Genomic DNA, 70650 nt, shown 5'->3' with positions numbered 1-70650 from the left:
TCTTAACTAACTTGCCCAGTTAAAGGTTCATTTTTTTTTTAAATCCAGGGTTTTGAATTAACACATGGAAAGACTAAACCAAATTAGTGTTGAATTTGTTTAATTACATTTCAGATTTTTCAAAGTGGCCACCCTTTGCCTTGACAGCTTTTCACGCTCTTGGCATTCTTAACCAGCTTCATGCCTTTTTAAGTTGTGGAATTTCTTTCCATGCATTTGAGCCAATCAGTTGTGTTGACAAGGTAGGGATGGTATACAGAAGAGAGCCCACTTGGGGGAAAGCAGGAAGCGCTCAAACCGCACCAGTTCATTCTCTGAAAATTTCAAGAACTTTGAAAGTTAAGTGCAGTTGCAAAAACTGTTCAGATGAGCCTGCGTGAATCAGGCCTTCATGGTCAAATTGCTGCAAAGAAACCACTAAAGGACACCAAGAAACTTGCTTGGGCCAAGAAACGCGATCAATGGACATGAGACTGGTGGAAATCTGTTCTTTGGTCTGAGTCCAAATTTTAGATTTTTTTTGGTTCCAACTGCCATGTCTTTGTGAGATGCAGAGTAGGTGAATGGATGATCACATGTGCTGTGCTAGTGAACTTGTCGGTGATTTATTTATATTTTGTCATTTCATGGTTTTGATTTCACTATTCTACAATGTAGAAATAGTAAAATAAAGACTCTTGAGTAGGTGTCCAAACTTGACTGATTATGTATATATATATATAGTTTACACACACTTTAAAATGCAATCATATCAAGATTAGGGTAGAAGTTATTAAGTTAGTGATGAAAGTGTTATAACGAGTCAATATTAACTCCGCCACTATACTGAACTTAATGTGTCCATGGCTATGGGGGACAGACAGATTTGAGAATGAACTGTTCTGGTGTCCACACTATGTAACCAGATAATAGTAATGATAATCCCCAAAACTCCATTGTCAGTTTTGTTCATGAGTATAGTGTCTGTTTTATAACATGCTACCAGCCACTGTTAATGCAATTAAGCTGATTAGGCTGCAATATGATTAGCAACAGCTAATTGGTAAAGACGATGGCTTACGCTTATATAATACAGTACACCTGTTCTGAAATATAGGTCAACCTCCCGTGGAACGTTCTGTGTTGCTGCAGAGTCATTCACATTGTTTTTCACAGTCTCTTAGGGCATAAAAGGGAATGTACACTGTGTAATTATACAGACTTTCTATGATCTCAACACATTGGTGGAGTCAGCACCTGAAAATATCAACAAGGACACAAAATACACTTTCAGGATTGTTAATTATAGCATGGAACAAATGTGAATACTTCACTAGTTTTACACTGACTGAAGTTGCCCACAAGGTTTACTCCAGTTACTGTAGCTAAGCATTTGATTGAACCTTTGTTTATATATTATTGTCATTGAGATTAAATGTCTTTCACAAAAGAGACCTGTAGACACAAGCCTCATTTATACCTGGTTCTAACATGAATCCTTTGTCCTGATCTTTTCCACATTCTGATTGTGCCCACATTTTCAGACAGGTGTAGATTATTAAAAGACGCATTGTGATCTGCTTGTGATCATATCTTCCTGTCGTCCTCAGGACCCATTGGCGGTGTTTTCACAGGCAGCCCAATTCTGATATATATTTTTTCCAACTAATTGGTCTTTTGACCAATCACGTCAGATCTTTTCCATCAGACCAATTAGTGAAAAAAAAGATCAGAATTGGGATGCCTGTGTAAATGCAGCCATTGTGTCTGGATATCTTACAAGTGTAAACGGATCAGGATAGTGAAACCATTTAAAATCATAATTGGATCATTATCCCGCCTTTTAAAAATCAATGACAGGTGGAACCATTGACTTATGGCATCAATATGTGTCTTAAAATAAATAAATAAGAGGGATGAGGAAATCTGGTCACGATGCTGACACAGAGGACAGAAATGAGACACATTTTAACACCATGTGTAGACACATTGCTGAGAATATGGGCACAATCAGAATGTGGACAAGATCAAGACAAAATACCTATGTTAGTCAGCCTCCTGAGTGGCGCAGTGGTCTAAGGCACTGCATTGTCTTGCTACCTGTGCCACTAGAGATTCTGGGTTCGAGTCCAGGCTCTGTCGCAGTGTTGTCTTGGTTAGGGAAGGGTTTGGCCGGCAGGGATATCCTTGTCCCATTGCTCACTAGCGACTCCAGTGCCTGTCTGGGTTAGGGGAAGGTTTGGCCTTGTCCCGTCGTGCACTAGTGACTTCTGTGGTGGGCTGGGTGCAGTGCATGCTGACACGATCGCCAGGTGTACTGAGTTTCCTCTGACACACTGGTGCGGTTGGGTTGTGTTTCAGAGAACTCACTGCTCTCAACCTTTGCCTCTCCTGAGTCATACGGTAGTTGCAGCGACAAGACTGTAACTAACCAATTGGATACCACGAAATTGGGGAACTAAAAATGTTCCACTCTCTACAGACATGAGGATCTCTCATCCAGCTCTCAAATGGTTGGATGAACATGAAGTTGAGGGTTAGGGTTGAACTGGGATGTGGACATAAAGCTAGGGTTAGATTTAGGGTTGAGGCTAAAGACAAGGTCAGGATATCCCCCCCCTTTAATAATGTATAAGTATTAAGAGTGGGGAGGAACACAGTGTTTGTGGCCAGAGACACCAGGTTCAGTAGGCCAGGGTTAACGTGTTAGTCTATTTCTGATCAGTAGCATGCAGGGAGAACGTGTACACACTGGGATCATGTTTGCAGACTGTGCACTGTTCCAATAGTTCCAATAGCACATGTTCCAATAGGAACTTCCATGTTAACACAGTGTTCCCTGAAGTGTTCAGTAATGCTCAGTACTGTTATGTGTCAACAACAACAACAGTCTCCTGGCAGTAAAGTATCGCTCAGGTGACCGCCACACGTTTCTGGTCAACACTGAAGCAGAAAGATCAAAGGCACAAACTCTGGAGAATAAGATAGTATTATAATACAAATAATACATTGAAATAATACGTTAGTTACTGTTATAGTACAGTTATAATGCAACCCCACTGAGCTTTAGAGGTGTGATAAATTGCCGCATGTGAAGCATGAGAGAGGGAAACCCAGCTTGTGCTCCTGGCACGGTACTCTCTTGGCATGTCAAGGTAGGACATAGCTCTCCCTCCAACTGGATGCTTATACATTTCCATAAATGTGCCCAGATTGTGAAATAGCTTTTGCCTTTTGTTCCCAGACAGAAGCATGTAAACCTGCAACCAATCCTTCTTTAATGAAGCCATTGCTAAGGCCTGCATTCAAACCAAAGAGGCCACAAGGGAGATTGTCAGATTGAAATGGACTGCAATTGAAGGACAATTGCATTGGTATTATTTCTTCACATGATGCAGAACACTCTCTGTTCTTTGGAATGAGTGCACTATAATAACTTTACACTCACACACTCACTTAGTCACAGATATTGTCCAATATCTTCCATGTTAGGACTGAGGTCATTCTCTCAAACACACATGCTATTAGCAGCTAAGTATGGGCATAAACAACACCTTTAACATACATTAAGCCCATAGAAAATCCCACAGTTTTGCAGTCAGCTCTGTTACTGTCAGCTAGCCGTGGTCCTATGCTGCTCCCCTGTGAATGTTATTGGTTGATTGCTGAAGTTTAACTGGCCGGCTGCTTGCAATCTCCATGCTGCTGCTTTCTGGCTCGTTGCTGATCTCTTGTGGACTTAGGCTGTCACTGTAGTCTTTTACATAGCGGTACACTGTCCAAAGACCCCCTAAGAAAACAGATATTTACTCTGTTCCCTTGTTCTCAAGTGTTGTTCGATGGGCTTGCATCTTATGACATCATCATTCTACTAGCTGCTTGAGCCTGATAAACTGAAAATGCATTCTTCTCTCTGTGTCATCAGCGTGACAGGGAGAGTACTGCACACTCTAGACATATTCGAGGACTTGGGAGGAGTCTTTGTACAGCGTACACTAGCTCATTTAAAAAAAAGAAGTGATTGGCAAGGCAAAGGTAAAAATGTGACAGAGTATGGACATATCTTTATAACTGTGTTGGACACTGTGGATATAGACACATTTAAGAGGTGCAGCAGCTCAGATAGTGACATTGAACATGATTATGTACTACTGCATCCGTATCCTGGTCATTCTGTGAATATATATTGGCACAAAGAGACTGAAGAGGCACCATGGCAACAGAGAAGAGCTTGTGGAGCACGTCTATCCACAAGGCTACTCCATCTCTCCCATACATTCTCTGCTCTCCACCCCCAATCAAAGAAAGCAATTCAAGTAGCCAAGTTTCGGGTTTGATAGCGCATCACACTGTTTTATTCAGTTACTGACATCTCAGAAGAGAGCCTTGCAATGCTGCTGTTGGTAACCAACATTTTTTACCGTAGCGTTGACGTTACACTGAGAAAAAAGCGCTATTTCAAAACAAACACAAGTCCCTCATCAATAGTGATATGTCAGAGGCAGAGAATATCCTGTCTGGGCGGCTTTGCATGAAACAAACGACAATTTTTCTGCCTTTTCTTTTGTCTTTTTAGTCGCTTCACATATATCAATAAATATTTATACCTATAAACACTTTTCAAAAAAATCTAAATATTCAGTCACAGGTACTGGAAAAAGCTCCACTTTTAGATCACAATGATTAATGTACAAAACAATGATACACGTTTCATATAAATGTCATGGTAATAGGTAGAGAGTCTCTGCTGTCATCAGCAAAGATCATAATGGATAAAAAATAAACTCAGAGATTCAGCGTTTCCTGAGGTTCCTGTGTTCCCCCTTGAGGACCAGGAGAGGGGGAATGGCTTTTACATCACATCACCGAGGAGCTGTTACGAAAGGGCAAAGTGTTCCTTATAACAACCAGGGAATGTGATCACAATAGAATCATTGTAAAATGATTGCCTGCCACTATGTTCCAACTACTGCACACATGTTCTATTATTCAATGTTTTGTGTTTCTCAGTAATTGAGTTAAATGCTAATGAATCAATTGCGCACCAGGTGCTATGAGCTGCTATCAGCATGTTAAAGAGGGCTATTCAGCAGGGGGAAAACTGGTAGGTTATCTGAAATCCTTCAGTGGGGGATCCGTGTATCATTATGCTACTGATAAATCTCAGACAGAGGTAGGCTATTCATGGTGCACTTTGAACTGGCGTGACACTCCCTCTCACTCCAGAATCCCTATAGGGCTATCAGCCATCATCAGATATCAACCCCATCCTGGTTGTCTTAGTCTATCCTCACTTTGGCCATGTGAATGTCATCTGATCTGACCACCATTCAAAGCAGTCACACCTGTCTGCATTTGATGCAATGCACTAAAGACATGTCTGAGTAAATATAAACGGGCGGGGTAGGGTGAGAAAGTAACATGGACGAAAAGTAAAAGTCTTTTGAAAAATCTGTACATGTAAACATCACACTTTCACTGAGTCCAAAAAACAAGAAGGAAAAAATACAAAGCGTCACATTGGTATACAGGAAATTACAACCCCGCACAGAACTGCAGTCTCTGGCCAATGCAGGAGAAGTAACAAAGAAAGTAATATCAAGAACAATATACGTTTTTACAAAGCACCACCAACTGATAAGTTAAAACAGGCAAGGGTTGAAACGGAGTAGATTTTTCTGGAACAGTGCTGTACCCCACAGAAAAACGATTTAGATTTCAAATGTTTCTTTTACAGCCCTTTGAACAGTTATACAAACATCTGACCACATCAGCAATGCACAAGCTACTAGGGCTTTTACGCTCAGTTTTTTTTTTTTTAAATCAAACATCTATACATTACATTGTCCTGCCTATGCAAAGAGAAATCCCACTGGCCACTAAAATGTGTCTACAAATGGTTGTGTTTTCATTGGTCACAGTAGCTGCAGCACACATCAAATGTAGCTCGTAGTCTTAAGACAAATTATGAAGAGAAAGTTATCTTTTCCTTTTTTTGAACACAAAAAGCAAAGTGATGCATTAGTTAAACGTGGATATGAATAGAATTAAGATCAACCTGGTATCAGTAAAATAATGAAGTGTAGATAGTAGTTTCCTGATGGCTGTTGGAAATGATGGCTGGCCAAAAGTAGACAAGGGGCAAATGGAGGTGGAGGAGACACGGAAGACATTTAAGAGTATTGGGACAGAGCCCCAGGTAGCGATCAAGTTGATTGATAAAGTCTATCCAAAGGAGTCTATCCAAATTAACTGAGTTCAAATGTGTGGACGCCTGAGCCTTCCTTGATTTTTCAAAATAACAGTTTGTAAAGCCTGAATAGTGTAGCTAAAATACAATTTCGGAAGTCTGATATGTGCAAAATATAATGAGCTTTTTAAAGCAGTACTTTACTTGTGTTGCTAGTAAAAATTCAGATTGAAGTAATTTAGTTTTTAAAACAATGAGATTGGATGAGTCTGGCTTGAGCCTTGCCATAAACTTTATAACCCAGTATTGTGCATTTTAAGAGTGCTTATGTGTTCCACATCAAATTATCCATACGATCAGGGGCGCAACTTTGGTTTTAGAAGTGGGTGGACATATGTTTTTTTTTTCAAATCCAGTTGGATAAACACTCCAAACAGTCTACCCGAACACTCAGAGGCATCCTCATGGTCCTAAAGCATACCGTTGCCTCATTTTGTGTCACATTCCAATGATAAAACTGTGAGGGGGGCAAAAATGCAATTTCAGAATGTGTCCCCATCCCCAGTGAAAGTTGCACCCCTGCATACAATTATCAGTTGAGTGGACAAAAATATCTACATTTAAAACGATACAGACAACCAAAATGAAAAGCAAAACACACACTCATATCAGCTCTCATCATGTACCACCATCACCATCCCATTGTCAAGCACGTTTCGCTTAAATGTGTCAGTTGAATTTATGAATCAAGTATGATGTTCTGTAACAACGTCTGGTTACAAATATGTACCATGTTATTTCATCCTGAGCTGTAAAGTGCTTCCAAACTTGCAATAGATTATACATTTGAAATAGAATAAAGCAGACCAATTATGTCATGGATGGTGACCATGAATAAATTACAGATTATTCTGTGCATGTCATTTTAAACATAGACTGACCGGTTCTTGGATTGATCATCCCAGCAGTTTAGTTGATATATGTGCTGCTGACTTCAATCGTTTATGATAAATGACACTGAAATATATTCCTCTCTGGTATGAATTATCTGACAAATCCATAAGGTGCTGACCAGGTTGATTGCGTGAAATAATTGTTTTCTTTGTTTTCGAATGTTACGTTTACAGAGCAAACTGGTTTACAATGTCTTGTACAAAAGAGCGTTGAAACGGGCCACTCCACATCACTTCACACAACAAACAGAAATCAAAAAAACAACACACGGTAATGCTAACGTTCAACAACAATAACAAAAGTAGATAAATAGAATTCTTACAACACATTTCTTAGTGCTGAGTGCTCCACTGACTGGCCTGTCTGTGTATCTGTTTAGAGAAAGGATGTGCTCTGCTTATGGCTGCGGTACTCTGCGCTGCCCCCCACGTACATCGCACACACCATAGCAAGAGATTGTGAGGGTAAACTGTGACGCGATCACACATTTTCAAGATTGTCTTTTGCTACTTTTTTTTTAAAAACAGTGTTGTGTTTGAAAGCGCAACGTCTGTTGATGAGAAATGCAAAGACGGGTAGGAAAGAGGAGTTGAGGCAGAGAGGATATGGTGGGATTTGGAGGGAAATCTTTTTCTATAGCAGGCCAACAGCTGTTACAAGGAGCGCAATGCATTCCTCATACAATTCCATGTCACGACCACGTGACGTTCACGAGACAAAGTTCGTACGCAACCACGTGCTGTTCATATCTCACTGACCTTAAAACAACACAAACTCTTACAAAACTCTTACAATTGGACTAGGAAATATTCTCATGTTTCAGATCATTCCGTGTCCTATTCACATTTGTCTGATTGGTGCCATTCAATGAAAGGCTTCAGTTATATTAGAGACAAAGAAGAGCAACGTTCAAAACAAAGAACAATGAAGCTACAGTGCTGCCATGGGATATTATTTCTTTCATTCCCCCTTCCATTTACACAGCATTCCTGATTGACAACTAACGTTTCTGCTCCCAGTGGAGCCTCACAAAGTATGGGATGTTTGTTTTTCAGTTTAGCTCATCACACTGAGACTGAAAGTATGGGGAGGAGGTAGAGGTACCACGAGAAGACCTCCTTTTGCACAAAGTCTCACAAAAAGCCATCATGACTATGTGGATATTGGCTTGACTTGCCAAAATGGTATATCCACGCATGCACATTTACTGATTATCTTCCATATTGCACCTTGTTCCACACTTTTCCCAGAAGCAGTAACCTTTCGCCTACGAGCCAAAGCCTATAGGCTTGGAAACATTACAGTGCTTTACCCTACAGATTTAGCATCCCTGTTTGCATACCTACATCTTCAAACTTTAAAAACTACTGCTGAGATGAACAGATCAGTTACAGAAGGTCAAATCTGAAGCAGCAAAACATGTTTGACAATTACCTCAGAGCTTAGAAAAGAGCATCCCACTGAAGGAGGTGACTTCGGGGTGTTTCTGGGGAATGGATGAAGTGGGTAGGGTGTAGGTTTGTTATGGGAATGGCAGAAGTTTACTGGGCACTAAGATCAGTGTGAAATTATGGATTGTATTCTTCTTTTAATTGTTTCTGCTCCTGTGATATATAAACTGTGAACGTGTACCATATATCTACCATCTGCTGTATATGGCCCAATTGTGCAATGCAGTTTTACTCTTATTCTTTACTTTGACTCTTTATTCAGTTGAGTGTATAGATGTCTGACTGTGTGTGACTGAGGGTGATAGTGCAGACGGAGAGTCTGGTGGAGACGGCCCGGTTCGGCCCGGTCGGGCCTGGTTCTGTTTCAGTTATGCTGCAGGATTAGGTTTTCCAGCTCATCTGCGGAGCGGAGCAGGAAGGCGGCAGACTCTCGATACCCGGCGATGAGCTGCCGCACCGCTGTGACCTCAGGGGGGCTGAGCTGAGCCGAGGCTCCTCCCCCGCCTCCACCCTGACCACCGTGACTGTTAGAACTGGAGGAAGAGGAGGAGGTGGGAGCCACAGACTTCATACTGAGATCAGTGGGACCTGGAGAGAGAAATGATGGTTTACTGTAAATGTGATTACCCCATACAGTAAAGAAAGCACAAGATTATTGATATACACAGGGTCTATAGAAAATGTAACATTATTGATATACATTATAGGCAATAATTAATCACACTAATATAGATACAGGCACATACAAACACACATGGACAAACACATTCCCATTGACTCTAGGTCTAGGAATATAGGAATTGGGTTAAAGCTAATTACCATTGGTCTGTGTGGTGGCACCGGTGGTCGGCAGGTTGTTGCCGATTGCCCCGTAACTGTGGAAGCTGTAGTTGAGGCCTCCGTTGGTACCGTTGGTGTAGACTGGGTCTTGGTTTTGGGACTGGGAGTAGGCTGAGGCAGCCAGGGAGAAGCCTGAGGGGGCCCCTGAGGCTGGGTCCCTGGAGCCGTTCTTATCAACAGTAGCAAGTTCCTCCTAGGGGAGTAGTTACAATAGTTATTACACTGTACTTACAGGAAGAAGAACATAGAAATTTGAACATGTAAAGTATTAGCAAGATACACAGTAAATGAATATACTGTAGCTACTTACAGATGTACTATCTTAATTTGTTCACTCTGTTGTCGCAGAGAATGTGCAAATTGTAGTGTACTCGTGGTTTAAAAAGGCTTCTAAAGTTTCTAATGTCTACTTTAAAATGTCTGACTTTATGTATTCTAACAACAAAAAATGATCAAACCCTACAAAAATGTCCATTAAATTATAATCCAAATAATAATTCACATTTCCTGTTGCAGCAGGATTATATTCCTGCTGTGAGAAACTGGTCAAGTTAAGATAGAACATCTGTACTGCACATACTGCTAGTGATGTTACCAACTTTTCTGTAAATTGTAATTATTTGGCCCCTATGGCCTATTTATTGCCTTACCTCCCTAATCTTACTACATTTCCGCACACTGTATATAGATTTTTCGATTGTGTTTTTGACTGTACGTTTGTTTATCCCATGTGTAACTCTGTGTTGTTTGTGTCACACTGCTTTGCTTTATCTTGGCCAGGTCGCAGTAGTGAGATCTTGTTCTCAACTGGCCTACCTGCTTAAATAAATGTAAAATCTTTTTTTTTTTTTATTAAAATAAAAACTTTTCTGTAAATATTCCATAATAACACACTCTTTTTCTACTGTCGTGGATAAACAAACACACAAATGAATACACTCGAAAATCACATTAATGAACGAATACACACTTGCTGCGAACACACACTCACAGGGCCTTGATAGACATCTAGTCGCATCCTCTTGGCAGCATTGCGTGTCTCACTTTCACAAGCGGCAGCAAGAATGTTCTCTGCCATGGCAGAGGTGAGGTGGGGAGGTGTGGGCCGTGTCTGACAGCACAGACAAAACAGAGACAGTGTTAAGGGTGTGCATTAGAACATTACAGTGCGAGTGAATTTAGTGAACATTTATGCATGTTCATGAAACGTGTACATTGTGGCAGATTTAAAAAAAGCATAGCTTTCTACAAATCCTGGCCGTCCAAGTCTCGAAAAACAATCAGAATGTGGAGGGGAACAGTGCCTACCTCAAAACCAACCTTCTTCAAACGGCGGCAGGACTTGAGGTAGGTGCGGATGCGCTTGCGGGAGCGCTCCTGGAACTCAGGGAACTGTCGGCTGCATGACTCGATGATGGCCTGGATCTTCTCCTTGGGCTGTTTGGAGATGGGCACCATGCGGTCCAGGTTCTCATCCACAAACAGACGAACAAACATCTGAGAAGGCAGAGATGGAGGGGGAAGGGAGGAGAGAGGGGGGTTGGGGTGTAGAGGGGAGGAGACGGGGAAGAGAGAGTTTATAAGGGAGACAAGAGAGGATGGGGGTGTAGAGGGGAGGAGAGGGAGAAGAGGGAGTTGATAAGGGAGATGGGAGGATGGGGGTGTAGAGGGGAGGAGAGGGAGAAGAGGGAGTTTATAAGGGAGACAAGAGAGGATGGGGGTGTAGAGGGGAGGAGAGGGAGAAGAGGGAGTTTATACGGGAGATGGGAGGATGGGGGTGTAAAGGGTAGAGAGAGGATGGGGGTGTAGAGTAGGGGGAAGCAGGAGAGGGAGGTGTAAACGGGGAAAAAGAGCCAAAGCAGAAAGGGGGAGCAGCCAGGGCGGTGGAGCATGAAATAGGGTGGAAAGAAAAAGAGAAGGGATAAAGAGGGGGGAGAGAAGAGAGAAGATATACTGAATACCAAAGATTTGAAGCATGTCATTTCACATTTTAACTCTGACATTCATATTCTTTAGAAAAAGAGCAAACATGACTTCTTTGTTGATATTTGGGTTGCATAAAGACCAATTGCATTGCATAAAGGCCAATTGCTAAGTAATACAACCATTGAAGTCTATATTTACAAGTGACAGTTGTGATGGGACTCTTACATTGAAGGCTTTCAGCCTCTCTGGGTCCATTCCCTCTGCATCAGTGATCTTGTCACTGTCGTCATGGTCGTCGTGATCGTCATCATCATCATCAATGATCTGAGCACGCCCAGAGGTCAAGTCCTCAGCGCTCATGCTCAGTTCAGTCTTCACTGAGTCATAGCTTCCGGAGCTGTACTGAGGAGACTAAACACAAACACACACAAAGACAAACACACATACACATACACACATAGACACACACACACATCACTATTGAAGAAACAGTTGAGGACACAAAGCAATGTTCAAGTTCCCTATCAAAAGACAATATTCAAAAACCTTCGCTATCCTTACCTTGTTGCCGTAGTCTGGATTCCCGGGGCACTTCCTGGTGGAGTCAGTTGGGTAGGGCGTCCCAACTGGGCTCCCCAAAGGCAGCAATCTGTCGGTCAGATTGACTGGTTGCTGGTCCTCTGAGGAGGAAGAGGAGGAGGTGGTGGTGCTGAAGTCCAGGGGAGCACTGACCCCATTCTCAGTCACCTCTCTGTACGGTGCCAATCCATCTGGAGGGACAGCGCCCACAACCATCGCCTCTGGAGGGGTCAGGGCTGGCAGACCGTGGCCGCTGCCACTCTCAGAGGAGTCATCATCTGTCAGAGAGAGCAGGAGAGAGAGAAACGGTAAAGAGATGGAAACACTGATGGAAACACCACGGATGGAAACACCACTGATGTAAAATCCACTGATGGACACAAGACTGATGGAAACACCACGGATGGAAACACCACTGATGTAAAATCCACTGATGGAAACACCACTGATGGAAACACCACTGATGGAAACACAACTGATGTAAAATCCACTGATGGAAACACCACTGATGGAAAATCCACTGATGGAAACACCACTGATGGAAAATCCACTGATGGAAACACCACTGATGGAAAATCCACTGATGGAAACACCACTGATGGAAACACCACTGATGGAAAATCCACTAGATGGACACAAGACTGATGGAAACACCACTGATGTAAAATCCACTGATGGAAACACCACTGATGGAAACACCACTGATGGAAACACCACTGATGGAATAACCACTGATGGAAACACCACTGATGTAAAATCCACTGATGGAACACCACTGATGGAAACACCACTGCACCTATTCCCAGCAACGCAAGGTAGTATAATGATTTACAGATTTATGTTTAACTCAATTGAGTCTCAACAAATCCAGAGATTACCATTCATTTAAAAAAATCTCACCATTACACCATTTTGAATGAAAATGCAAACAGACAAATCCTGCCAATAGAGTTTTTACTAATGGTCCAAGCTAGGTTGGTGTGTTGAGAGGATGCGCTGTGTGGCTGTTGTTTTTGATGGAGTAAATGTGTACATGTTTTTGTTTGGGTCAGCTGTCAGAGTGTTTGTATAAGAAGAGGGGGGTATTGGGGTCAGCTGTCAAACTAATAGGGGGTGCTTTTGCAGTGCACGCTTGAGTTATGATGGAGGTTTCAAACGGGGGAAGGATGGAGATGGGGAGGGAGGGAGGAAGGGAGGAGGGGGAGAACATGATGGGATTGTGGGGGAGGACGTGATGGGGAAGAGTTGAAGGGGCGGAAACAGACCCTCACAAGGCTGGCATGTGAAGTATGAGGGAACTGTATTGATGTGTGACAATAACACTGTTGGGGGTATGCTGTTAAACCACAAAGACAGCTGATTTCTACCACTCTAACCCTCGCCTTTTCCCTAAGGCAGGGGGGACCATCAAAGTCTCCCTTTCCTCCACTCAAATCTAAAAGGCCCCACTCACAGGGATTTCCATTGTTGTGCTGAGTCTGTGAGGCCTCGTATGTCTTTTTTCCATTGTGTTGACTACTAAGAATCCAGCCAGTGCAAAATCTGTGACTTTTTCTTGGAATACACTATTCAGTACAAACTGATAACCGGTTATCTATAGTGGATGTCCACTTTCCCTTCATGAGGTAGTCATGGATGGAGGTGGGGGTGGGGGGGCCCTTAGGCATTAGGGATTAAGGTTGGGTTGGGGTACTGAAACACTCTACATGAAGGGGGAGTTGGTTTGATTAGTACATTAATAACAACACATGTTGCTGCCTATACTGTGAGTATCTGCCCCCCCCCCCAGCAGTTTACCGTCCTCCTCTTTGAGTGTGGTCTGTGGGCTTTGTACATTCTCTCCATTGGGGGGACTGAGCTCAGGGACAGGGGGGCGCTCAGCAGAGACCCACGTGGGCTCAGTCATATCCATGTCCTCACTGCTCACCGAACTGTCATCCTGAGGAGAGCGAGAGACAGAGAAATAGGAAGATTGAGACACTTATCAAGCTACGATTTCGTCCCTGATGAGAAGTCTAGGAAAACTGAATAGGCTGCTGAAGAGAGCAGTAGACTGCACGAGGTAAATCACTCTCACTCAGGAAGACGAAGGCTAGACCAAAAAGCTTCCCCTTTGCCACGTTTCATTTGAGCTAGCAGTCAGGACATGTGTTAAACACGCATAATAAGAGTATGGAAAGCACAGTCCACATTCAGTCCAAGTTTAGGCAATGCCATTTTCTCCTGAGGAAATCTCCTTATTAAATAATGTGTCTTGAAGCTCTGTTATTTATAACTGTGGAAAGTAGAAACCGCAAACTTGTTCAATCTAATGGAACACAGCCAGGAGTGTTCAGGAGTAGCCTAGCAGTTAATTAAGAGGTTTGGGCCAATAACCGAAAGTTTGCTGGTTTGATTCTCCTAGCAGGCAAGGTGGAAAATTCTGCTGTTCTGCCCTGACTTTGGTAAATAATCTACTTACAAAGGAGGCCTGGTTTATGTGCACTGTAAACCCCAAGGCATTTTTTAACTCAATACTTCTAGTAAGTTGTACTCAAAGTTAATGAAAAGTTATTATAACTTAAAATGTTTATGTGGTACTGACTCAAAACTAAATGACAAGTCACACCAACTAAATTGTTTTAAGATATGATAACAAATTAACTTTTTTTTCCCAGCATGCTCTACTGCAGGTAGATTTTTTTTGAATTATTTTTAATAGCTGTGTTTTTGCATGTACATTGGGTGATTGTTTGATTAAATGTTAGGCTACACAAGATACATGTTTTTTTTAATAATCTAATCCAATCATTGAATTTTTGCACCCGCTACTGAAATGGTTGTTCCAGTTTAAATGGCTTAGGTATTTTTCTCCCACTGTTCTTAACCCTGGCAGTCATTATGAATGCAGGTTGTGGGTGAATACCAATTTCAAGTGTTTGATAGCCTAAAACTGGCTAGATTCCAATAGGAATTACAAATCACTTCGCAAGCCAGCATAATTTGATTTACAGTTAGGGTTGTAAAAGTCTGGTAAATTTCCAATGTTTTCCATAAATCCTAGATGGAAGATTACTGGAATTTTGAGGGGGAATGTTATAGTATTTTGCAACCCTACTTGCAGGCCTGATGTGAGTTTCAGGCCACTGTATAAGGCCTTATTATGTATGTAATGGTGCAATTATAATGATAATATTTGCCTAGGAACTCACCTCGTGAAGGCCACAGGACTGAACATGAAAGAATTCAACAACCATGTCCCTGTCACTAACAAATAGTCATGGGTGGTAACTCTACAATTCAATTGAAAATGCAATGGGAAATTATTAGAGACATGGCTTTACTGGGGGCCTTAAATGTAAGTATACCTTACTCAAGAAATCTGCATTTGTATGCATTTGAAGGTAGTACTGCTGACTTGCTCTATTTAAGTTTATTTTCTTACATTTTTTTAGGTAATCGGTTTTCTCAAAATGTTTGAGTAGCCAGAACTTATCCGGTTTTACAGTGTGCATGACAAAATAGCATCTACTGCTCTTGCCAGACCAGGGGTGTTGCAGATGGGGTTAGCTTATTATGAATACACTGGCTAATACCTTGCATCTATCATGAACGTATGAGAACACAGTTGGCCCCACATACAGAACAGAACAGTACAGTATAGTACAGTACAGTAAGAGCCAAGAACTGATACCCTCCGGAGGAAACACGACACACTCCTCTGAGGGTTCTGTAGAGGGCTGAGGCACTTACTGAAGGCTCTATTAGGTACCAAGTGATGCATGGTGTAATAAAGAGAGAGAGGGGAGGAGAGAGAGGGGAGGAAAGAGAGAGAGAGAGAGAGAGAGAGAGAGGGGAGGAGAGATAGAGAAGGGAGGAGAGATAGAGAGGGGAGGAAAAATAGAGAGGGGAGAGAGATAGAGAGGGGAGGAGAGATAGAGAGGGGAGGAAAGATAGAGAGGGTAGAGAGATAGAGAGATAGAGGGTGAGAAAGGGGGAGAGAGAAGAGGAGAGAGGCAGAGACAGCTAGAAAGGGGTGAGTTGGAGAGTGATAAAGGATGAGGGAGACCTGAAGCGGCAGGCAGAAACATGGGATGTAAATAAATAGAATACCCTATTCTGTTCTATGTTAACCACCCTCCCAAACTTCCAATAGTGTTTGGAACACAATGACCAGCACATTAGAAGGGCCCTCTGCAAGAACTCTCCACCACTCTTTCTGTTGCTGTTTTTTATTCTCTCGCTCTCTCTCTCTTACACACGCACATGCATGTCTAATTAATTTAGGCATTTATGCATGAATAAACAACGTGCACAATCTCCGACTTGAAAGCTGTGAAAAGTGACATCATTGATGACATAGGCTACCATGTCCTGCAGCCACAATGTCAACTGGGCAAGCAAAGGTGAGATTCATTCCAAACGGAACTGACTGAGCTGTATCATGGCAATATCTTCAAAATACACTATATATACAAAGGTATGTGAACACCCTTTCAAATTAGTGGATTTGGCTATTTCAGCTGCAACCGTTGCTGACAGGTGTGTAAAATCAAGCGCACCACCATGCAATCGCCATAGACAAACATTGTCAGTAGAATGGCTTTAATGAAGAGCTCAGTGACTTACAACGTGGCACTGTCATTGGATGCCACCTTTCGAACAACTCAGTTCGTCAAATTTCTACCCTGCTGGAGCTGCCCCAGTCAACTGTATGTGCTGTTATTGTGAAGTGTAAACGTCTAGGATCAACAACGGTGATTTCCATACAATCCTACCGCGCGGGTGTGCGTACGAAGTCCAGTGTGGGAGTAGAATGAGGCAGAGTGTTGTCTCTGGTGTCACTCTCACGATACAGTAAACTACAGTGGCCTACAGCAGCCTACAGTAGCCTACAGCAGCCTACAGAAGCCTACAGCAGCCTACAGTAACCTACAGCAGCCTACAGCAGTCTACAGCAGCCTACAGTGGCATATAATCAAATCCTGTCAGTGTCTTTAGATTCTAATTGGTGAATCTGCTGCCTCCCTTGCTGTGTTTAGATAGTTGGTTGACCATAACATTGTCCTCACCCCTCCATCTTTTTTTTCATGGCACTTGATGTTATATTTCTAGTAGATCCTGCTAGGCCCTGTGCTGAATACAAAGTTCTAGACAAAGAAGATAAACTCGCATATGGAAACATTACAAATGTTCCCCCTCCATCACCCCCAGCCCCCACCCCCCTCACACACACACTGTATGCCTTACCCGCTCATTGGCAGTCATGCACTGTAGTTTCATCTGTTTCAGGTAGGTGGCAGTCAGTGGCATGTTGTAGTCAATGAGGTCCGGAACCAAGGAGGTTGGTCGATCATTTTCTGTACAGAGAATACAGTAACACTCATACAGTAAGATCATTTCCAAAACAAACAATCAGGTAAAGCAAACTACGCATTAAGAGCTTTTTGAGTACTCCCACGTGCCATTTGGGCTCCGCAACACCCCTACACTTTCTATTGGTTTTCTTTGACCGGAATGTCCATCCATCTGATCTGGTTCCTCTGATCTTAATCAGAGTCAAACTCTGATTAAAAGGCAATAATGACAACCATGGTGGCCCTTGAGATCTGGAGTCATGAACTGCTGTTTTAATGCTGCAACCTAAACAATGGGAAGCCCTCTGTGTTCCCAACCATGACCACTAGAGGGACCCCATGCTCCTTCTATTGGAACATTGTATTCATTATTTAGGACCTCTTGGGTCTTTGTTCCATCATTTGGCTTAATGATGGCCTCCACCTTTAATTGCCCCTAAAAATGGCTTACGAAACATTCACAGAGACTCACGACTATATATTTAAACGACAGATTGGACACTACGTTAAGTGTGGGAAGCCCCATGAATATGGGGCTATAAATGTACTATCAGTCAATTCAATGGGTCAATATGTACAGTAGCATTGCAATTCATCATTTTGACAAAGGTAGTAGGAAGGTGATATGCATTATAACAATAATCCCCTATAAAGCTTTAGAAGGAATTATTGCTATTCAGATAGATGTCAAATTAAAAGGAGTCTTTCTTATCAAACAAGACTTTAATAACTGATTAAATATATACAGTCAATTAATAAACAGGAGCCAGTAAACTGACTTGGCAGTTAGTAACCTTTGAACTCTGCAGTGCTGGGATTGATGTGCATCCTCTTCTGACACTCTCCACAGTTCATTAGGAAGCGTGTCACTGCCTCCCTGGGCAGGAAGGCGTACGTCTCCGCTATCTGTGCCAGGGGAAAGGTCAGAAGGCACAGGTCAGGGCAGGAGTAGAGGAGGTATAAACTGTTATTAAAGCCTGGGATCAGTGAGTATGTTAATGCTGTGTTATCTGGGGTTGGCATGGTGAGGAAGGAATCCTTCCTCAATGCTCCAAAAACCTTTCTCTTTCTCACACACACATCTGCTGCTGATATCCTGACTGTTTGAATTGACCATCTACTTATTTCTGCTTTGATATCCCATGCTGGAGCTGGGGCCTTTTCTTCACCTGCTCTCTCTCTCAGCTGCAGCTGACTCATATATATTCCCCTCTCTCTCTCCCTCTCTATCTCCCTTCTCTGTTTATCTCTGCCTCTCTGCCCCCACTGGCGTTTCCCTGCTAAACAAGGCGACCTTCATGTGACCATGGCAAGGCAGCAGGGATGCCCAGCTCACCCCCCTCTCCCCCTCCCCCAGGGCAGCATAGAGGGAAAGGCCGACCAGAGGAATCTGCACTTCCCAGAAGGCCAAGGTGACAGCTCCATATTATGCCCCTGCCCCAATGGCGCTCAGTGCTTCTCAAAAGGGTACGTGCTATGAGATGTGACAGGACCTCTCTACAGGGCAGGGGCGAGAGGCAAGAGAGGGAAATGGCCCTGGTCCCCAGGGGGTTTAACTGCCATGCTCCCTACAAAACTGTCTCACAACACAGACAAAGACCCCCCAGCTGCAGACACAGACTTGGCTCTTCAGACCTCACTAGATCCTAAATACACTGAGTGAATACAGTTGCAACATAGAACAATATAATCTAGGAATGCAATACACACAGGTGTAGATCTTACAGTGAAATGCTTACTTTCAAGCCCTTAACCAACAAAGCAGTTTTACCAAAAATACCTAAAAAATAAGAAATAAAGTAACAAATAATTAAAGAGCAGCAGTGAAATAACAATAGCGAGGCTATATACAGGGGGTACCGGTACAATGTGTGGCGGCACCGGTTAGTCGAGGTAATTGAGGTAATATATACATGTGGGTAGAGTTATTAAAGTGACTTATGCATAGATAATAACAGAAAGTAGCGTAAAAGAGGGGGGGTGACAATGCAATTAGTCTGGATAGCCATTTGATTAGATGATCAGTTGTCTTATGGCTTGGGGGTAGAAGCTGTTTAGAAGCCTCTTGGACCTAGACTGGCGCTCCGGTACCACTAGCCCTGTGGTAGCAGAGAGAACAGTCGATGACTAGGGTGGCTGGAGTCTTTGACCATTTTTAGGGCCTTCCTCTGACACCACCTTGTATAGAGGTCCTGGATGACAGGAAGCTTGGCCCCAGTGATGTACTGGGCCGTATGCACTACCCTCTGTAGTGCCTTGCGGTCAGAGGCCAAGCAGTTGCATACCAGGCGTAGATGCAACCAGTCCCCATACCAGGCGTAGATGCAACCAACCATGCTCTCAATGGTGCAGTTGTAGAACCTTTTGAGGATCTGAGGAACCATGCCAAATCTTTTCAGTCTCCCGAGGAGAATAGGTTTCGTCATGCCCTCTTCACAACTGTTTTGGTGTTCTTGGACCATGTTAGTTGGTTGGTGATGTGGACATCAAGGAACTTGAAGCTCTCAACCTGCTCCACTACGGCCCCGTCGATGAGAATAGGGGCATGCTCATTCCTCTTTTTCCTGTAGTCCACAATGATCTTCTTTATCTTGATCACGTTAAGGGAGAGGTTGTTGTCCTGGCACCACACAGCCAGGTCTCTGACCTCCTCCCCATAGGCTGTCTAATCGTCGTTGGTAAACAGGCCTACAACTGTTGTGTCATCGGCAAACTTAACGATGGTGTTGGAGTCGTGCCTGGCCGTGCAGTCATGAGTGAACAGGGAGAACAGGAGGGAACTGAGCACGCACCCCTGAGGGGCCCCCGTGTTAAGGATCAGCGCGGCAGATGTGTTGTTACCTACCTTTACCACCTGGGGGCGGCCCATCAGGAAGTCTAGGATCCAGTTGCAGAGGGAGATGTTTAGTCCCAGGGTCCTTAGTGATGAGCTTTGAGGGCACTATGGTGTTGAACGCTGTGCTGTAGTCAATGAATAGCATTCTCACATAGGTGTTCCTTTTGTCCAGGTGTGAAAGGGCAGTGTGGAGCACAATAGAGATTGCATCATCTGTGGATCTGTTGGGGCGGTATGCAAATTGGAGTGGGTCTAGGGTTTCTGGGATAATGGTGTTGATGTGAGCCATAACCAGCCTTTCAAAGAACTTCATGGCTACAGACGTGAGTGCTACAGGTCGGTAGTCATTTATACTTTTGTCTCCTGTTGAGGATGCTTGGTTGTCTTAGTAACTACTGATGCTATGAATAAGAAATAGCCAGTCTATAAAAGGCATATTTTATGTGGCAGTTTCTAAGAGAATAGAAAGATGCTTTAGTACAGTCTATATAGGATGCCTATTGGTGAACTGATTGTTTATGTTGGCTCAGTGCCAGTCTTACTGCTTTATAGGTCTTCTTCTGGCCAGCGTGTTTAGGTGCTCTACCAGGGTCGGCACCCATCTCCACATGCATGGCATAGATGATGTCGAAGAAGTCCTCCACCACTGCCACCCTCTTCAGGGACGAGCTGTCCTGGGCCGAGCCTGCATCTGCACACTGGAAGACAGAGAGGGAAACATTCAATACCCTGCCTGAGAAGACACTGTGTGTGTGGGGGGTAGGGTGGGGGTGTACACGTGTGGGTGTGTTGTGCGTGCATGCATGTGTGTGTGTGTGTGTGTGTTTCAGTTCTCTATGGAAAAAGATCTCCGAAACATAACGGTCATGAAAATCTGAAAATATCTGAACCCCTGAGGCTACAGGGCTCGTAGTGTGAATGTTAACAAGATGGCTTTCTTATCCCAGCTTTGAGAACAGTGATGATGATTCAGCAGAGCAATATGGATCAGCACACAGGAGGGACAAATATGGAGCAGCTCAGGCAGGGTCCAGGACAAATCACCACAGGGTCAACTCTACTGAGATGTCCAGTGCTACTGTCTGTGTCTAAGTAGCTCCCTGCTCTACAGGCTAGCTGCCTGTCTGTGTCTAAGTAGCTCCCTGCTCTACAGGCTGGCTGCCTGTCTGTGTCTAAGTAGCTCCCTGCTCTACAGGCTGGCTGCCTGTCTGTGTCTAAGTAGCTCCCTGCTCTACATGCTAGCTACCTGTCTGTGTCTAAGTAGCTCCCTGCTCTACAGACTGGCTGCGTCTCGGGCTAGCTGCCTGTCTGTGTCTAAGTAGCTCCCTGCTCTACAGACTGGCTGCGTCTCGGGCTAGCCTAACAGAGTGTTTCCTGACAGATGTCACTGGCTCAGGCTGCTGCTTCTGGCTCTGGGTATCATCACACACCCACTGGCCAGATCACTGCTGGGGCTGGGGCTAGTGTACTGCAGTGGGCCTCGATCCATCTTGTGTTCAGAGAATTAGCTGCCAGATTAGCTTCCCCTCAGCAGAGCTTCTTCATCCCTGCAGAGTCAGTCTCTCTCTCTGTTACACAGACTCTGAGATTGCTCCACTGCAGAGAGAGAGAGGGAGAGAGGGAGAGAGGGAGAGATAGCTGCGGCTTCATTCAATGTCCCCACCAGCACCACCTCATCCCTGCAGTCAGTGTTTAAAAATAACACCCCGTCCTGTACTGTACAATGCCGACAGCTCCTCCTACAGCCAACCCCCAACATCCACCCTGCTTCCAGTGCCGCTGACCCCGTCACCATAGAAACGGCCACAATCTCTCTCTTGGGCAGGTGTGCAGGGCAGAGGGTCATGTGACACTCAGTTGGAACTCGTATCGCTACGACAACGGCCTTGTTGCTTAATAGCCCACTTACCACATGGGCTTTCTTTCTTCCACCGGGGCACCACTGGGCCTTCTCTCTCTTTCTCCCTCAAGTTCTTTCTTTTCCTTGTTACATTTGTCTCTATTCTGTATTACCTTGTTTTTCTCTCTTGTGGTGGTGTTCATTTCATCTGGTGTATCACTTCCTCAAGAAATGACTTCTATGTAAATAAACATGTGAACTGAGGTTTATGTACATGATGTACAGCCCTGAATAGAAGCTGAGGTCAATGAAACAAAAGAACGGAATATTATATACATCTAGTTAAGTCCCTGGTACACAGTACAAATGTAGATTCCAAAAGTTGTGAGATGTCAGGGGATGTGTTCTAGGTGGGACTCAGTGTTTCTCGAGGAGGAAACACATTTCAGAAAGTTATGTCCGGCATCAATGAGGAATCTCACTCTTTTTATTATACTGTATATCATTTTTCTCTCCTCTGACATTTCAAATCCTGCTCCTGCTATCTGACATTTATTTAGCTCCTCCTCTCTCTCTACCTATGTCCCGTTCGTTCTTTCTTCCCCATTCTCCCTGCTCCTGCTCTCCCAAGTGCAAGGTAATGATCGTTGCCATGGCAACTAAAACCAGCTCACCGAGCGGGTTTGTTTTAATCCGGCCCGTCTCCTCTCTCTCTGTAGCCACTCTCCCTCCCTGTCAGCATGTTCTTGATGTAATAGCCTAATGATAATGAAATAATAATACTAACAATCCTAATCATCATCACTCCTGTAAGGTATCATTTTCCTGATGACATCATCATTATTCAGGACAAAAATAGTGAACAGGTCCATTATTTTCAGCATACTCCAAATAGGATCCAACCCGGGACACTCTTGTACTGCACATATCCAGACATCTACCAGTGTTAGATCTGCCATTGTCCTCTCTGACACTACAACATACTGTATATCTCACTAAACAAGATTTATATTGTTATTATTGCCTCCTATGTCCTCTTTGTTTTTCAGTGAACTGTGGTGCAGCAGACAAGACTCCATCACCCTTGGCAGGAATCAACCCAGACTCAATCCAGCCATTCATTTGTCCAAAAGATTTAGCATCCCTTAGATGCGGTCCTGGGCCCGAGGTTTTGGTTTTTGCCCAAGCATTACACAGCTTGATGATGAGTTGGTCATTTGAATCAGCTGTGTAGTACTAGGGCAAAAAACAAAACATGCACCCAGGGGGGGCCCATGACCGAGATTGGGAAACACTGCCTTAGAAGGGTTGCAGATTGCCAGTGAAGATAAACAGAAGAACTCTTCACTTGCAACATATGAGCTCAAAGGGTAGTTTGACCATTAATTCACACAGTGTGTGTGTATGTGTGTGTGTGTGTGTGTGTGTGTGTGTGTGTGTGTGTGTGTGTGTGTGTGTGTGTGTGTGTGTGTGTGTGTGTGTGTGTGTGTGTGTGTGTGTGTGTGTGTGTGTGTGTGTGCGGCACACTCATGTTTATGTGTTTAAATGTTCGATCTGTTTATTCAGCATAGTCCACAAGGTGTATGTTGCGTAGCTGGAGAAGACCAGCTGTTGAATGGTAAATATGTGGTCTCATCAGCATCACAGTGTTTTACAGGAGGGAGACATGTCAGCAGCCCTAATCACCATCGCCACATAAACCTATCAACACTCCAACTGTCTCTCTTCCTGTTTCCTCTCTCTCTCCATCTTCCCCTTTCTCCTTTTCTCCATCTTTCTAATCCCATAGGACTGCTCTCCCGAGCCACAGCATACCCCCATCCCCTGCTCTCTCTCTCTCTCTCTCTCTCTCTCTCTCTCTCTCTCTCTCTCTCTCTCTCTCTCTCTCTCTCTCTCTCTCCCTGTCCCGCTCCAAACAGCTCTGTTGCTAGGAGACTGGAGGGGTTGATTCGGCCCGGCCACCCCCACCCCCCCTGGCAGTCACACACACTAGCAGAGAGAGAGTCGCTGAGGGGAAAGGAGAGAGCGGAGGAGAGGAGCGGTCCTGCACACAGACGGTTCGGGGGGGCTGGAGGCAGCTGGGTCACACAGACAGGCCAGTGGACAGAGGAAGGGAGAAAACCACAGCAAACATCTCAAATGGAAAGGGCAATTTATCCTCAATGGAGGAGGGAGAGCAAACACTGTAAAGCTCCACAGCCATTAAAATATATACAGGGTTTACAATCGTATGTTTTCACAAATACTGCAGGTAGCAATACTGCAGATACAGTATAGCTCTGTGTAAATAAAATAGAACGCATATTGTGTATGATAGACAACACTACACAAGAAGAGAGCTGTAATCATACGCAGTTGGTTATGGGTGGTGGTGGCAGATAGACGGAGCCCCAACAAAAGAGGGACGGTGGGAGAACGAAAGAGGGACAGCGGGAGAACGAAAGAGGGATATCGGGGGTAACGGATGGCTTTGTCAACAGCACTAATTACTCAGATTATCTCATTGCAGATGTAACAACAGGTCACCTTTTAAAGTCCCATCTCCCCCTTGTAAATCCATCAGCAAGATAATGGATGCATAAATGGGAAAGCCCTGGTGTCCTCATTAGGGAGGGGGGTAAGGAGGGGGGAGCAGCAGTGAGGACATACAGATGTGTCCTGCAATGCAGTTTAAAAAGGCTTTTGAAGTTTGCAATTCCCACTTTGACATTTCAGACTTTTTCCCTTGTAAAAAATCAACCTCAACAAAAGGTCCGTTAATTATAATCCACATAATAATTCACATTTCCTGTTGCTGCAGGATTATTTTCCTGATGTAGCAAACTGGCTCAAATGAAGCTCCTACATATGTATAAAACATCATCTCCTTGCCCCCCGTATTAAAACCTCTCCTCTTCCTGCCGGCCTCCTTCGTTTATTACCCCCTTTCTCTTTTCTTCTCCCCGTTCCTTTGCTCACTCTCCCTCAGTTCATAAAACCCCTTCATTAAATCCACATTAGGTCTGCCATGCTCTCCCCCTATGTCCCGTTCCCTGCCTCCCCCCTCTCTCTCCTTTTCTTTCTCTCTCTTTCTCTGTCTTTCGCACTCCCATGATGATCATTAAATGATAGAGCGTGTGACAGTCCCAATAACTCATCCAGGCCCTGACAGACCCCATCCCTCTGTTGATGTTCCAGTCACCACCCCAAACAGAACATCCTGATGTACTACACATAGGTTCTGCAATCTGGGCCTTTCATCATCTTTGTGTTATTGCTACTTAATTACTACATATTTTCTATTTCTGTTACAATGTTCGGGTTGTTAAATATTTGTCCAGCTACAGCATAAAAAAAATGATAGTAGCCGAGTGTAGTAAGTAGTAAGATTTAACACAGAGGCGTAAGGCTGTGTGTGTGTGTGTGTGTGTGTGTGTGTGTGTGTGTGTGTGTGTGTGTGTGTGTGTGTGTGTGTGTGTGTGTGTGTGTGTGTGTGTGTGTGTGTGTGTGTGCTGAGATCTAGAGCAGAGCTCAGACTCTCCCACACAGGGGGCGCCCCCAGGCCAGTTAAAAATGGTGTTAATTTATCCTCCTATGGGAGCAAAGAACTGTCTCTCCATGGCAACAGAGAGGGTGCTGAGGGGAGGAAAAACAGAGCAGCACGATCAACGACCCCCTCTTTGTACAGACACACACACACACAGTAACATACACATTTTCACTCTCTCACACAAAAACACACACTCGCATAAGGACACACTCCAATATCAAACTCTGTGCACATCTTATTAGAGATTCATTACAAATATATTACCAAAAGGCTAGGAACACATTGGCTTCAAATATGTAGGTCTACCGAATCCTCTTGTCCTAGAAGAGGCCTCATTCACAAAAATAAGTGGTTGCATCATCTCTCTCTGTATGTAATGTGTCTATGTGTGTCATCTACATCCAAAACAGAGGAGCCTTGCACATAATTTATTTGAAGGGGCGCTGAGGGCCAAATGCAATATCTTTCATTCTCTGTAAAATAAACTGTATAGGGATGAAGTTGAGGAGGCACTGGAGACACTCCCATATGGCCAAAGCACTGAAATAACCACAGCACGCAGTCAATCCCCCAAAAAAGTAGGTGAATTGGAGACTTGGTTTAAGAGAGGCCTTGTTGATGAAAAACCAACATTAAAACAGTACATTATATCCTGTTGTGCTTTTTATATTAAGGTAAATTCTCCCCAATCTTGCCAGGTTGAGAGTAAAGAGCAAATGTGTGGCTTTGGTTAAGGTATTTAGCATTTGTAGGCCTGATAACCTAGGTACAGTCATAACAAACACACAGAGACTGAATAGGAGGGACAGAAAGAAAGGCTAGATTATGCTGGAGTTGTGCCATGCAAAACTGTTAGCATTAATGCAAATGGTGTTGAATGAAAGGAGCACTATTCTTTTGACTCCGTGCCCTCCTAACAGAGGGGAGCTCTCAGGAGACGTGGAATAATTAATCAGATAATAATGATGACGCTCCTGCTCCATTTTGATGGCAGAACACAAACGTTCCCTGTCTGTCTCGGACGGGACATCCTCAACCACTCCCACACCTCTCACCTGTTCCTTCCTATTGTTTTTCATCAAGTTACAATACTCCATTCACTGGGTCTACAGCTCTCCCAGGGAGAAAGGTTCATAGAGCATTGTCGACGTCAATGAACCCTTTATGCCCTTTGATGACAGCACTTCCCACAGCATCTTACACGTGGAGTCCCATACCTGAGGCTGTGCTGTGTGTGTGTGGTGAGAAAGTCCTACCAAATCCAGATTGTGAATGAGGGATAGGGATATGTAAAGGTTTCCCGTTGGCATGGCAACTAAAAAGCAACCGCTCTCATCCGTTAATATTTTCCGGAGCCATATTTACAGCAACAAGAGAGAAATGAACACAACATTCCGCTTAGAAATGGAGGGCACACCTATAGCTCAATAAATGATTATGTGTGCAAACCAGATTGGTGCTAGACTGTATTATATACGGTGGCAGAGTATCTGTCGGTGTACAATAAATCTCTGCTATTAATAATGTAAAACAAAAAAAAACGACAGGCCGATATGAATCAATGAATCTAGTAATGGTAACGTGTGAATGTACCACTACAGTGGGCATGTCTGCAGTAGTGTATGACTGCAGAACATCTCACCGTGCCGTGGTCTATCAATTGTTATATTCTCCTCCTCACTGTCTGGGCTCTAATCAGGACATAATGAGAGCAAAAGCAGGTTGCATCCCCACACTGAGGCCTGCTGATATTGTCTAAGCACTGCTCAGGCTCTCAGACATACAGACGGAGAGCAAGAGAAAGGACTCGGGATATAGACAGAGAGAGAGAGTGTGTGTGAAAGGGAAAGAGAGAGAGAAATTCCAAACAATCCCATCAGCTGTCTGAAATGTAGTTTGCAGTAGGCTCGTGCTACAAAACTCTTTAAAACCCCCATTCCCTTTAGTCAGTGTCTGTCTCTTTCCTTCCACTACTGGACTAACCTGTATAACTCCCTCTGTGTTTACACCAACTGAAAAAAGGTTCCTGTCTGCCCACCAACCACTAGCCATGCAACCCTTGCCCCCATCCCCAACCAACCTCCCCCTCATTTAGCCCCCCTGCCTGCGCCCTCAGTGAAACTTGGCACACCCCAGGAGCAGCTGCAGAGGGGCCTCCCAACGCCACACTCTGAAAACACGCCCCCCCCACCACACAGGAGGGGCACTGAGGGTGTTGGGCGTTGTGGTTTTGTACTCTCTGTGTGTGTGTGTATGCGTGTGTGTGTGTGTGTGTGTGTGTGTGCGTGTGCGTGTGTGTGTGTGTGTGTGTGTGTGTGTGTGTGTGTGTGTGTGTGTGTGTGTGTGTGTGTGTGTGTGTGTGTGTGTGTGTGTGTGTGTGTGTGCGTGTGTGCGTGCGTGTGCGTGTGTACTTTTTTACAGTATAAAACAATCAATCCTTACTCAGTACTTGCTTTGAAACCATATTTATATTACAGTAGGTGTACTGTAATATGAAATACAGAATTTGACTTGCCACCGAGCTGCCTGTAAATGACTGTCAAATTCATGGCAACCCCTTTACAGTGTACCCAATCTCTGTATCTTGTACACATTTATATTTGGGTGGCACAGTGGTATAGGCTTCAAGTGGACAGTGAGAGAATGAAGAAGAGGGAGAGAGAGATCTGAGGACTGATAGCACATGCCCATTAAATCGACTGATACACTATCTACCACTCAGCAAGGGAACAGTCAAAGACGACATACTACCGGCTGACAGACAAGAGAACACACACACAAATCACCTCCACGCTCACATTGATACACATTGACCATTCTTGCATCTAATTGCACCTCTACTTCACTATTTGACTTTCCACTTCCCACTTTCATTAATGATGAAATGACTGCCTTGTGTTTGCTTTTGTTGTTCTATTTGTTGTCTAGTTTTGCACAAGTGGGGGTTGGACATGGGGGAGTCCCCTGCTGTGTCCCATCAATAACTAGAGGTGCATACTATTCAGGAAGAGTTTCCTTCCATATAGTAGAACTAGAAATGACATATAGGCGTCTTTAACATCATTGGCATACTATTCTCAGACATGCATGTTAGAGGTAGAAAACAGTGTCCCGCCCAGGCGCTAACCTTTTATTACTGTAGAACAAGGACATTTACAAACTTGGCCCTCACAGAGTGGCATCAGCTATTTCTGGGTTTGTGCATAAAGCCGTGTCAAAACAAAAGGCTTTTGCCCACAAGCAATGTAGAATGGATAAAGTGTTGAAAACTGAGACATCTCAAAACTATAATATGACATAATGAAAAGTAAAGTGCAGATTAATACCTGTGCGTAATAAATGTTGTGGTAAACACAAACAGGCTATTTAGCGCTCCATCATCCAAGATACAAAAGAGAAAAAAAAACTCAACTAAATCTCCAACTCTAGATGCACCTGCCAAGAGTCTTAATCATGAGAAACTATCTAGCCTTTAGGACCAGGTGCAGTTAGGTATTTCAGCTGAAAAAATAAAGGCTACACATTAACACAGGTAAAACACCTGAGGAAGGATCGATCAAATAATCCACGCCTCAATCCAATAAACCACACCTCAGCGGGTCTGATATTCAAAACTGTTCTTGTAATTTGAGTCTATTGTTCACACTAATCTTGAGGGTCCTTGGAGAGCTTGTCCCAACACCATGGTGGGGGTTGGTGTGATTCCCCGAAGGCATCATATAAAATGGTGTCCGTCTCAACTGGCACTGAACAAACACACCCACAACCTCTATAAAGAGGTGCCTATAAAGAGTGTTTTCTTCAACTTTGGTCAATCAGCCTAGATAATCAATGTATCAGATAGGATATTCATCCATCTACATTTCCAACCCCAAGTAGCCTATAGCCTACCTAAATAAATCATTTACAATTTCACCTCAGATTAACACATGGTTAACAAAAATTGTAATACATTTAAGCTATATTGCACGAGCTTATCATAATGGTCAAATCATTCAAATGTCAATTCTAAGCAGCAGTGGTTTTAACTTTGATAGAGGCAGGATGCCGCTATATGCATCTGCTGGATAGTCTTCTCTTTTGTTCCCACCGGAGACCCTCACAGGGATCAAATACGCACGGTGGTTTTACGTCCAACATAGTACAAAATGCAATATATCACTTTTATTTATTTATAAGCATACATCAAAATAGAACGTTTTATGAATGTGGATAAATGTACTAAGTCATGAAAATGCATGCAAGTGCAGGAACTATGCAGGTATGAATTGGTTACCAGAGCAACGAGTGCCTGTGGAACGATCCGAATCTATCCTGCACTGGGCAATGTAAAGTTGCGGGGTGCACACATAACTACGCGGATTGACACCGTGGATAGTTTTGCTTTCCTAGCATGTGCACGTAAGTTATTGTATTCTTGTCAATATAAATTACTGTTTGTCAATTCGTACAAGACATTAGAACGAAAAAATAATGTGTGGTGCTGCGCATTTACCCATTCCCTTGGAAAGCCGGATGGGATTTAGTGGATTTATGCTATAGGGCCATTATACGAGGTAAAGGGGAACATGATCAATTATTTTGTTAATCTATAAACCCTCACCTCCCCCTTCCATACAATGTCCTCCTCTAAGGGATACACCAAGCACCCCGGCATCTCCACAATTTGGGCACACTGCTCGCTGGCACCCAATGTATGCGCGCACACTCAATTGTCCTACATGTCAGGAGTCTGGACAATACATACTTTTTATGTTGTGAATGGGCTATTAACTCATAAATAGTGCTTAGTAGCATAGCGTTCCGTTGACAGGACATTAAACGAGTCATTTGCCAGACGACTACAGAATGATACCCCACACTGGCGATGTTGCTTCTATAGGCACCGGCGTTGCTATGGCAGCTGGGGATGGGAGTGTGACTGCTCTGTTGAAAGGATGAGAGTCGGTCAAACCGAGCTTTCTGTGAATAGGTTGGGGTCAAGGGGGAAAGCCAAACGCTGAAAAGTTGTAATCAAATAGGTTATGACAGGTGCATGTGGTTGTGGTGAAATCTAATAGGTTTCATTGACGATAACAGGACGTCTCATGCGCGCGCACGCGGGCGCAAACACACACACACTTTACCGTTGACTTGGCACACACACATACACACACACACTTTACCGTTGACTTGACTGGGACATATAGGACGGGCTTCCCTGACGCTCCTTTCTTGTGCTCTCCCAGAATGTTGCTCCCGACCTGAAACCCTTTCGACTTCACCCAAAATTTGAATTTGGCATTGATGTGGCTATTGTCGACATACATGCCGTCCGACTCTTCGTTTTGCAACAGTGTCTGCATGATTTTGTTGTATTTTCGCCGGGTGACGGTCTTTGTTTTACCCGAGTCCCCATATGTCCGGAGGCACCAGTCCTGAAATTCACTGAACATCTCCGCTCCTAAAACGACGGGACTCCGGCTCCTTTTCGTTACATCCGTGCATGATGATTTTTTTGTTGCCATAGCGTTCGATCTTATAACCCGTTTGGCTCTTCAAATAATAAAATAGCTATTATGCAGGTTTCCCCCTCCTCTCCCGTCCCGCGTCGAGGAGGATGGTTCCGCAACTACGATGGCTTTCTCCCCTTCCTTGTCAGCTGGAATAAAGGCGTAGGAAACTGATTCGGGCAGCCGCACACCTGTTTGCAGAGACTATTCGCCTGCTGTCCCGAACCGCAACGGCAAAATGTCACTTGCTCACATCATCCACTGAGGAACTGAGGGAGGGGGGCTGTCCTATAGAGCGGGTATCTCCCACCTGTGCGCAAACGGTCTCTTGACTGGAGGCTGAGATATGGAGAGGAAAAACACAGTGCTGCTCACCAAACAACAAAGAACACAGGGGAGGCATAGATGGAAAAATACGTTGAACTGTGGTTGTCTATTGACTTACTTTTAGACATTCGACACAATTTTTGGTCAGAGTTGATGCAGAATCAAGTGAAAACCGTGACAATTCTCAAACATTTAGGCCTAATCGGAATAGAGCCATGTAGGCTATCTGATCATCAATCACGCGCACCGCAACCTTGCGCAACCGGGATTGTTTCTCTGCTTCCCACCTGTTTGAATGGGACCTGCGCGTGCACCAGCCTGAAACGCTTCGGACTTTCCGTCGAAATATATATTCTCAAAGAAGCAATAGGCTATAAAGACAACCTCGAAAACCAAGCATTTTAGGCAAATTGAAACGCGTTTTCTGAAAGGGAATGGTAGATTACAAAGCAGTAGCCTAATCGTAGAGAGAAAATGTCCGATGGCCTACACAAACGACGCCGGTGCTCCAATGTGGATTTTCCTCAAATATGAATAAGACATATTACACCCTGTGCGTTTGGTGGTCATAAAAAAACAGCCTCTCCACTAGCAAAAAGAAACTGACATCAGGCCAGGCCTGGACATAATACTAAATTGTAGGCCTTAAAATAGGCCTTAAAATATTATATCACATGTGCATCTGCCCCCCCCCCATCAACTCTGTTTTTCTGTGTGCTATTCCACCCACATTGACACAAAGAAAATCCAAGGCGTTCAATATACTCAGATCTGAGTTAAAATGCTCTTTAGGCTCTCTGGCATCTTTTTAATGTGTCACTGTGCTCTGTGTAGGTCTACATTTTAGCATGCCTGTCTAGTGTCCTATAATGTTCCCCTGTGTGTTCTCTGTACCCATATGTGTGTGAGTTCTCCTGGCCTCTGTGTAGGACCATGCTGGGACTGCTGCTGGTGGTGACTGCTGCTGTTGCCATGACAGCAGCACAGCAGAGGCTCCAGCTGTGCAGAGCAGAGTGGAGGGTGAGTGGGATGCCCCATCCTCATCTCTCCATCCTCCCTCTCTGACTCACAATGGAATTCTGGACAATAGTCCCACCCCTCTGCTCTCACTTCCTCATCCTCCCACTGAATAATGACCAGCTTCAGCTGAATCGATAGGTCCCAGGCCAAGCAAAAATGTGTTTGTGTGTGTGAATTACCCAGCCCCAAACAGACAAGGCTATTTATTTTAGTTTCATCATGTGGTATTTGATAGATATCTCTCTGGCGGGACTGGCTTGCATTAGTGATGGGTGAGTGGATTAGCTAGCCCACTGAAAGGTCCGGCTCAAGGCTACATAAGTCCCGGCATCTGCTGGGGACATGATTTGAGTAGGAATGTTAGGCTGTTTTCCGTTTCACAGTTTTTCTTGTTTGCTGACTCTTGATGCCACGGGAACAGTGAGGTAAATGCTGCTCAAATGGACAAACCTCATAATCAAAGGAACAAATGTGTGTGGGATTGGTTTATTTGAACCTCAAATTCATTTGGATCAAACACATAGGCACACCATCACTGAGCACCGACATGGGTATGCATACACAACACACACACACACACACACTCACACACACACACACACACACACACTCTCTCAGTGTAGGCTTTTACTCCAGACCAGCACTAACACCAACACCAACTTTGGGCAAGTACTTGGCAGTGCAAAAGCTCTAGTTTACGGTGTCTGAGGTAGTGAGAGAGAAAGAGAGAGAAAGAGAGAAAGAGAGAGAGAGAGAGAGAGAGAGAGAGAGAGAGAGAGAGAGGGGGAGAGAGGAGAGGAGAGAGCGTCACTGAGATGGACAGAGACAGAGAGAGTGTGAGACTGAATGAGAGAATAAGAGGCAGGCGTAATGAGTGGGAGTGATACTGAATCAGTCTCAGTCAGGATGCCAAATTAACCCTCCACCACACTGACCCTCTCTCCATGTAATACTCTCAGAGACGATCGGTTGACTGCTGCCACCTGGAGAACATTCCTTAGAACTCCAGCTTTCAGCTTGGCGTGTGAGATTGTGTTACCTGTCCTGTGTATTCCATCCACAGTGCCATGTACCAAAACAAACCATCTCTGTTCATCAAATCATGTTTTTACATTTCTATTAGATATATATATATATATATATATTATCTAAATGTCTTTTGATAAAACATTTGGAACTAAGAAACAAAGACATTTGGAACAAAGAAACACATTTATATAGCAAGATGATGTAATTTCATACTGCTAATATGGATGTATCCATGCATATGTAGAAGCTGTTGTTGAAATAGAGAGAGACAGAGAGAGAGCCTGGGTGCTTCAACACACGTTTAGCACGGTTCCTCTATGATTATTCAGGCATGGTATCATGGACCACCACAAGTTAGATTTACTGATCTGGGATGGTGGTGAGCGCTGAGTTGCGACATGAACACACACTGACAGCCTTCTGGGTCTGTGAGGCAGGGAAGCATAGAGGGGTGGGTCGGGGGGGTCGGGGGCTGGGTGGCTGGGGGCCATCGGGACAGCAAAACCAAGAGGCAGCCGGGAGACGACAGAATGGGCACAATCACCATGGAAACACAAATGGCCCAGGAAAATCATGGCAACTGGTAACTAAGGAACACGAAACGACACACCATAGAGTCCGATAGGCCTGGTTAATCATGGGAAGAGGGGTATGGGAGGGAGAGATAGAGAGAGGGAGAATGAGACAGAAAGAGATATAGACAAATATGAATATGCTTGCATATTTCTTTTCATGTTTTAGTACCTAATTAAATATTGAAATCCTTTGAGCATGGTCTGACAAATGTGTGTGTGTGTGTGTGTGTGTGTGTGTGTGTGTGTGTGTGTGTGTGTGTGTGTGTGTGTGTGTGTGTGTGTGTGTGTGTGTGTGTGTGTGTGTGTGTGTGTGTGTGCGTGCGTGTGGCAAAGACCAAGACAAAGAGCTATAGCACATATACTGAAGGCCAGTTATTTCTCAACCCCCACCCCATTCCAGCTTTTTATTAGCTGAGCTCCACTCATTTCAGAGTGTCTTATAGGCTGTTTAACTCTGGGTCTGTTTACTCAACTCTAACAGCGCTCCCAGAGAGAGGCTGATAACACAGAGAAGGGGGCTTGCTCTATAGACTACAGAGGAAGCTACAGTTGGAAACCACATGGAAATAATACTCAGGAAGCACTTAGTGGAGAGGAGAGAACAGAGTAAGCTACAGGTGTCATGGTAACAGCACTGCTGCAGTAGACCTGCCGTATAGGCTGTTGAATTGAAAGAGCTACACTTTTCAAACTCATAAAACCCCCACAAACACAAATAATTATCTCATTCTATTTATACCCATGGCGCAAACACTCAGTCATTAACACCCCCACACCAGCATAGAGATTCTCCAGAAATACAATAGCCAGCCAATGATACATTTACGATCGTCATTCCCATTTCATCTGACAAATGTGTGATATAAAAGGTTATAGAATAGCTAAATATTTTTTTTAAAGATAGATAATAAATACATTTGGTAAAAATTATTATATTTTCTGTCACCTATATTATATATGTAATCTATGATCTATCTATTACTATGGGTATCACAATACTCTAAATGACTGTGATTATATTTCACCATGGGGGGGAATAACCTAGTTTTTGAATTCAGCGAGGGAGAATGCAAGACGGTAGATGGCGCTGTTAAACAAATCTAAAATCTGAGTGAAGTCTACTACGTGAGTACTGTGCGTGTGAGTGCATGCATGTTCACTTGTGCAGGCTGTACTTTCTACTCTATTCAAATGTATTTGGGACCAGTGCGGTTCCCATGTTAATTGAGGATCAGCGCCTTGGAGGTCTTTGAGGTGTGCATCAAGTTCCTCTCTAGGCTACAAAGCTACAAATGCTTATGGTCTTAAAAACGGTGTGTCAGTCACAATATGTTTTCCTGCTTCTGACCCGTCTGAACCCCTACCCAGTAGCCTAGAGAGAGACAGGTGTTGGCTCATGTCCAATGCTCTCCAACTCCTCACATAGCATACCCTCCACCCTTCCTGTGAAGCCAAATCCAACCCCTTGGGCTCTCTTTGCACTGCTATTGTGAAGGTTAATGTACAATTTATTTAAATGAATTCAGAGATTAATCAAATAAAACTTTAGGCTTGTATAAGAGGATTTCCCTAGGCACTTGTGACCCTATCAGCCATTTTTGTAGGCTTGACAGAGCAGTTTTAGCTGGTAGATGAACGAGGGGATGGAAGGGAGATTTGTAACACAGCTGAAGTTGAGTTTCGCTGTCAGCTAAAGGATTTAGATGGTTTCGCTTTTCCCCTCTGTGGTAAAAACCTGAAGAGGCCCTCCACAGAGGAAGCATGTTCCTTCTACACAAAGGCAAAGTGTGTGTGTGACCCTGGTGACCCTACCTTCGCTCACATGAGCATGTTTATCTTTGACATAACATCTGTTAGAAAGGGTTGGCTAGCTCAAAATAATAAACCACAAAATCTGTTGGTCAAGAAATATTCTTCCTGGTCAGTTAGTAGGCCTACCAGAAAACACTAGTTTTATACCTACATCTACTTCTTGTGAAAAAAATATTTACCAAAGAAAACGTTACAATACTGTCAGATGCGTGAAGGGTTCATTGCATTTTCCTACTACTCATTTGTTCATAATATTCTTTTTAAATTAAGATGTTATTTCTTTACTCTACCAACATGACACAAACTTGCTGCAAATGCCACAAACGTTCTCTCTTACCGAATCTCATACGAAAAGCCATTTCGATATCAACACATCTGCTTGTCTTACATGCACACATTCACCCTTTATCGCGGCTGTCTTTTTTAAACTGTTACAGGCACCTGTGTTTGTCCCTTCTTCCCAGTCAATCCCAGCTCTGATCAGTGGCAATAACAGGTTCACTGTGAGAGACACAAACAATCCCTGCACCCCACAAACCCATAATCTAGTGCCCTGGTTGGTTGTGACATGCTTGTAAGGACCCCCCATGGTCACACTGACATTCACTTGGGCCTGGTCACACCTGTCAGAGCCAACCCTAAAGCATTATACCCTCCCCCACCTTCCCTATCTCTGTTTTCTCTCCTTTCAGACTCCCCCTCTCCCTTCTTTTTTTCTCTCACTTACAAATACAACCCATTCCCGCCCACCTCCCCCTCTTTTTAAGTGAGGATTTGTAATAAGTTATTACCTAGGCCTACATACTTACTGCGAGATTCTGGCAATTATGCCATTTTTCTACATACCCAGAGTCAGATGAACCCGTAGATACCATGTTTATGTCTCTGCGTGCGGCATGAAATTAAAGGTTGTTTCGCGAGCCAATGCTAACTAGTGTTAGCACAATGAATGGAGGTCTACAGGTATGCTAGCTAGCCATAAAAATGGTATCCACGAGTTCATCTGACTCTGGGTAAGTAGCAAAATGGCTTATTACCACTTTTTGGTGGTATGCACATCTCCAATGACATTTCTAAGTTAAACCTTTCCTACAGACTATTGACCTAGTAGCCTACTACAGCCTAGCATCCAAACTGAGTTTGGGCGCCATGGGTTTGTCTCAAAGTCAATCATTTACAGCAATGGGTAAACCATGTCACTCTGAGTGAATAATCCGGATCATTATGTCCTTGGGTAATCTCTGGGTAATCCTAAAATTATGACGACGCACAGGTGTTACATTTTTGGGTAGTGATTAGCCACAATTAGGTTTAATCAAGTGGTCATTGTTGTGGCACAGTTTTAACTTTAGGAGAACTCTGACAAAGGCTGTTGAAGCCAAAAGACATTAGCGTTCTCCTTTATAAATGCATATAAACGGATTTGACCTTGCTTGCTCTTCATGGTGTGCTAATCTTTCTCCTCCTGTGCCACTATTTCTCCACAAGGTTGGTGGAATTTATGGATGTGTGCACCCTCTTTCTGACTGATTCAACACAGACCACATATGATCCCTCACTTATCTTCCAACCCTGCAGACAAAGTGGCTCCTAAGGAGAAAATCAGACCATTTCATTGTTATTTGGTCAATTCAATTTTCAACACACATAGACAATAATTACACACACAGGAATTCAGTTGCAACTTTACGTTGACAAAACATATATATATATTTTTTGCATATCCTACAAATCTCATTAATGTGTGACTCTCTCAACCTTCTATCTACCCCTTGATGTTATCATCCCTTGACTCCCTCATGCTTGGGAAGATCGAGGATGGGATGGTGAAGAGGTTGCTAGACCAACAAAGGCTACTTTGACCTCTGCGATCCTGCTTTATAAAAGGTTATAACAAGCTTCCACTGGGCTGAAACTAAAGGGGGTGTTGAGAAAGGAATGGGACCTTGCTGGAGCCCTGTCAGGGGGGGCAGGGTGTTATTGTGATGATCCACTGGCACCTAAAAGGCCTACACATGTCTGTATCCTCAACTTTGGAAAAAAACTAAATGATTCTGGAGGCTACTTTTCTGTCATATAGCTGTTGCAGATCATGTAAAGTTACCTCTGAATGTCATGTCATAGGCCTAAAACATTGAAAGAACATTTTCAGAACGACACAACTGCACCATTACAGGAGGGTTGAAAAATGTAAAATACTGTATTTATGCTTCCCTCTTGAAGAGGGACTCATGGAATAGTTTTCTATTGGGAGAATTTATTCAACCCTTTATAAGCTCTTTCATACTGTGACTCTTGTCTCCCTTTTGCCTAAAGAGATGATCGAAGAAACATCATGTGGTTGGATGAAGTATTTCAAAGATCCCTGGCCCTCACAATATTCTATTTTTCCTTCTGTGAGAAGTCTATTATAGCTAATCAAAAGAGAGCCTTGACTGGTGTGTAAAACCTGCGAATTCAGACAAACAAAAGAGGTGTTATGGGTTTGCACTAAACATTTTGAGTGTGAACCCATTACACCTCTTTTTAAGTCTATTTTAGGGTTATAATAGTTCTGTTGACCAAAAATGTTTGGCTACAACAAACTGAAGTAAAACCATGAGAGATCATCAGACCAATGATTTGTAAATAACCAGCTAAATACAATAACAATTACATGTTTATTTATTGAATTAATGCCATATGCCTAAACCTAGCTCTAATTTAGTTCCCTGTAATATGGAAATCGTCCATAGGTTTACAGGGTTCTGGCGTCATGCCTCTAGAAGAATGTAACGCCACTACATCAAGTCACTATAAATAATACCTGTAAAAATGTACATTCTTTAATGCTTTCCTTGTACCCATGTTTGTCCTGTGTAAATGCAGGCTTTTCCTTGTTTGCCGATGTCAATACTTTTTAAAATAAAAATGTAATTTGATCTGACAAATTGCGCACCTTAATCCACTATTTTCCAATGGAGTAGGAAGTTACGACTTCAAGTGTGCACTACCACTGATATTTTTGATAAATATCCATTATTTAAGCTTGTTGTGTACCTGTTGTTGTCCTGATTGTTATAGAGTTGTCAGTTGGATTTGGAATCCATCGTTTTTTTAATAAAAAAAGATGATTCTGTGCACACCATAACAAAAAAATTTGTCCATGAACGACTGCACCTTCTCCTTTGAGATATATATATATATATATATATATATATATATATTGTGGAGTTGAGTAAACTCAATCAGCCTAAACCTAGTTCAAGATTATCCAACTAGTGAATCATTTGTTTCTACTTTCTGACAATTAGAGTCTGACAATGGTTTTTATTTATCAATAGGAAAATTGCTGCATCTGTCCCTGTGATTCATTATGTTTTCATTATCCGCCCAAAAATTGTACCTCGTGACAGTATGCAGTAATGATTAACTTGTGTTTCTTTCGCGCGAATTTATAGCGGCAATCAGCACATAAAACATGAAGAAAGGTAACCTGCTACTTGTTCCACTAAAACACTGAGGGGTGGGCTGTTTTTTTTACCACTCTCATGGACAGAGCTATGCTTGCAAGGTCTGACCATCCATGATTTCAAAATATTAGTTTTAACCATGTTTCGAGGCTGTACAGCGTTTGTTTACATTACGTTTGTTTCAAACATTGGAGTTTATTTTGGGTTCTGATGGGGTGCGACAGTTGAACTAAACGCATGAAGCAGTTCTAAGTTATAGTCTTCGAGAATCAATGGGTACATATCAATCAATTAGGGGAAAATTGATGTTGAAATAGCAGATTACCCTTTTACATTTAGCGGTGAGTTTTCAATTAGGTTCTATGACCGCCCGCTTTCAACCGTCCACGTGCAAGCTCCCGGGCACGCACCGCCACCGCCATCTTCTTGACACTAATTTCCATAATTTCTCTCCCACTGTGGCCGTGTAATTGAAATTAAAGTCTGCAAGAGTTTATTCGAACTTTGAAATAGTGTTGCCTCGTCGATTAACATTCACACTGCCATTTGATTGGACATGAAAGGGTATACCTAGTCAATTGCGGTTGATAGACTACATTGTAGACCTTGCTAATGATGATAGCCTACATACATTGTATCCATGTCACGATTTGTAACTTCAGCAGGTGTTTACACTACAGACAGTAGCTATTTTGTGGATTTGTTTTGATGGCTGACTCATTACAGCATAAGTGATTAGGCCTACATTAAAACATAATTAGGCAACGTAGGCCTAATGCCATACGAGGAATGTCTAAGAATTTTGAAGACTCAAAACTATCAAATGACAACTTTGTTGCAAAAAAAGTATCAGTTAACCGGCGATCATCACTAGTTAAAGTCATAATAATCTCATGACTAGTTCACCAAACATTTCCGCCCATGCGCAATAATAATTTAGCCTATGTGTTTTAAACTTAAAAAATGCGCAAACGGCTTCAATTCAGTTAGTCTGTTTAATTTCGTGGTTGTCTGGTCTAATGTTAGGCTATATGTTGGCCTTCGGTTTGGTGATATTGATATCTTCAGGAGGTTTTTCAGTTGAACTCAGTCGGCCAATTTGGTGAAGAACTCCTGGCCCAAATACTGCCCATAAAGTTCGAGGCGATTGTGTGTTTCCATAAATCGTCGAGCTATCGCCATATTCTAAATGCGAATAAAATATAATTGTATAATCTTACACAATTTCAACCTCTGGGCCGTGCTATTTTTCTTACTCTAGCGCTACCATTGTATGTATAGCAATGGGCCGTCCCCTTTTCGTACAGTCGGCCAATCCCGAACAAGAATAGCCCGGTTGGAGAGACGTCATTGGAGAGTATTGAGAAAGAAGCCTGTGGTTCTCAAACCGGGTGGCAGAGTCTACCCGGAGGAAGGAACAACGAAGGTAGGTGACCCTTGATTCATATTTAAAGCCACTGGTTATCATTCTCCATCGTGCACCAGGAGAAGCATGGTGAAGCTATGATTATCCGTTTATTTCGCATAGCCTACATTATGTAGTGGTCAACAACTACATGGAGCCTAATGCACAAAAGCACAAAGACTGGTTGACACAAAAGACAAGGCTACAGTTTAGGAGCCGGAATGCTTATTCCTCTGTTACGGTACTGTATTTGATCAAACAACGTCAGTAGACATGAGGCTCCCTGTCTTTTATAATCAATCTGCAGTATTTGTTTACGTGTCAGTTTGGGGACATTAGAGATGGCAATGCTGAATAACAAGATTAAGTGAGCAATGTTGTTTGTTAACAACATCTACAGTAGCCTATAGTGTCGTGATATCTTGGATTACCCACCAGTACAAAGGCAACAGCTTTATTGACAATAAAGGCTAGACAACAGAATAACCATATCTTGAACTCCGGTGTGCACGTCAAGCAATTTGTTACAATGTAGAACACGGGATAGATGCCGGCTTCAAGTCAAGATACTTTTAGTTGACTTTGTGGTTGGCCTACTACAACTGTCACACTGCCAGAACATGCAACATTTGACCTAACCTGTATCGGAGAAAAGATCATGGAAAGACTGGCTGCTCTGCTGTTCTTTGTACGGAACATTCGCGGCAAAAATTACCCCGCGAGATACACTTTGGAAAAGGGGAGGAGAAAACTAGGAGAAAATAAGACCAGGGTAGGGTGTCGGAACTGACGGAGAAAGGGAAAGCAATGTGGTTTGCATATTTTGCAAACGCGCATGGCAGCAATATCCTCAGCCATGGATTCGATGATTTGACTTCGCCTATGTAACACGCATACAACAATTAACCCTAATGAACGACCCGTTGCATTGTCACAGCAGTTTCCCTTTTCTGAGTCCTTCAGTCTTATGATGCACCCGGTCTATTGTATATTGTAGTACCAGTGGGCCTTTATGAAGGATAGCCTAATATTACTGAAATAAGTTGTGTAAAATCGTAGAATTGATTTGACGAAGAACTGTCCTTTGACTATTGCCACACAACAGCAAAAAGTAAATCAGTCCTTTCTCTGTAGAACAAAAGATTGAGCGACCTCATCCATTGGTCGGTTTTCTACCCCAATACCCCATGCTGCCCCCCTGAAAGGGGACCAGGGTTGGTTTAATAATGGGACGGGTAGGCTAATTCCTACACTCCGGTTCCTTTTCTGCCCCCAGAAATGATTATTTAGTGTAAAATGTACATTCCAAAGGGCTTTAAATAAAAAGTTAGGTCAAATCAAATCAAATTTTATTTGTCACATACACATGGTTAGCAGATGTTAATGCGAGTGTAGCGAAATGCTTGTGCTTCTAGTTCCGACAATGCAGTAATTACCAACAAGTAATCTAACTAACAATTCCAAAACGACTGTCTTATACACACAAGTGTAGGGGGATAAAGAATATGTACATAAAGATATATGAATGAGTGATGGTACAGAGCGGCATAGGCAAGATACAGTAGAGTGGCATAGTTAAAGTGGCTAGTGATACATGTATTACATAAAGATGCAGTAGATGATATAGAGTACAGTATATACGTATACATATGAGATGAATAATGTAGGGTATGTAAACATTATATTAGGTAGCATTGTTTAAAGTGGCTAGTGATATATTTTACATCATTTCCCATCAATTCCCATTATTAAAGTGGCTGGAGTTGAGTCAGTGTGTTGGCAGCAGCCACTCAATGTTAGTGGTGGCTGTTTAACAGTCTGATGGCCTTGAGATAGAAGCTTGAGGCTTGAATGGCCTCAGAGATATGGACCAAGAACTGATGTCCAATAGAGAGGACAAAAATGAATTGCTGGGCCCCAGGAGGACAGACGTGTTTCATGATGTTAGTCTGTTTGTCTCACTCATACATTTCCACCCTTGTTGGGCTAAATTATAGAGAAAGTTAATACAATTTCTAAATGTCTAAATAAGTTTGATATACAAGTTAAAATCCTCTTCAAGTGTTTACCATTATGTTAGCTCAATCGCACAGAGCAAAAGCTCATTTAGGCCCCACATTTCCACCCTGTGAGGATTATGCACCTCACAGGGTGAACATTTTGTTTGAAAAGATAGTAAATAAATGACGAATGTCAATATTTATTTATGTCTGCATAATACATTTATATTTTATGATACAACACGCTTTATTGTCTATTTATACATGACAAGATTGCGCTGATAGACATGGTAGCTCTGTTTCTGGCTCCTAAGCAACTTTGAGGTATTTTATTTTTTATTTTTGTGTTATTTCTTACATTATTAGCCCAGAACGTTTGTGTTATTACAGCCAGAAAGAACTTTTGGATATAAAAGCAGCGTTAACTTACCAGCATTCAGACCAGAAATATGACTTTCCCGAATTGGATCCTTTGTTCGTACCCCACAAGGCAATTTAACTTATCCCCGAGGCTGCTCCAAGATGCCACCGGAGGAGGAGAGGTATTCGGAGTGGACTTCTTCTCCGACTCAGGAGGCGTGCACACCATCCACCACTTCCGAGTATATTAGTCACTAATGTTCAGTCCCTGGACAAAAAGTAGACGAGCTCTGGGCAATGATCTTCTTCCAGAGACATCGGGGACTGTAACATACTCTGTTTCACGGAATCATGGCTCTCTCCAGATATACTGTCCCCGTCCATACAGCCAGCTGGGTTCTCAGTACACCGTGCAGATAGGAATAAAGAACTCTTTGGGTAGAAAGGTGGAAGAGTACTACCGGTCAAAAGTTTTAAAACACCTACTCATTCAAGGATTTTTCTTTATTTTTGACTATTTTCTACATTGTTGAATAATAGTGAAGACATCACAACTCTGAAATTAACACATATGGAATCATGTTATAACCAAAAGTATGTCAAACAAATCAAAATATATTTTATATTTGAGATTCTTCAAATAGCCACCCTTTGCCTTGGCATTCTCTCAACCAGCTTCATGAGGTAGTCACCTGGAATACATTTCAATTAAGAGGTGTGCCTTTTTAAAAGTTCATGTGTGGAATTTCTTTCCTTCTTAATGCATTTGAGCCAATCAGTTGTGTTGTGACAAGGTAGGGGGTTTTTAAAGACCAAGGCCATATTATGGCAAGAACAGCTCAAATAAGCAAAGAGAAATTACTTTAAGACATGAAGGTCAGTCAATTCGGAACAATTCAAGAAGTTTCTTCAAGTGAATCGCAAAAACCATCAAAAGTTATGATGAAATTGGCTCTCATGAGGACCGCCACAGGAAAGGAAGACCCAGAGTTACCTCTGCTGCAGAGGATAAGTACATTAGAGTTACCAGCCTCAGAAATTGCAGCCCAAATAAATGCTTCACAGAATTCAAGTAACAGACACATTTTAAGGGCAATTTTACCAAGAAGGAGAGTGATGGAGTGCTTCATCAGATGACCTGGCCTCCATAATTCCCCAACCTCAACCAAATTGAGAAGGTTTGGGATGAGTCGGACCGCAGAGTGAAGGAAAAGCAGCCAACAAGTGCTCAGCATATGTGGGAACTCCTTCAAGACTGCTGGAAAAGCATTCCAGGTGAAGCTGGTTGAAAGAATGTCAAGAGTGTGCAAAGCTGTCATCAATGCAAAGGGTGGCCACTTGAAGAATCTAAAATATAAAATATATTTTGATATGTTTAACACTTTTTTGGTTATTACATGAGGAAATGCGTGTTATTTCATAGTTTTGATGTCTTCACTATTATTCTAAAATGTAGAAAATATCAAGGACATCAACCACACAAGCCCCGGCCTGTTTACCCCACTATCATCCAGAAGGCGAGGTCAGTACAAGCTGGGACCGAGAGTCTGAAAAACAAACTGGCCTCCACCCAGTACCCTGCGCTGAACTTAGTCACTGTCACTAGCCGACTAACAGCCATTTACTCTACCATTTTAAAAGGCTAATTGATCATTAGAAAACCCTTTTACAATTATGTTAGCACAGCAGAAAACTGTTGTTCTGATTAAAGAAGCAATAAAACTGGCCTTCTTTAGACTAGTTGAGTATCTGGAGCATCAGCATTTGTGGGTTCGATTACAGGCTCAAAATGGCCAGAAACAAAGACCTTTCTTCTGAAACTCGTCAGTCTATTCTTGTTCTGTGAAATGAAGGCTATTCCAGTTTGAGATATGGCTTTTTCTTTGCAACTCTGCCTAGAAGGCCAGCATCCCAGGGGTCGCCTCTTCACTGTTAACGTTGAGACTGGTGTTTTACAGGGACTATTTCATGAAGCTGCCAGTTGAGGACTTGTGAGGCTTCTGTTTCTCAAACTAGACAATCTAGTGTACTTGTGCAAATTGTTGTGCACCGGGGCATCCCACTCCTCTTTCTATTCTGGTTAGGGCCAGTTTGTGCTGTTCTGTGAAGGGAGTAGTACACAGCGTTGTACGAGTTCTTCAGTTTCTTGGCAATTCCTGCATGGAATAGCCTTAATTTCTCAGAACAAGAATAGACTGACGAGTTCCAGAAGAAAGTTATTTGTTTCTGGCCATTTTGAGCCTGTAATCGAACAAATGCTGATTCTCCAGAAACTCAACTAGTATAAAGAAGGCCAGTTTTATTGCTTATTTAATTAGCACAACAGTTTTCAGCTGTGCTAACATAATTGCAAAAGGGTTTTCTAATGATCAATTAGCCTTTTAAAATTATAAACTTGGATTAGCTAACACAATGTGCCGTTGGAACACAGGAGGGATGGTTGCTAATAATGGGCATCTGTATGCCATAGATATTCCATAGAAAATCTACTGTTTCTAGCTACAATAGTCATTTACAACATTAAAAATGTCTACACTGTATTTCTGATCAATTTGATGTTATTTTAATAGACAAAAATGTAGTTTTTCTTTCAAGAACAAGTACATTTCTAAGTGACTCCAAACTTTTGAACGGTAGTGTATATATATATATATATATATACAGTACATATACTTTTCCTCCCAAAAGTTGAGGTCCAAAAGGTAGGAATTACTTTGATAGGCACATCAGTTGTTGTGACAACATAGAGCTGTCTCCCTTCCTATGAAATACTGATCCCCATCTTCTTTTGACCCGATTGAGGGCTGTTAAGGCTTCAGATTACAGATTTACTATTGTCAAGAAATAAAAACGTGACACTGGTTATTACAAATTTGACACAAGGAAATATAGGATTGTTATTTAGTTGTTGGTGTATAATATATTTTACCAGCACTTATATTTAAATGATTACACACAGGTGCAAATGTTTGATTTAAAAGAAATGCTATAATGTCCATGTGAAACTTCTCTGTGTTGTGTCATTTTCTAGGTAAGAAAAAAATGGCGACATATGTGGACCCGGACCAGACCCCAGATGCCACTGCAGGAAAATGCAGCCGTTTTGAGGTGCTGGACTGGCTCAATAAGATCCTGGACATCAAATTCACCAGGGTAGAGCAGATATGTTCAGGTACCGTCTCACTAGTACCGCTTTTCCAAACAAGACATTTTGCCGCCAACTTTTTGTCGACCTTTCCATTATATCTGAAAGGTTTTGCCAGCAACAAAACCTGTATGTTAATTTCCACCAACCGGCCTAGTCATGATTACGGTAATGTATTTAAAAGTCCTGCTAACTTCTCAGTATAAATGTCACTTTTCGTCGTTTTTGTCAGACATCAAACTTGTCCTTGTCAATCACAAAGCTTCACAGATATGCTTTTAATGCATTTATTCTCTCCATTTAAATGTATCTAGTTATTTCCTTGAGATGTTCTTGTCTACTGTCACATAAATGCTTTGGCATTTAGCCTGGTGGAACGCATACTGTCATTTCACATATTTGTTCTTGACTTTGATAGGTAAATACTTAAAGGCCCTTATATTTAGCTAATAAATGATGGGTTAATATCCCTAGGCTCCTAGCGATTTGTAGTTTAAGTTAGAAACCGATCTTTCTATAGACAGAATAACTGGTGGGGAGTTTGAATGGAGAGAAATTGCGCAATGGTGTGATCACATCCAACGTAGATCAAAAAAGCTACTTTATGAAATTTCAGTTTCTTTACATGATCAGAAGAGAAGATTCTAATTGTTCTGCAGCAAAAAAAATTAGGACATGGGCCCTGTTTTGAAATACATATTTTTGTTATATGACAGCGGTTCCACACGTTCTGTAACCCTCAATTTGTGTGTGAAAGATATTATTGATATTTTATTCTGTTAAAATCTATTATATTCATTCTTACTGTAAAATATATGTGGGTTGACTGTGATCAGAACAGGGGAATGAATGTAAGTGTGTCTTGTCTGTTTAATGAAGAAAATAAGAACATTTGATTTAATTTGCATGGCGCGGCCATGTAGCCTATATGCTGCACAGACCAGTAAGATAATTAAACTCACAATATACTATTCTGTTATTTTGAAAATAAATTGTATTTGTCTTTGTTTTTTGTGTATGCTTTGCCACACATTAAATCATGAACATTCTATTGTTGTTGTCCGACGTCAAACATGTCCTTGTCATTATGAAAAGGTATAAACACATAAATGGCACGTGACATCGCAGCAGCTGGGTCCAAATACCAACGTTACATGCCAAAAAATTTTTTTGATTAAAAATGTGTTTAGGATATGTCACTAACAAGCCAGGCAGCTAAAAGCTACTTTCTAGAAAATATTTTGGTTAGTTTGCTAGCTTGTTAGCTAGGTTAGCTATCTAGCTGGCTAGCCAGCTCAGATATTACCAGAACATACTGTATGTATCTGACAACATTTTGTATTGAACTGTAGCCAACTTTTTATTCACCATCACAGAAAACTTAACACATGTCACGTTGGTATGAATGATTCGGGAGACAGACGCAGGAATGCGTAAGTCCATATTATGACAAGAAAAGCTCAAATAAGCAAAGAGAAATAACATACCATCATTACTTTAAGGCATGAAGGTTAGTCAATCTGGAAATGGTCAAGAACTTGGAAAGTTTCTTCAAGTGCAGTCGCAAAAAACTTCAAGTGCTATGATGAAACTGGCTCTCATGAAGACTGCCACAGGATGACCCAGAGTTACCTCTGCTGCAGAGGATAAGTTCATTAGAGTTAACTCCACCTCAGATTGCAGCCCAAATAAATTCTTCACAGAGTTCAAGTAACAGACACATCTCAACATCAACTATTCAGAGGAGACTGCATGAATCAGGCCTTCATGGTCAAATTGCTGCAAAGAAAACCACTACTTAAGGACACCAATAAGAAGAAGAGACTTGCTTGGGCCAAGAAACACGAGCAATGGACATTAGACCGGTGAAAATCTGTACTTTGGTCTAATGAGTCCCAATGTGAGATTTTTGGTTCCAACCGCTGTGTCTTTGTGAGACGCAGAGTAGGTGAACGAATGATCTCCGCATGTGTGGTTCCCACCGTGAAGCATGGAGGAGGAGGTGTGATGGTGTGGGGATGCTTTGCTGGTGGCACGTCAGTGATTTATTTAGAATTCAAGGCACACTTAACCAGCATGTCTACCACAGTATTCTGCAGTGATACTCCATCCCATGACCCAAAATACACCTCCACGCTGTGCAAGGCTATTTTACCAAGAAGAAGAGTGATGGAGTGCTGCATCAGATGACCTGGCCTCCACAATCACCCGACCTTAAATCAATTGAAATGGTTTTGGACGAGTTGACCCGCAGAGTGAAGAAAAAACAGCCAACAAGTGCTCAGCATATATGGGAACTCCTTCAAAGCATTCCTCATGAAGCTGGTTGAGAGAAAGCCAAGAGTATGCAAAGCTGTCATCAAGGCAAAGGGTGGCTACTTTGAAGAATCTGAAATATAAAATATGTTTTGATTTAATCAAACACTTTTTTGGTTACTACATGATTCCATATGTGTTGGTTCATGGTTTTGATGTCTTCACTATTATTCTACAATGTAGAAATTAGTAATGATAAAGAAAAACCCTTGAATGAGTAGTTGTGTCCAAACTTTTGACTGGTACTGTACAATTGTGAAATGTAGACTCCTGACACTTAGTGGGCAAGTATTCTTCTCTCTATTGACTGATGAAACACAAGCTTTTCGCTACACCTGCAATAACATCTGCTAAACATGTGCATGTGACCAATAACATCTGCTAAACATGTGCATGTGACCAATAACATCTGCTAAACATGTGCATGTGACCAATAACATCTGCTGAACATGTGCATGTGACCAATAACATCTGCTAAACATGTGCATGTGACCAATAACATTTGAACGCATGTTTCACTATTGGCTATTCTGTCCTGCTCTCCTTTGTTACTAGATAGTCTAAAACTTCTATTGTCTGTGTGGTGTGCAGGTTCCTGCTACTGCCAGCTGATGGACTGGCTCTTCCCTGGGTGCATTGACATGAGCACAGTGAAGTTCCAGGCCCAGGACACACCAGACTTCATCCACAACTACAATCTGCTTCAAGCTGGCTTCCGAAAGACTGGTGTCACCAAGGTTAGACTACACCCATACTTTCTTATCCATCACATTAACTCTAAATCAAGGATATTATTTTGATTGTACGTTAATATTTTATCGCTGGGCAGAGGGTTGATAGGGATTTGCCCTTTGCTTCCATGTGGTATTTGCTTATTGTTCTAAATCCCTCCCCTTTAGTTTGTTCCAGTGGAGGAGCTGATGAACGGAAGGTTCCAGCCCAACTTCGTATTCCTGAAGTGGTTCAAGAGGTTTTTCCAGGCTAACCTGGTGGGGCAGGTGTATAACCCTGTGGAGGCTCGCCAGGGCCAGGAGATCCAGCCTGCCAGACCCCCCCTCCGCTCCCCCCAGGGACTTGGCCGCAAGTCTGCCAGCCGCAACCCCAGTCAATCAGGTATCCATTCTCTCACTTATCCTGAGTAGTGAGTAGAAATGTAGCTAGCTAATATCTAAAAGTATTGTCATGGATACACACACACGCAGACTAGCAGCAGACCGCTTGCAGCTCAGGGAGGAAGTTATCTCTAATTTGAGGCAGGGACACATGCACCTTAAATTTGGCAGAAGCACTCAAGCCTGGGTAAGGCAGGGCCTGAAAGTTGCGGGTATGGCTCGGGCTTAAAATCCATTCCCGTGCAGGGCTCTAATCCTGAGTTGAAATGTTCTTGGTGCTGTTTGTGACCTTATATTCAGGATGGAATATTGTTGGTATTTTTCTGTTAATCAGTTTGTGTTTTCCTTTTTTCCGACAGGGGGGTTGGAAACCAACACGGATGAAGAAGCTTTAGGGAAGTATCAAAGGAAACGTATAGTTTACGAAGATATATGGAGGGAGACGCACTCCTGGGTAGGGCCTAGCACTCTGGGAGAGGTCCATGCCTACTGCAGTCTGTGTGACATGAATTTCAACATCTATCACTTGGGCCTTGTTGACCTCAAGCGTCACTCACAGTGCAAGAGGCACCAGAAGCTTACCCTGGCTGCCAATGGATGCAATTTAAGAACCGATGCGAGAAAGAGCAGGCAGGGCAGCATCAGCAGCTGTCCACCTTGTAGTGAGTTGGTCCTGTGCTTCATTCAGGTTAACTGCGTCTCTGGTCCGTCCGCGGCTGGGGACCAGGTGTCTAACAGATACGGTCAGTATGTCCTGGGACTACAGTACCCAGAAGACATAGTGTCCGCTTGCCAAAAGACTCCTTACTGCATATACATGTACGGAGGAGTGGTGCTAGGGGAGGCTGGCATAGCTTCTGTAGTTCTAGTAGGCTATTTTGATGTGAAGGCAGCCAGACACTGCATCAGGCTGTTGGATGTCCTGCAGTCTCCAGCCGAAGACAATACTGGAGAGGAAACTGCTGCGGCTTTGGTGGAGACCTTGAAGAGGTTTGGGCTTCCTGCAGCTAACCTCGCGGCTCTCTACACAGATGGTAACGGTGCTGCCTCTGAGCAGATTTGCTCACAGCTTAGGGAGCTCAACCCCAACGTGGTGGTGCTAGGTAGGCTGTATGGAGTGGCTGATGCATCCTGCCATGCTGGGATGGTAGAGCTCTCCACTCAGGCCCAGGAGCTAATTGTAGATATCTACTCCCACTACTCCTTCTGCTCCACCAAGAATGACAACCTGAAGGAACTGTTTTCTAGCATAACCAGTATCAATGGCCTTACCCTTCCCCTCACCACCTGCTGCCTTAACTTCTGCATGTTAGCCAGGAAAGTGTTGGAAATGTGGACAGATCTAATCTCCCACTTCAGCTCCTGTAACAAAGAGGATGACGTAGATGAGAAGGCCAAACTGATCTGCACACAACTACAGGATCCCCAAATCAAGGCTATCTTTATGTTCCTAAACCAGGCCCTGGAGCCCCTCCGTGCCTTCCAAGAGCGACTGCACCACCATGAGGGCTCGGCCCGGGCCGACCTGGTACAGATCCTACAGGAAGCCAGCAACCTCCTGCGCTCCTATGCCTCCAGTTTCCTCCGTCCTCAAGCCGTCGTGCGCTTCCTCAAGGAACGTGACGTCTCTCTCCTCAAGACCACAAAGTTCCACCTGCCAGGGCCAGAGCTGAACGTAGGTGGGGCTGCAGTGGAGGACTTCCTGTGTGAGTCATCAGAGTCAGGAGGTGAAGCACTGCAGTTTTTACAGAAACAGGCTCTGTCTTTCTACACAGCACTTACAGCCAGCGTGGCGGAGGGGCTGCCTCTGAGTGACGGCGTGTTGAGGAGCATGGCCCAGCTACTGAGCCCCCAGGGTAGGTTGACGGTCACAGGGAAGGTGGTGGGAGAGCTGGGGGCTAAACTTGGGCTCTGCAGCTCACCTGAGGAGATCAGCCAGCTGAACAAGGAGTTCCTGGAGTACCAGCTGGCAGAGGAGGGACAGTGGGAAGAGGGAGAAAATGGATCTGATGGGGGCATCCAAAATGGCTCTGCAGCCACCTCACTGGAGCAACATTGGTGCACTGTGTTGAAGGCTTCTGGATCAACCAGCATCTTCAGGAAACTTGTTTTGACCCTCTTAGCCATGCCTTGCCCCCCACTTGAAGCCCAGAAGGTCTTCACACAGGTAGGGGAAAGTCAAAAAGCATCACACAATTGTATGTCACTGCACTCCTGCATGGAAGTTATTGTGTTGGTATTGTCCCATTTATGTTCTTATCTGCGTGTGCTTGCGTCTGTATCTGCATCTATATTATTTGTGTCTGTCTGTGTTCTTAGATTGTGGAGAATGGGGACGCTGCCCAGTTCACTGACAGTGTGACAGAAAGTGAGCTGGACTCTGTTCGGGAAGTAGACCTGACCAATGACAGCGCTCTATCAGACAACAACAGTATCTACGAGTCTGGCATGAAGAAGAGAGGTCGTCCCAGAAAGATTCCATCAGGTACATTGTTTCATTAAGGGACTGGAATAGGACTAACATATTTTATTATCACTGTATGAAATGTACTGTAGTATAGTGTAGCACACACAAGAGCCCTCAAATGCTTTTTTTAGGGTACAGCACCATTTTGAGTTAGCATTAGTTTGTGTGTGTACCGGTAAGCAGCTTATCAAGTGGATTAGCACATGAATGGGTTAGCTTAAATGGGTTGAGTTGCTCAAGATGGCGGCAGCTCTCTATTGTTGGGGTAGGTTAGTGTAGCATGAGCATGCTTCAGGTTTGTATGTCTATGGGTAGTATTATATAAGGTTGGTTGTGTTAGTGTAATAGAGGTAATAGACAGATTTATATTTTAGAGTGGGCAAGAATTATTGTTATTTACATACATTATGTTGTTATGTAAAAGAGATGGTATTCTTATATGGGGTAGCTATGATAACGTACCATACCATTGACTGGGAATGATTGGGAAAGAGGGTACATAGTCAGTTTCAGAACTGAATTCATTCAACCGAAATGTGTCTTCTGCATTTAATCGACATGCCTTAATCGTCATCCACGTCATCACCGCCATTGGTTGACTTAGAAGAACAATTTTTGGGGCTACACTACAGACGGCTATATAGGTTGGCTAATACAGGACTAGTAAGTACCCAGTACACTACTTTAGCGAAGAAAGAAATATTTAAATGATTATTATTTAAAAATATAGAGATTTTATTTTATTCAGATTTTTCAGAGGGTGCTGCAATGCCCTCAGTACCCCTATTTCCCGTAGCTCTGGGTACAGATTTCAAAAGTAGTCAATGATCTCGAAGTCTCGGAATTTGAACTGTGTTTATTGTGTTGTAGCTTGATATAGGCAGAATTCAATATAATTCCAATTAGAGGTCGACCGATTAATCGGCATGGCCGATTAATTAGGGACGATTTCAAGTTTTCATAACAATCGGTAATCGGCCTTTTTGGACGCCGATTACATTGCCTGCGTGGCAGGCTGACCACCTGTTACACGAGTGCAGCATCAAAATGACCTTGTGGCAGCAAGGAGCCAAGTCAAGTTGCTAGCTAGCATTAAACTTATCCTATAAAAAAACAATCAATCTAAACATAATCACTAGTTAACTACACATGGTTGAAGATATTACTAAGTTAACTAGCTTGTTCTGCGTTGCATATAATCAATGTGGTGTCTGTTAATTTATCATCGAATCAGAGCCTACTTCAACTTGATGATTTAACAAGTGCATTCGTGAAAAAAGCACAATCGTTGCAATAATGTACCTAAACATAAACATCAATGCCTTTCTTAGAATCAATACACAAGTATATTTTTTAAAATCTGCATATGTAGTTAAAAGAAATTCATGTTAGCAGGCAATATTAACTGGGAAATTGTGTCACTTCTCTTGCCTTCAGTGCAAGCAGAGTCAGGGTATATATGCAGGAGTTGCAAACTGTTGAAAGGCCATTTATTCCTAACAAAGACCGTAATTAATTTGCCAAAATTTTACATAATTATGACATATCATTGAAGGTTGTGCAATGTAACAGCAATATTTAGACTTATGGTTGCCACACGTAAGATAAAATACGGAACGGTTCCGTATTTCACTGAAATAATAAACGTTTTGTTTTCAAAGTGATAGTTTCCGGATTTGACCATATTAAACTGGGGCGGCAGGGTAGTAGATTTTTATTCATGTATTATATTAAGTTCAAGTAAAAGTGTTCATTGTTCATTCAGTATTGTTGTAAATGTCATTTATTACAAATATATATATAAAATATGGTCCTCCAATAATCGGTATCGATATCGTCGTTGAAAATCATAATCGGTCGATCTCTAATTCCATTGCAAGAACCCCAAAAAATGTTGCCCCCTCGCCGATTTCAACTTCCCCGTTAGTCACTTTATCGTTGGCCGGGCCTGGTGTGTGGTGCCATTAGCATTGTCTAGCATTGTCTGGAATGCACAAGCCTTCAGAGCAAAAGTGCATTTTGGCATGACACCCTAATCAGCACTAAAAAGCAAAAAATCTCATGGCTTCCAATTGCATCATATAATATGTTGTAGTTGTGGATGCACATTACAGTAGTAAATGGCAGCCATATTCAACCGGCGGATAGTAGAATAACAGTATAATTGGCAGTGCATGGGCAGTGCATGGGCAGTGCATGGGCACTTTTCCTTTGTTACTGTATGTCATTCACTGACAGACCTTAGAGAGCTGTTTATAATCTATCAGAAAATTCCAGTTGATCAACTAGCCCATGTTTGCTAGGTAGGTAAATTAGGTTAACCAGCTATCTAAATCTTGTAGTTACCGTTGCCAGATTATGTGCCAATGGGAGCCGTAGGAATCATATGAACACACATAAGACATAGCAAAATTAAAATTGCAGGAATTTAGCTAGAAAACTGAAAACAAATCCCCCCCCAAAAAAAATGGGAAAATGTATAGAATTGCAGAAAATGAGTTTATAAATGGCAAAATGTTGATTCCGCCAACAAAAGGGGTGTGAACAGTTTGGGGTTGCATGGGGTCGTGAGGTGAGGGTTAATAACAACGTCTATAAGTGACATTATCCATACGGACCTTTGCCACCTAAGACGTGTCCCACTGGGCACATATGTCAATTCAACGTATTTTCCATGTTGGTTTAATGTAATTTCCTTGAAATTACATGGAAACAACATTGATTCAACTGTGGGTTGTGTGACCGGACCTTCTTTAATAGTAGTTGAGTACCCCTGGTATATGGGTTGGAGTCTATCTATACCTACAGTATCCCTAATGATAACCTCTATCTAATTTTACACTGTCCATTGATTCTCTCAGTGTTTCACATACTTCTATCACAGGATCCCTGTTAATAATGGAAGCATCAATGTGTTGTTTTCCAGAGGTGAATTACCTTAATGGGACAGTGAAGCCATGCACAGTGCGGCTGCAGAAGATAATCAGTAAGAAAAGATATTGACAGTCAGTGAAGATGATCATTGGTATTCATCTATATCACTTAAGGCCAGTCACCACAGGCTAAAATTATATATATATTTTTTGCATCTACTCTTCAATTTGAAGAGTTTTGGGTATGTTTGTCCATTAATGTTAGTATTTTTAAAAAGTAAAAAATTTAAATGTCAAAATGTTGATGAAAATATTTCCGTATATTTCCGTTAGTTTATCATACTACCGTCATCAACATTTCATGAATTGTAATTTTTTTTAAATGGTCATACATCCTTAATTTCAAAACTCACTACATTGAATCACACATCATTTAAAAGCCAATTTCATTGAGAATGTTACAAACGGGACTATATGTAGTAACTTACGGTGATTGGGTCTAAATGAGTGTTTGGCATTTGGTAGTTTAAATGAATTATAAATTTGTCTTTAACTGCCATTTCCCCAAAGTCAGACTCTTCCCACACGCCAACACATTTTTCTCTGCCTCAGAAGCATCTTCATTCATCAACTTTCTTGTGGTTATCCTTAGACGTGTTCTCCAGGCTTATACATAGGGAATTGTTGATATGTTGTCATGTTTTAATTCTAGATTACATTTCCTTTAAAAACATTTGCCAAAAATGCATTTTTACGTATCTTTCTATAGTATTTTAGATAGAAAGATTTAAAAAAATATTTATCCACAATCTGCTATATGTAAGTCAGCTCCTAGGAGTGTAACAAAATGAAACCAAAATACTTGGTCTGGCTTCATCCAGTGTCCAGAAAATTGGATTTGTGTGATATGCAAATATGCACATATTTAATGATATTACCTCATTTGCATATTTTTGCACAATATTTCAGAAACATTTTAATATATAAAAAGTATTATATTTGTGTCCACATTCAACTGGTAAAAGTTGATTGTGATTAAGGGGAACAAAATACCCTATTAGGGTGTGGTGCCTGGCCTTAAACTCAATTGAATTGATGTACAGGTGACACATTACCAGAGAATGCTTAACAATCCACCTTCCATGGTTGGGGTCAAATCAATTCCATTTCAATTCAGTTAATGCAGGAAGTAAACTGAAATTGGAATTTCAGTTTACTTCCTGCATTGACTGAATTTAAATGAAATTGACCCCAACCTTGTCTTTTTACTTATCTATCCTCTGGCTTTTCACCTTTTGACAATTTCAGGCAAAACTCTTGTATTTTCTGCATCAAAACATTGATTTGGTTTCTATGAAACTTGTTTATGTAGATGGGCCAAAGAATGAGGACGATACTGTGTTCGTTGAGGACAACGTCATTTGGACAAATACTATGGAGGTAATATTTTTTATTATTTTGTTGATGTTTTTTTGTATCACATTTCTTGTCTAGTAGGATTGGGTGAATCAATTCAACAAATATGGTAACTTAAGATTTAACTAAAGGTGACGTTATTGTTTTCTTGTGACTCATAATCAACTATGGATAACAGAGTTTTAAAAGACAGACAAGGCCTCCTGAGTGGCGCAGAGGTCTAAGGCACTGCATCGCATTGTTGCGGTGTCACTATAACCTGGGGTTCGATCCCAGGCTGTGTCACAACCGGCTGTGACCGGGAGTCCCATAGGACGGCACACAATTGGCCCAGCGTTGTCCGGGTTAAGGGATGGTTTGGCGGGGAATTACTTGGCTCATTGCGCTCTAGCGACTCCTTGTGGCGGGCCAGGCGCCTGCAGGCTGAATTCAGTCATTAGTTGAATGGTGTTTCCTCTGACACATTGGTGTAGCTGGCTTCCATGTTAAGTGGACGGGTGTTAAGAAGAGCGGCTTGGCGGGTCATGTTTCAGAGGACGCATGACTCAACCTTTGCCTCTCCCTAACCCGTTGCAGTGATGAGACAAGATCGTAATCACAAAATGTACTGAAAAAATATGAACAAAGAAGGACATACTGTAGATATTGTTGCCTATGTTTGTTTTTTCCTGTTCTGCTTTGATGTGTTCTTACCTTGCTATAGTGGGGGTGTGACAGATCAAAATAAACTGCACGTGACAACACCTGACAATGGAAACTATCATTCTTTGGAATCAAACAAAGCAAAACGTGCATGGATCTTTTGCATGTCTCCAAAGCTTGACATTATGACAAACCTTTCTATGAGTCACTAGTATGCTTTGCTTTGCTGTTGCTTGTGCAATCAACAATTTTCTATGCTTTTATTAAAACCTTAAATGCTTGGGACAAGTTCATACTGGTATCTCACCCGTGTCTAACAAACTAACCTTGTTAGTAACTTTTTTACCCTCTCCTTTATCTTTCTTCTTCTTCTTTTTTCATGTGGGTCGACTTTATGCTTGGTAGTCATAGCATTTCTTGGATGTGAGTGCTGACTGGGTGTGTGCGCGCTTGTGCCCACGTGTGTGTGCTTGTACAATGCCTGTGAGCAGTGTGCGTAATAGGTGTGTGCATGTGTGTTGTCCCTCAGGGCACCATTAGGGGCATTTATGGTTGGGAGAGCAGCTTACGCCAGAAGCCACAGGCGCGCACTGTGTTTCAGGCTGGTGCCGGCACCTGGGTCAAGCCACAGGCGCTTGACAACGACAGCAAAAAGGACCAGGAGTCCGAGGCTGCATCGGTAGGTACTTTCAAAACACCTACCAGTGATGGCTGGTGCGCTGAGATATCGGAGGACAGGCTCATTGTAATGACTAGAATTGAAACGAGGTGTTTGATACCGTCCCATTCATTCCATTACAATGAGTCCATCCTCCTATATATCTTCCCACCAGCCTCCTGTGGCTCCTACGCTTGAGGGGAGCCCTTCTGACCTCTGGCGAATGGGGCAGTGAAAGGCGCAATGCAATCGAAACACACAAAAAAAACATCTATTTTGCTCTAAAGGTGTGCGTGGCTGTCAACGACACGTCATTCTTTCTGTGCATGGCTCTTGTGATTTGCTTCTAACGTTCTAATTTCCTTTTTAACCCTTTATATGGACTTACGTGGTCTCCCATTTTCTTAACTCATTCTCACTGCTCTGAAATTGGGTCGCTTGAATTAAGGTTGACAAAACCTGACAAACAAAGGACCAATATTTGCTATTACATGTAAAGAAGGATATGTACAATTGTAGTCACCCATAGGAAAACTTTTCTTTTTTCCAATTTTCAGGGTCATCAGATATCAGTGGATGTGTTCGTCACTGTCTTCAGGCATGCATTGTCAACTATTTTATCTGTGTATTCAAGCATAAATATTTTTGACTTTCAGCCCCCGAAAAAGGAGAATCATACATCCAACGTGTCTACAACGAGCCCCAGGGGAGCAAAGAAGGGCATTGATTACCAGGTTCCTACTTTCACAAATATTTGCTGTGCATGCCAACATGCTTCCATATCATATAAACCCATGTGAATAACCCTCCATCTCCCGGGGTCTCACCCTGTAGGATGGGAAGGGTTTCCCCACTGGAGAGCTGGTGTGGGGAAAGGTGAAGGGCTTCTCCTGGTGGCCTGGACTGGTGGTGCTCTGGAAGTCCAACAAGGCACCGCCTGTATCCAAGCGCCGGGTAGAGTGGTTCGGTGACGGAATGTTTTCCGAGGTGAGGACTTGACTTGACTCATTGTAAATAGCAAGATTGACCTGCAGCACAGATTGGTGTTTGGACAAAATTGTTCCTTTGTTTTGTGTTGCAGATCTATACAGAGAGGCTTCTGCCTTTTGCAGCTTTTGCAAAGTGCTTCTGCAAGAATTCCTATTCCAGCTTGCCTACCTACAAAGATGCCATCTACCAGGTCCTTGAGGTGGGACATGAATGCTATTATCTATCACTATCTTAACATTGTAATGTATGACTCTGTAATATACTAGCCTGGTCCTAGATCTGTTTGTGCTGTCTTTCCAACTCAACTTGCATGGTCATTGCGTGACATTGGCAAGACAGCACACACAGATGTAGAACTATGCTAGTACTGTACTGTTACATCCCCATATATCACAATATTCCATACGGTATAATACCACAAAGCACCACATCACTCACTCACCACTCATATTTCATGTCTATGCAGTTGGCTGGTGAACGTTGTGAGAAGTCCTTTCTTGCAGCGGGGAATAAGCAGGAGTTGCTTAAGTTGATGCTGGACTGGGCCCACAGTGGATTCCTGCCCACTGGACCAGATGGGTTCAACCCCCCACCACCTGCAAGTATGTGTGGTTTAGGGTGATGTTTTCCCTAGATGCTGATCTTGGGTCAGTTTAGCATTTTCCTGATTAAGGTTAGGATTGGGGCCGGGGAAGCTGATCCTAGATCTGTACCTATGGGACATTTCACCCTGGCGCGTTTTGTGTTGCTTCCATTATATTTCCACAACAGGGTAACACTTATACCTGTGTAGTACACTAGTAACAACAGGTGCTCTCATGTTCCTTTTATTTTGTTTTATTCCCAAAGATGCCAAATACTCAAAGGCAGAATCTTCAGACTCGTCTCTGGCAGACTATCAGCCCCCAGCTAAGAGGAAGTATGTGAACAAGAACAGACCATCCTATGGGAATCAGAGCTACAGCAGAGGTAAGCCCTACACCCACAGCAATCCATATTCATTAATATGGGCCGTTTTTCTAGTTCATCTGTCACTATAGAATTATATTTGCATCAATTAAATTCCTTTATTTTGTGGTTCACAGAGGCAATGGTACGAGAGGTTAGGAAAGGCAAACATGTTAAAGGTATTTAACATTCTTTGAGCTGTAATTGTACTTTTTTGCTCTCTATTTGTCTGCACTTTAGAATTGTTTTATATAATTGAATCAGTCATTTTACTAATGTATACAATTCATTATTCACCTCAGAATTCTGTTTATCATGTGGAACCCCCCATATCCACACCTTCCACCCACTGTTTGAGGGGAGTCTTTGCCTGAAGTGCAAGGTAAACTAACTACATCTTCTCATAAATTGAATGACTGTTAAGTTTATTTATGCAAGTGTATCCACGTAGACATGTTAAATCATGTCTGCTTATCATCTGAAAGATTGTTGACATGAATGACCTTCGTCCCCATGGTAAAGCTGTCCCTCCTAACCTTTGCAGGAGAACTTTATTGAGACTTTGTACAGATACGACGAAGATGGCTACCAGTCCTACTGCACGATTTGTTGCGCTGGCCAAGAGGTCATTCTGTGTGGCAATGCCAGCTGCTGCAGGTTAGCACTGCTCAAGAGTACACATTCCTCTCTCTCTTCTTTCACTCCCATTTCCTCTTTCACTCGCTTATCCTCTCTCTCTCTCTCTCTCTCTCTCCCTCTCTCAGGTGTTTCTGTAAGGACTGCCTGAACATTTTGGTTGGCGATGGAACCTTTGACAAGCTGAAGGATGTTGACCCATGGAGCTGCTTCATGTGCTTACCATCCCAGTGCAACGGATCACTCAAGCTGCGAACTGACTGGAGCGTGCGAGTCCAAGAGTTTTTTGTCAACAACAGTGCCCTAGAGTTTGAACCCCACAGGGTGTATCCCTCCATTCCTGCCCATCAACGCAGACCTATCAGGGTGTTGTCTCTCTTTGATGGGATTGCCACAGGTTTGTACATTCTCAATATGGGCTTTCATTTATCTTTGGGAGATGGTTGCAGATAAGTGATTGTGGTGTGTTTTATGAGGATGCAATGACTTGTCTTCAGGATTCAGGCGTTTTGGTTTGTGTGTGACTGATAATCTTCTATGCCCATTGTGCTCTTGCAGGGTACCTTGTGCTCAAAGAGCTGGGCTTCATCGTAGAACGCTACATCGCCTCTGAGATCTGTGGGGACTCGATCACTGTGGGTATGATCAAACACGAGGGCAAGATAGAGCACATCAATGACGTACGCACCATCACCAGGAAACATGTGAGTTCAGCATACGCGCACACACACACACGCACGCACACACACACACACACACACACACACACACACACACACACACACACACACACACACACACACACACACACACACACACACACACACACACACACACACACACACACGCACACACGCACACACTTTCAATGACGACTGAGGAACAGTGGGTTAACTGCCTGTTCAGGGGCAGAACGACAGATTTGTACCTTGTCAGCTCGGGGATATGAACTTGCAACCTTTCGGTTACTAGTCCAACGCTCTAACCCCTAACCTGTGTGTGTCTGTGTTTGCTGTGTTTCAGCTGGCTGAATGGGGTCCCTTTGACCTCCTGATTGGAGGAAGCCCCTGCAATGACCTGGCCTGCGTCAACCCTGCTCGGAAGGGCTTATTTGGTAAGGAACCTCCTGACTTCAAAGTAAATGGAGTGTTTCCACTTGACCAGTGGTTCTCCAACCTCTCCTGGAGAACCCCCAGCCATCCATGTCTTTGATCAATTCCAGAGCCAGCACACCTTATTCAACTTGTTAACTAATCATCAAGTCCTTGGATAGTTGAATTGGGTGAGTTAGTTCAGGGCTACAACAGAATTGTGAATTTTCTGAGGTAAGTAGGAGAGGTTTTATGAACCACTGTGCTAGACAATGTAGAGAGCTAATGTCTGGAGAACTTTATCAAGTATGTTATCACATCGTTTTATTAGCAGTTAACATGGTAGCCTACTGTTAGATGCATGTGTCTGTACACGCTAACCTATCCATTGGCCTAGTAAATGGGTTTAAATGGGTTTTTAATGGTGTTTCATTGGTTTTCTCGGTCTCTGTTTCCAGAGGGCACAGGCAGGCTGTTCTTTGAATATTACAGGATGCTGACCATGATGAGGCCAAAGGATGATGACAACCGTCCGTTCTTCTGGCTCTTTGAAAATGTGGTGGCCATGCGCGGTCATGACCTGGCCGACATCTGTCGCTTTCTTGAGGTAAAGGCACTAGCAGCTATTTCATGGTCAATGAGGCCTCTCCTTCTTCCTTTCTCTCTCTTTCTTTAACTCTCATGCTCTTTCTCCCTCTCTCTCCCTGTTGAATGGCATTTGGGCGGTGTGTTTGCGTCTTCATTTCATTATTACTAATACAGTTGAAGTCGGAAGTTTACATACACCTTATACCCTGACTACACCGCTCGCGTCGCGTGCCTGAGTGTTGCAAAAATAAATGTAGAAATCTATATTATTCAATTATTGCACCCACACTGCTCGCGCCCGTCAACGAGCGTCTGCGTTGCCAAGGGCTAAAATAGAGTTCTATTTGTGACGCAGATCGCGGTGCTAGTCTTGCCTCTCCCATCTCCTCATTGGTTAATAGTAGCAGATACCCACATGCCATCTCCGCATTGGTTATACAGTGGGGCAAAAAAGTATTTAGTCAGCCACCAATTGTGCAAGTTCTCCCACGTAAAAAGATGAGAGAGGCCTGTAAATTTTCATCATAAGTACACTTCAACTTTGACAAAATGAGGGAAAAAAATCCAGAAAATCACATTGTAGGATTTTTAATGAATTTATTTGCAAATTATGGTGGAAAATAAGAATTTGGTCACCTACAAACAAGCACGATTTCTGGCTCTCACAGACCTGCAACTTCTTCTTTAAGAGGCTCCTCTGTCCTCCACTCGTTACCTGTAATAATGGCACCTGTTTGAACTTGTTATCAGTATAAAAGACACCTGTCCACAACCTCAAACAGTCACACTCCAAACTCCACTATGGCCAAGACCAAAGAGCTGTCAAAGGACACATGGAAGATGGAAGACATACAAGACCACTGATAATCTCCCTCGATCTGGGGCTCCACCCACGCAAGATCTCACCCCGTGGGGTCAAAATGATCACAAGAACGGTGAGCAAAAATCCCAGAACCACATGGGGGGACCTAGTGAATAATACTAATAATACTATTATCTCAATACTTTGTTATATACCCTTTCTTGGCAATGACAGAGGTCAAACGTTTTCTGTAAGTCTTCACAAGGTTTTCACACACTGTTGGTGGTAATTTGGCCCATTCCTCCATGCAGATCCCCCCCCAAGACCATAGTCTTTGTCCGCCTCCTCAACCGCCTCCGTGGCCTCTTTCGAGCGGCGACCCTCTTCGCCGACCTTGGACTGGGGACCCTAGCAATGGGTCCCAAATGGACGGGAGATTCCGGCAGCACCGGAAGAACGGGAGATACCGGCTGCACTGGACAGGCGGGAGACTCCGGCAGCTCCGGAGTGAAGGGCGATTCCGGCAGCTCCTGGCTGACGGACGGCTCCGGCAGCTCCTGGCTGACCGGCAGCTCAGGACAGACGGGCGACTCTGGCAGCTCAGGACAGACGGGCGACTCTGGCAGCTCAGGGCAGGAGGGAGACTCTGGCAGCTCAGGGCAGGAGGGAGACTCTGGCAGCTCAGGGCAGGAGGGAGACTCTGGCAGCTCAGGGCAGGAGGGAGACTCTGGCAGCTCAGGGCAGGAGGGAGACTCTGGCAGCTCAGGGCAGGAGGGAGACTCTGGCAGCTCAGGGCAGGAGGGAGACTCTGGCAGCTCACGGCAGGAGGGAGACTCTGGCAGCGCTGGGCAGGAGGGAGACTCTGGCAGCGCTGGGCAGGATGGAGACTCTGGCAGCGCTGGGCAGGAGGGAGACTCTGGCAGCTCAAGATAGACGGGAGACTCTGGCGCTGGACAGGCGGGAGCACCTTTAGGGAGGATACAGAGAGACAGCCTGGTGCGGGGGGGGCTGCCACCGGAGGGCTGGTGCGTGGAGGTGGCACAGGATAGACCGGACCGTGAAGGCGCACTGGAGGTCTCGAGCACCGAGCCTGTCCAACCCTACCTGGCTGAATGCTCCCGTAGCCAGGCCAGTGCGGTGAGGTGGAATAGCCCGCACTGGGCTGTGCTGTCGAACCGGGGACACCATACGTAGTGCTGGTGCCATGCACCCCGTCCCGAGGAGACGCACTGGAGACCAGATGCGCTGAGCCGGCTACATGGCACCTGGCTCGATGCCCAACCTAGCCCGGCCAATACGAGGCGCTGCTATGTACCGCACCGGGCTATGCCTGTGCATCGGGGACACCGTGCGCCTCACAGCATAACACGGTGCCTGCCCGGTCCCTCTCTCTCCACGGTAAGCACAGGGAGTTGGCGCAGGTCTCCTACCTGACTTCGCCACACTCCCCGTGTGCCCCCCCCCAATACATTTTTGGGGATGCCTCTCGGGCTTCCAGCCGCACTGCCTCCTCATACCACCACCTCTCGGCTTTCGCTGCCTCCAGCTCAGCCTTGGGGCGGCGATATTCTCAAGCCTGTGCCCGTGGTCCTTTGCCGTCCAGAATCTCCTCCCATGTCCAGGAGTCCTGAGATCGCTGCTGCTGCCGTTACCACGCTGCTTGTTCCTTTAGTGGTGGGTGATTCTGTAACGGCCGTTGTTGGTGGAAGAAGGTGAGGACCAAGGTGCAGCGTGGTAAGTATTCATTATGCCTTTTAATGAAAACGAATACTCGAACAAAACAACAAAACGATAAATGAGAATGACACGAAACGTAATGGCCGTTGTTGGTGGAAGAAGGTGAGGACCAAGGTGCAGCGTGGTAAGTATTCATTATGCCTTTTAATGAAAACGAATACTCGAACAAAACAACAAAACGATAAATGAGAATGACACGAAACGAAACAGTCCTGTCTGGTAACATACACAAAGACAGAAAATAATCACCCACGAAACAAAATAGAAATCAGGCTACCTAAATATGGTTCTCAATCAGGGACAACGATTGACAGCTGCCTCTGATTGAGAACCATACCAGGCTAAACACAGAAATAGCAAATCATAGAAAAATGAACATAGACAACCCACCCAACTCATGCCCTGATCATACTAAAACAAAGACATAACAAAAGGTCAGAAGGTCAGAACGTGACAAAAATAGTAGAGAGAATGATTTATTTCAGCTTTATTTCTTTCATCACATTCCGAGTGGGTCAGAAGTTTACATTTATTCAATTAGTATTTGGTAGCATTGCCTTTAAATTGTTTAACTTGGGTCAAACGTTTTGGGTAGCCTTCCACAAGCTTCCCACAATAAGTTGGGTGAATTTTGCCCATTCCTCCTGACAGCTGGTGTAACTGAGTCAGGTTTGTAGGCCTCCTTGCTCTCTCACGCTTTTTCAGTTCTGCCCACAAATGTTCTATAGGATTGAGGTCAGGGCTTTGTGATAGCCACTTCAATACCTTGACTTTGTTGTCCTTAAGCCATTTTGCTACAATTTAGGAAGTATGCTTGGGGTCATTGTCCATTTGGAAGACCCATTTGCGACCAAGCTTTAACTTCCTGACTGATGTCTTGAGATGTTGCTTCAATATATCCACATAATTCTCCACCCTCATGATGCCATCTATGTTGTGAAGTGCCCCAGTCCCTCCTGCAGCAAAGCACCCCCACAACATGATGCTGCCCACCCGGTGCTTCACGGTTGGGATGGTGTTCTTCGGCTTGCAAGCCTCGCCCTTTGTCCTGACGATGGTCATTATGGCCAAACAGTTCTATTTCTGTTTCATCAGGCCAGAGAACTTTTCTCCAAAAAGTACGATCTTTGTCCCTATGTGCAGTTGCAAACCGTAGTCTGGCTTTTATATGGCGGTTTTGGAGCAGTGGCGTCTTCCTTGCTGAGAGGCCTTTCAGGTTATGTCGATATAGGATTGATTTTACTGTGGATATAGATACTTTTGTACCTGTTTCCTCCAGAATCTTCACAGGGTCTTTTGCTGTTGTTCTGGGATTGATTTGCACTTTTCACACCAAAGTACGTTAATCTCTAGGAGACAGAACGCGTCTCGTTCCTGAGAGGTATGACGTCTGCGTGGTCCCATGGTGTTTATACTTGCGTACTATTGTTTGTACAGATGAACGTGGTACCTTCAGGCATTTGGAAATTGCTCCCAAGGATGAACCAGACTTGTGGAGGTCTACAATTCTTTTTCTGAGATTTTGGCTGATTTCTTTTGATTTTCCAATGATGTCAAGCAAAGAGGCACTGAGTTTGAAGGTAGGCCTTGAAATACATCCACAGGTACACCTCCAATTGACTCAAATAATGTAAATCAGAATCTTCTAATGCTATGACATCATTTTCCGGAATTTTCCAAACTGTTTAAAGGCACAGTCAACTTAGTGTATGTAAACTTCTGACCCACTGGAATTATGATACAGTAAATTACAAATGAAATAATCTGTCTATAAGCAATTGTTGGAAAAATTACCTGTGTCATGCACAAAGTAGATGTCCTAACCAACTTGCCAAAACTATAGTGTGTTAAAAAGAAATTTGTGGAGGGGTTGAAAAAAGAGTTTTAATGACTCCAACGTAAGTGTATGTAAACTTCGGACTTCAACTGTAAATCTCATCTCATCTGTTTCCAGTGTAATCCCATCCTGATCGATGCGGTAAAAGTGAGCCCAGCTCACAGAGCTCGCTACTTCTGGGGAAACCTCCCTGGCATGAACAGGTAAACATAAATACGAGTAACACATAGACACATCCCCATATCCCTTCACATACTCCTACTGATGAACACTAACACATGCACTCTCAATATCATGTTGTTTTTCTTATGTTCAACCCACCTACATGAGAGAGTTCACTTGTCTGTATGTTTTTCTCTCCTTAGACCTCTAGCTACCTCTCTGGATGATAAGGTGAACCTGCAGGATTGTCTGGAGCCTGGACGCACGGCCAAGGTAAGACTGACAAGCTCTTGCTTCTAGATTTTCTTATAATTCAGTAGTTTACTGACAAGCGAGGTTGAAGTTAAAAGGCTGTTTAGGTTACTTCTAATGGCTATTTTCTTATTTCTGAATGAGTTTCTAGCATCAGGTGTGACTGGTGAGTACGTCCATATTTGAAATATGGTTAAAGCTGTGATTGTTATCTGTCGGTTCTTTCCCTTACAGTATAACAAAGTTCGTACCATCACCACCAAGTCCAACTCCATCAGACAGGGGAAGATGGGATCACTACCTGTCGACTTTAATGGCAAGGAGGACTACCTTTGGTGCACAGAGATGGAGAAGTAAGTCTTTATTCTTGAGTAAAAGGGTAGAGGTTGGAACAGCATAGAATATAGAAGTGATCACAGTGTAATTACATTGTTTTAAAGTTTTGTAGGCAGCATTATTCCTATACCGTGACTGATCATGGATACTGCTCTCTGTTGTAAAAGTCAATGTACTTACGGTAGTTAAGTGAATGTAATCTGTCATTTCTAAAAACAAATACACTTACCCTCGGATTGTTTTGAAATGGTTCTAACATTTTCCATGTTATGTGATTGACCTTTCTGCAGGATCTTTGGCTTTCCCAAGCATTACACTGATGTCAACAACATGGGTCGGAGCCAGCGGCAGAAAGTACTGGGCCGATCATGGAGTGTACCAGTTATCCGGCACCTCTTCGCTCCACTCAAGGACTACTTTGCCTGTGAGTAGGAACCTCACGTTCCTGTGTGCTGCACACTGTCGTCAACAACAACAGCAACATGAAATGGCTGATTGTTGGAGAGAGGAGGGTAAAAAAAAGATCATTATCCTGCCCTGCTTTTCAGTGAAAGGAACTGTCCTGTGTTTCTCAGACTGACCTCACAGAATCATCTTAGTCTTTTTATCACTGGCTGTATCAAGTGTTTTATTAGTTTTAGATAATGAGCATCTGTTTCAATGCAGTGTGGTCATATGATCATAATATTACCAGAATGCACTGACACTTTTTGGTTCTTTCCGTTTGTCTGGAATAGTTCACGTTTGTCTATCATTTATTTGATGTTTGGTTTTGTCAACTTTTGGTCAATGATGGTGAGATCAGACCTCAAACCCTGCCCACTATCTACCTCAATACTAATCTGTGATCGGTCTGACATCTGCAGAAACACAGTTTTATCTCTATTTAATTGAATGATTCTGTATCATTTATTTTATATTTGAATGTTATAAATAGTCAGATAAATCATGTTCACGTGTAATTAGGTGAATAAACCTAATGTTTTTTTTAACTTGTTTGGAAAAATAGATCTTCCAAAATAATTAAAAATCTAAAACTCAGATTCAAACCAAGGCAAAAAAAAATGTGCCTTGAGTGTTTGATTGTATTTTACCTTCGCCAATATTCATCAGGGTTACAGTCTGTGTGGTGCTGTGTTAGGGTTTTTAATGATATTCTTGTCAAAGAGGTGGTCACAGGACACACATTTTCACTAACTATAGGCAGGTTTCCATTGACACAGGTTAATTAGACTAAAGCAATGTCACAAAAAAAAAATTGCCACATGTGTAATGGAAACGGCAGAGACATTTTCTAAAGATCTAATACATTTTTATACATTCGACAAGGGTGGATTTTTCTTTTGTCTTACGAATAAATTACTATTGACGAATAATTTTGAAGGTAGGCCTACGTGGGGCATTTGATGTTATCGCGTAACTATAAATGTCCACTCCACATTTCATTCTAAATGCCTACTGATGGCAAAATCCATTTATTCAACTCGGGAAAAAAAATGTTTCTTTGCATGATGTCCCATTTGAAGAAACCCTTTTGGTTCCAGGTAGAACCCTTTTGGGTTCCATGTAGAACCCTTTCCACAGAGGGTTCTACCTGGAAACAAAATTGTATTTTTTTTGCTAAATATTGCTAATTTTACCACATTTTTATTCGACATTCTAGGTTTTTGCGAAAAGTGTTATTTTAAGGGGAGACATCATTACGTCCAGCTGTTTTCATCGACACAAGACAGTTGAATAGAAACGCAGCATTTTTAAATGTCGACAAAAAAAAGAAATGACTAAATGTTAATGGAGGCATAACTATTGTCTCACTTGTTAGAGCATGCCGCTTATAGGCTTTAATTTAGGGGATATAGTCAAGCATGTGAAAGAAAAAGTTGCTGAAACCAGTCCTTACAAGTTTGATTTGAATAGTAAGATGTGTGCCTTCTCCCTGTCTTGGAACAATGGGGAGAAGAACGGTTGTAATCGCAAGTGCCTACTAAACAACTGTTAAAACCTAGATACAATATTATACGTAGAACTATTTTTCTTCTGTAATTATTCATTCTTAAATATTTTAAAGGGAGCTGGACAAAGTTCTGAGGAAAGGAGTACATCATCAATGTCTTCACGTAATTGTTTCAGTAAAACAGACAGGCAGCGTGTAAGTTTGTCTTTAAAGTGGGCACTTTTTTCTGAAAAAAAAAGTGATTGTGATTTTCGCTCTCAACAAGTTTGTTGGTGATATCACAACACAACCAGCTTTCATCAAAAAACTTGAAGTTACGCTACATTCTAAAATGAGTACTGTTTGTCATTTGGGGTTACTGAGATTTTTAACTCATCAGTTTTGAACCCTTGTTCCCCTCTACCATCCATACCTACCTGTTGTACTGTATGAAGTGTGTCAGTGTGGTGACTGATCTCAACTCAGAGGCAGAACAGATACCAAATGTGTTTTTCTTGCCATTTCAATTTTTCATAAGCACAACCAGGCGAACACAGTCTGGACAGTGATTTACATAGGATACTGGCCTTATGAATAGTTTTTTTGAAATGAAACAAAAGGAATGAACAATTGTTTTGTGTACTGTATGTTTTTATAACACTTTAATAACAATGCCTTTAAAATGAGGTTATTCGGGTCATCACTAGACTCCTATTGGTGCTATATTATTGTTCAATTGTTTTCTTATATTTCATATTTTCTTGCATGGTATGTTAATATTGAGTCAAGCTGTATATAACATGGTTAGCTGTTCCCCGGCTTGTTTAGTGTATAGCTGTCATAGTCTCATAACCCCATGTAAAGCTTTTGATCATGTTAGAGATGAGAAATAAACTGCCCTAATTGTATTATTTGTACTTTGTCTGTGTTGTCAGTCTGTCAATTGATGTATATATTATACTGTGAATACTGTGTGCCCGGTGTGAGTGAGCTTGTGGGTGCTCTGGCAGGCTTTTGACAATACAATTTTTTAAAAATTGAACCTTCATTTAACTAGGCAAGTCAGTTAAGAACAAATTCTTATTTACAATGACGGCCTACACCAGCCGAAGCTGGGCCAATTGTGCGCTGCCCTATGGGACTCCCAATCGCGGCCGGTTATGATACAGCCTGGATTCAAACCAGGGTGTCTGTAGTGACGCCTCTTGCACTGAGATGCAGTGCCTTAGATCACTGCCACTCGGGAGGCCGAGTGATGCATACTATTGCTGAGATTGTGGAAGTGTCTGTAAATTCAACAGGTCATAGTTCAGGTGGTAAAAAACGAAATCCTATTTCTCCTAGTGGACCCATAAGTGGGAACCATGAGTAGTCGTGCAGAGGTACCTTGGAGGGAGAAAATAAAGTGGATGTTCAGTTTGAACCAAATTGTGTGTCGAGTGGAGATGAGAAGAATTGTATTACAGTGGCAAATGCAAAAGGAAATAAGAGAAGTAAAGTCGTAGTGTAATCTAGTAAATCCAACCTAGTTCTGATTCTTTTTTGGTTAGAGTAAGGGTTTTCAATCTATGTAGTTACCTGGGAGATCTATAAATCTATAAATATAGTGGATGCGTTGGATAAGGTGGCGTCCACGAGAGTAACGAGAAGTGGGCTTATTTCGTTTTTTTGTGTATCTATGGAACAGAAGGAGAGTGCTCTGCACTTCAGGAAGATATCGGATTGGAATGTGTCGTGTGTGGATCTTCGAAGCAGGGCGCCTATCAAAGCTGTTATC

At 42.9% G+C, this 70650-nt stretch overlaps 2 protein-coding genes across 5 annotated transcripts; one reads left to right on the top strand and one right to left on the bottom strand.

Annotated features, from left to right (window-relative positions):
* Window positions 1–4304: 4304 nt before the first annotated feature.
* On the bottom strand, window positions 4305–31445 carry LOC112221883 (nucleolar protein 4-like). Its single transcript, XM_042303814.1, has 11 exons — window positions 30626–31445; window positions 20634–20789; window positions 18050–18161; window positions 17149–17258; window positions 13717–13858; window positions 11902–12197; window positions 11566–11751; window positions 10723–10911; window positions 10406–10525; window positions 9394–9607; window positions 4305–9162 (listed from the first exon to the last, which is right to left on the bottom strand). Exons 1-11 carry the CDS (start codon window positions 30965–30967, stop codon window positions 8939–8941), a joined length of 2091 nt encoding a protein of 696 aa, XP_042159748.1. The 5' UTR covers window positions 30968–31445; the 3' UTR covers window positions 4305–8938.
* A 9092-nt stretch (window positions 31446–40537) lies between these two features.
* LOC112221882 (DNA (cytosine-5)-methyltransferase 3A-like) lies at window positions 40538–69790 on the top strand. Of its 4 annotated transcripts, XM_024384286.2 has the most exons (25): window positions 40538–40593; window positions 45964–46104; window positions 48985–49130; window positions 49293–49506; window positions 49865–51672; window positions 51825–51990; window positions 54899–54958; window positions 56218–56285; window positions 57433–57582; window positions 58218–58295; window positions 58396–58548; window positions 58643–58750; window positions 59018–59153; window positions 59401–59520; window positions 59637–59678; window positions 59802–59881; window positions 60044–60156; window positions 60264–60532; window positions 60694–60839; window positions 61159–61249; window positions 61685–61833; window positions 66308–66393; window positions 66556–66625; window positions 66839–66957; window positions 67231–69790. In XM_024384286.2, exons 2-25 carry the CDS (start codon window positions 45975–45977, stop codon window positions 67370–67372), a joined length of 4644 nt encoding a protein of 1547 aa, XP_024240054.1. In that variant the 5' UTR covers window positions 40538–40593; window positions 45964–45974; the 3' UTR covers window positions 67373–69790. The 4 variants fall into 4 exon arrangements, with proteins under 4 accessions (XP_024240054.1, XP_024240055.1, XP_024240056.1 ...); XM_024384287.2 differs by lacking the exon at window positions 54899–54958; XM_024384288.2 differs by lacking the exon at window positions 57433–57582.
* The last annotated feature ends 860 nt before the right edge of the window (window positions 69791–70650 follow it).

The sequence above is a fragment of the Oncorhynchus tshawytscha genome, linkage group LG22, assembly GCF_018296145.1.
Source record: "Oncorhynchus tshawytscha isolate Ot180627B linkage group LG22, Otsh_v2.0, whole genome shotgun sequence".
Lineage (NCBI taxonomy): Eukaryota > Metazoa > Chordata > Actinopteri > Salmoniformes > Salmonidae > Oncorhynchus > Oncorhynchus tshawytscha.
The sequence above is the reverse complement of the archived record's forward strand: the minus strand, read 5'-3'. Positions and strand labels throughout refer to the sequence as shown.

Excerpts from the sequence above, each read along its gene's own strand:
- LOC112221883 (XM_042303814.1), bottom strand. The coding sequence starts at position 30,967 with ATGGCAACAAAAAAATCATCATGCACGGATGTAACGAAAAGGAGCCGG. Across the intron at positions 12,198-13,716 it reads CACACTCAAAGAGGAGGACG|ATGATGACTCCTCTGAGAGT; the intron begins GTAAACTGCTGG and ends TCTCTCTGACAG. Across the intron at positions 10,912-11,565 it reads AGAGGCTGAAAGCCTTCAAT|ATGTTTGTTCGTCTGTTTGT; the intron begins GTAAGAGTCCCA and ends CTGCCTTCTCAG.
- LOC112221882 (XM_024384286.2), top strand. The coding sequence starts at position 45,975 with ATGGCGACATATGTGGACCCGGACCAGACCCCAGATGCCACTGCAGGA. Across the intron at positions 51,991-54,898 it reads TCCCAGAAAGATTCCATCAG|AGGTGAATTACCTTAATGGG; the intron begins GTACATTGTTTC and ends GTTGTTTTCCAG. Across the intron at positions 61,834-66,307 it reads ACATCTGTCGCTTTCTTGAG|TGTAATCCCATCCTGATCGA; the intron begins GTAAAGGCACTA and ends ATCTGTTTCCAG.